Genomic DNA, 60,948 nt, shown 5'->3' on the forward strand with positions numbered 1-60,948 from the left:
ATTTTATCTCTAGAAAAACGGTGGTACTTGCGATACATTCCGAGAGATCAAAATCAAGTTGCAGATTGTCTACCTAAACAAGCTTTGTCCGGATCTGATAATTTGCAAGTATTCGATTCTCCTCATCCGATGACGCACATGTTAATAGATTTGGATAATATTAAGAATGTTTTTTCTTTTCAGAATACTACATTGTAATTAGTTTTTTTTTATTATCACCAAAAAAATAAAATAAAATTTGAAGTCTAATTATTTTACTTTATGAAGATTAAAAGGTTAATCATTTTATTTAATTTATTAAAATTTATTTTTTCTGAAATTGAAAAATTAATCTAATTAGATACATGTTTAATGAACTAACTTCTTAATTTTTATAAAATAAAATTTATTAAAATAAAATTAAAAAAATTAAGTATGGATTCTAAATTAATTACAAAAATAATATAATTGCTACAATAAAAACCAGTGTTGTATATCCCAAGAGTGACACCGCCCAAAATATAAATTAAATAATTATTAAAATAAAAAAAATGTTGGTGTCGCAGTAAGTTGGAGCGAGACCCTCCAAACCAATTCACGAGAGTCAGTTTTGGGATATCTCTTATTTAGGTCCCTCGATTTAAACTTTATTTTAATTCTATCATTAATTCATTAGTCTTAGTAAAATTTTTATTTAGTCATTACTTTTAATTTTTTTAATTTAGTTTTCAATCTTATATGGTTCTTTTAATTGTTAAAGTCTTGCGCACTGCTTTTTACTGTAGAAATTATATCATTTTCTTAATTAATTTAGAACTAGTACTATTTTTTAAATTAGTTATTTCCGGAAATTTAAAATAAAAAATAAATTCTCAATTTTTATGAAATTCAGAATTAAATTTAGTGGGGATGGATCTAATAGTACCTGAATTTTTGTCTTTAGGGTTCAACTTTAAGAGTCCAAGTTGGGTGGCTGGCAGCATTGTCAGTTTTGCTTTGACAAAATTAAATTGGTGCACTTTTTTGCTGTCAATGGCTTTTATAATTTTAAACCCAATACATAATAATATACTAAAGCACCATTTATACAATATATTTAATGAATTTATCATTTTAATATATTGAATAATTTATATTTGCATAATTGATACAAAACAAGCTCACTTTTTAAAAGAAAAAAACAATTTAAAAGCTAGGAATTTAATCCAATAAAGAATTAACAAGTTTAGTTTGTATGGAATAGAAGTTTGATTTGAAGTGGAAGCCATTCATTTAGATGAATTCTTTCAAGTGTCGTTTTCAGGGACGTCGATTTTGTCTCACAATAATGGTAAGTATTATGCACCAATAAAGGTTTTGTCTCTCTCTATGAAGAATCATGTATGGTTCATTGAAGGGAGTGCCTCGACTCTAATGGATGTACAACCATCAATCAAGAGGTAACTTGAGCGTTTCACTATTGGTGGGATTAGAATCCCTGACCTATTGGATATAGGTTAATTGTTGCGGTATCTAGTACCACTTAGGTAATAGTACTAGATACCTTCCATTGTTGAGGGACTAAATCGATGTCCCTGAGAACAACATTTCGAAGACTTTTTTTGCAAGAGTCGATCTCCCCTTAACAATAGGATTATTTTGTTTAATATTGGATAAATCCATGTATAAGAATATGCAAGGAATAATTATAAAAATTACATTAATATCCTTTAAATAACTAAATAATGTCTTATTTATATTATTATAATTTTATATAAATTTAAATATTGAAATTTAATCATAATATATAAAAATAAAAATCTAAAACAAATTTTTATAATTTTTTTTTGTAAAATCTGTTATCTATAAAATTTTGTATTAATTTATTCTTACATTTAATATTAAATATATTTAATAGAACAAAACTTAAGAATTTATTTGCAAGCATAATTATACAATATTTTTTAAATTTAAAAGAAAATTATATAAAGAAAAAATTATATAATTTTTTTAAAATATTTACCTTATTAGCTTGGGTAACCTAATCCACACAACACGTTCTAGCAATGGCTTGGACTTATATTTTTAACTTTGGGTTAAATTCCGTTGCTCGTTTTATTGTTTAAAATAATAATACTAATTTAAATTTTTTTTATAATTAATTTTAAATATAAAATCATTTGTTATTATTTTAGTGAAATGGTCCATTTGACCAAACAAACTCGAAGTTGAAAATTCTTCTAAAACTGGTTTCGACCTCGTCTCATCTATAAGCATTTTTAATGGTAATAAGGTTTTTTTAAAATTCGAGCTATCCGTTCAATATATATTAAATCATATTGGCTTAATGCATTGTTTAATATTTGAGTTTGAAACTTTTTTTTAATATAGTATTTATGTTATTTTTTTTATCTAATGTGGTACTTGAAAATAATAATATTAACTTTTTAGTATTTAGTTCGAGTTTTAGAGTTACTTTGATGGAAACTCATAATTAGCCAATAATATTAGCAATTATTTTTCATCAAATCCATCCTAAAACTCGAATTAGATTACATCCATCAAACTATAGTTGACAAATTAAATAGATACACAACTAGTACTAAATTAATTCTATTAATAAAATCATGAAAAATTCAAACCTGATAATATTAATAATTAATTTTTGTCAAATAAATTTTAAACCCCAAATCAAACACGAAAAGAATGACTTTTTTATCATTGGGTACCAAAATATATAGTTTTTGTTAAACACAAATACTTGATTGGACAAAAATTAACATAGGCATCACATTAGAAAAAGGTATCAACTTAGGTACCAAATGGTATATTTAACCAATCATATTTGAACAAATACATTATAATTTAATTCAAGATTTTATATATCAAAAGTATTTTTTGTTGACACATTCGAAGCAAGGAAAAATGTTGTGGCTGAAATAGGGGCCACAACTTCAGCCACTGTTTTAGTGTTGTATTTGCCTATTCTTAGAGTTGACAAATTTTAGAACAAAAGTATTAGATGATCTATTTTGAAGACATTTGGACGAGTGAGAGTCTAAAACATGAAGACCCATTGAGATAAAATTAAAGATTTGAAGATTTGTTACTTGTGGATCAAGTTCGATTTCTTGCAGAACAAATAAAATCACTTTTTATATTTGAATTTATTGAATTACACCGAGACTCTTACATTGATTTTTAGCTTTACTTTATAGAAAATTTATTAGACTATGACTCATATGTGTACATTATTTGTTTAAGTTTGGAACTCTTATGTGTACATTATTTTTGTAAGCAATCAATAAAGTCTCTTGTATTGCAAAATTAAGCTTTCCGAGGGAGAAGTTTAATAGGAAATTGATCTAGTTTTTTATACAATGGTGAGGTTGGTAAATTAATGAGAATTAGATCGGTGTTAAGACTTAAACCATTCGTTGTACTGTGAGAATGATATTGGATCATTGCTCTCGGCCTACAGACATAGACTGATGTATTACGTAAACAATTTAGGTGTTCATTTTTAAATTAAAAAAAATTGACATTTTTAAACATAAGAAAAAATTATCATTTTTATTTCATAAGAAAAGAGAAGATTTCTAGACTGAAACTTTTAAACAATTTAAATATTCTATGAATTAGGATGCTCTTTATTTTTTTTAAATATTTAGAATCAATAATATTATTTTCTATTGTGGTTAATCTTAAAAAATTCACATAAAACCAATTTTTTCACCCTTTTTTTTTCTTTCCCTTCCTTTTCCTCTCTTCCTCTTTATTTCCTTCTCCTTTTCCCTTTATTTCTTCACTATTTTCTTCTATTGTAGTTTTCTTCCTAACAAAGTTTTCAGAAGCAGATCAGCAGTTATACCAATTAAACTACTAATTTTTGGTTCAAATTATTAAAAATAGAGAACATTGATTTAATTTCGAATCAACCAATTTGACTGGTCAATTCAACCTATTTGCAAGTCAACTGATCCAATCTCTTATTTCAAATTAATACTTTAATTAATTTTTAATTCAACCGAAACCCAATCCAATTTCAAAAAAGTGCTCCCCATGCTCCACCAAATAGAAAAGAAAAAAAACCCCAAAAACATCTCCCATTTTTTAAGTCTAGCACACCGAGTAGCATCTATCTTCTTTTTACATATAGATAGTTATTTCTATATGTATTTAAATTGACACCATAAAGTAAAACTTTTATTTGTTTTTATGTGATTTAATTTTAGACGTTATAATTGAAATTTAAAATATTTTTTATTTGTCTAATATTAACCCCGTCACTGTTACAAAGTCTTGAAATCATTCAATGAGAGGAAGATATTAAGTAATAATTATGTAATTAAGAAAACCAAACTAGCATTTAAGTTTTGTCAACTATCCTTAATGTCCTATGTCTTACAAGAATAGTTATTTCTCTGTTTATATATTACTGCAAATTTAATCCATTTTATTTTTGTTTGCTTTGAAATGGTGTTTTTACTTTTTGAGTGGCCTATTTTTAGGCTTTTAAGATAACTTTTTTTGGGTAAATTACACTTAAGGTTATTAAATTATTAATAAATTTATGTTTTGGTCACTCAACTTTAAAAAGTTGTAAATTGGTCACTAATTTATTCAAAAGTTTCCATTTAAGTCATTGAATTGTTAAAATCATTGTTGTATAACTTTCTCTATTCTCATTTATGGTTTAGTTTTTTTTTCATGAATCAACTTTGAACGTTAAGAATCTTAGAACCAAAATCCAAACAATTTTTCTTTTCCGATCTCCTATATTAACCGTCAGATTGATTAGTATTTAAGTATGGGTATTGATCTACCATACTAATTGACGGATTATCATTTGGAGCTCGCTTGCTGGCTAAAAAAAAAAAACTTAACAACCTAGTAATTTAAATAAAAACTATCAAAATATTATAACGTTATTAAATATTAAAAATATTAAAATTGATATAAGCTTATAAAAATTATATAAAATTATATATTTTAATAATATTTATATTTTTTTACAATTTCTTATTTTTTTAAAGAATTCTAATACGCTTTTATAAAAATTTAAAAATTTAAAAAAGTTTTATTAATTTTATAAAATTTTTATAATGTATTTGATTTATTTATATTTATTTATAATATTTATAAGTTTATACCAATTTTAATGTTTTAATATTTTTAATATCTAATAATTTTATTTTTTGACCTTTTAATATTTTTATGGAAAAAATATTGTATTAAACTAAAAATTATCACGTGCCACACTATTAATTGATCCATTAATTTATTTTAATAGTCATCATGGTTAACAATAGAAATTATTAACGAAAAAGTTTAATTAATTATTTTAATTATCTACAGGAATTTAATTAGATACAAATTCAATAAAAAACTTAATTGATTTTTTTATATATACTTTAAAAGCATTTAACATATAAGCGTAAAATTAAAGTAGAAGAATATTTTGAAGCATTCAAGTTAAAGTTATTTCTAGAAGAACTTGTTGAATAATTTGGGTTGTTAACTATTATTATATTTGCATTAAAAAGTTTATATTAATAAGTATAAAATATTTAAATTTATTCCTACAAAATCCAATGTCAAGTTTGGGTTCTGCCATTGAGAAGAGGTCAATAGAACATATGTTATTTTATTTATACGAAGGATATTAAAAATTTGTTACAGCTCTACATGCGAAATGAGATTCCACCCTGCCAACTTTGTAATATATCCAACTTATGATTCAATTATTAATCCCACACCCATTTAACTAAATATCTATTTTTAATATTATAAAACTATTTAATTTTAATTAAATATTTTAAAATAAATTATAATTTGAGAGTTTATGGAGTTTGATTTTTTATATTAATTACGTATTATATAATTTAATTATTATTTTTACAGGAATTTTAACTATTATTACATCTCACTATTTTATTGTACAGTGTCGACTTCGAATCTCCACCGCCACAAATTAAAGTTAAATATATAAAAAAAGGGACCCCACCGCCCCACCTCTTCTCTACCTCAAAAACCAAACCAAACCAAACCAAACCCAACCCAACCAAACACTTTTCTCTTTGCATTTTTAGAAAAATAAAATAAATATAAAAATAAATTCGGAGTTTGGACAAGAATTAATTCACATTTTCATATTGTATTTTTATTTATTATAATCATATTTACATTATGTAAAAATATTAAGTTTTTATCAAAACTAAAATGAATTTTTAATTATATTAATATACATTTTTGTTATGATTTAATTATTTAATTTTGAACTACGATTTTACCAATATTTACCATTATAAAATATATCAAGCTTAATTCAATTAGTAGGTAAAAACGTCATAAAAAGAGTTTGAATTTCATTAATATTTTACTTCCAACTTTGATTGTGGTTTGAATTTTTTTATTGTGGTAATATTTTTATTATCAAATTATTTAATATATTTTCTTTATGTTTAATAATTTGAGTAGTATTTTTTAATTATAAAATAAAATATTATTTAATAAGATTTAAGAATAAACACATAAAATCAAACATATAAATTAGTATAAATAAATATAATAAAATTGTCCAATACAAAATACAAAGTATTCTAGATATAATTGAATAATTACGCCAAGAGCTTTTTTCTACGGTATCACCCTTTTTCCCTTTAATTCTACTGTCTTCGAACTTCAGAATTTTCTGTTCAAATTTTTCCCTGGAAAAATAAAACCTTCAAAAAATTTCCGATATAATTGGTACCAGCTGGCGATCGAGGAGAGCGAGCTGCAGTCTTAACAAGCATTGACAAGCCTCCAAACGGCGCTTTCTGCAGTCGACACGCCCACGCCACGCCACGCCACGCCACGCCACAGCTCCGCCATCTACTTTTTAATTTTCCCTTTAAAAAAAAAATTCTTTATATTCAATCAAAACGCCACCACTGCTTTACGCTGCTCTTCTTCTTCTTCTTCTTCTTCTTCTTCTTTCATGAAAAATCTCAAGTCCTCGAGATCTCTGATCCCGCGATTCTCTGATTAAGCATTTCGATTTATTCTTCGATTTTGTAAAAAATAACTTAAGGAGATCTTTCAAGAATAAGAGGCAGTTTCTTCCTAGTTGTTTGCGTTATCTTCGGTGACCGTTTGTGCGTTGAGAGATTTATAGCTGAAAAAGAAGAAAAAGGAAAAAAAAGAGGGAGTAAATTATTCGACTGGAAATTGAAATTTGATTAGTCGACATGGTTACTGGAAATATATTTCATTGCAGAAAGAATTCATGGCCGCCTGAGGAATATGTTAGCCGTCACACACTACATTTGGTAATCCTTTTATTTTTATTTTTTATTTTGGTCCTCGTATATATATTGGCGGAGGAGAGAACTCTGTTGATCATTTTCTAAGTTGATTTTATTTTATTCTGTTTGTTTCATCAGGAAAAAAAAAAGTAGTGTAAAAGCATAAGAAAGAAACTAGTGCTACTATAAAAAAAATTATCAGGATCAATGTTTGTTTTTCCTCGGAACTAGCTGTATCTTGATTGATAAGATTGGAAATTTATTTATCAAAAGATGGAAAATTTACTTACCTTTTTAGCTGTCTCCTGATATTGTAGATGGATACAATACGTGCTTTAGCAAATATTTAGTTTACATTTTCTGTTGATTAAGGAATTTGGCTGTTTCTTTGTATTAGCCACTAATCAAAGCTTGATATCAGTCTTGCAACTAATCATAATTCAGGAAAAACTTTAGAAAAATTAGAAGCTTGACTGCCTGTTGTAATTCCTATTTTTGATATGAACGGTTGATTTTTACAGCTAGTGTCTGATCAAAATCCTATAAATTTTGAAAAAACAGTTGAAAAAGAAGTTTTGAACTTGATGGTTATGTCACATGATAAAGTTTTAAGTCTCAAATGTATGGAAGAGACTGATCATGTCTGGTAACATCTCGAATTAATAGGAGTTTGTTCTTCCTGATATTTTTTCATATTTGACGATCTTAAATTCAGTAATTATGCCATATGGAGTGAGTGTTTATTGCTGAGTAGGAGGATAAAGGATGACATCTTTGTTTGATTAGATTTTCTTATTAAAATGGCACATCGATTCTATCTAAAACTATTTTTTGACATGATAGTTTTAGGTTTAGTTTGAGATGAACTTCTAGCATTCTGCTATACTAATTCTGCTGGTTTTATACTCCTATATAGTTTGATTTTGATAGTGCTGGTCCACCAAAACATGCTTGGAGAAGGCGATTAAACAGCCATGCTAATATTCTAAAAGAATTCAGTATTACGTTTATGGAAGCAATAAAGATGGTAAGTGATGGAAAACCCTATTTGGCTGATTTAAGATACAGATAATTAACTTTTGTAGCAAGTGTGCATGCTATCCCCTTTCCTGATTACCTCTTCTAATTGATCTCCGAATTTGAAACCTTAGGTGCGATTAGGTATACGACTATGGTCCTACGTTAGGGAAGAGGCATCTCATGGCAGGGTAATTCTTTGTTCTATTTAGTTTGCAGCTATTTGCTTCTTTTTTCTTTTTCAAATTTTGGAAGCAGGCAATTTTTGTGGATATCACAACTGCAGGATAAAGAATTTTTCTGAGTAATTTTTTATGTTGTGGCATGGTTATGTGCAGAAAGCACCTATTGACCCTTTCACCCGTGAAAGTTGCAAGCCATCTGCATCTCAAGGAGTTCCATTGGGAGGAATGGGGTATTTATGTGGTTCAGCTAAATGGTTTGGTTTGTACTGCTGGAAGGTTTTATGCATCTGATTGTGGCAATTTGTGTTGCAGGAGTGGGAGTATATCCAGGGGTTTCAGAGGCGAGTTCAGACAATGGCAAATTGTTCCTGGAACTTGCGACTCTTCACCTGTTATGGCTAATCAATTCTCTGTAAAGCTTAGCTCTTCAACTTGTTTACTTGTTGACTCTTCTTAGTATTATTTTAATTCTAGGAATAATCCAAATAAAAAAGTATGAACGCAAAATAAGATTGCTGTACTTATGGTTTCAGCGTTGCCATTTGAGCATATGAAATATGCATTGAACTTGAATATTTGTTCCTGTAAAGACAAATTGACAACTTTTCTTTAAAAGAATTTTCAAGTTATCATTTAGATTTAATAAAGTGATTTTCGTTTTTCAAGGTATCATTTAGATTTAATAAAGTTATTTTCATTTTCTCTTTCTAATCTAGCACCATCAAATATGGTTCCTGTGGAAAATTGAATTTTGAATATGATCTTAGTAGCAGATTATAGGTGCTCCAAGTTAATTTCTTGAAAAATATGAAAGTCTCTCTTCCCACCCCCCCCAGTTGAGGGCAAAAAAGAAACATTAAACCGGCTTTTTCTTTCTCATAATGGTTTTATTCTTTTTCTATGCTGCAGATATTTGTATCTCGTGATAGTGGGAATAAGAAGTATGCATCGGTTTTGGCTCCAGGGCAACATGAAGGATTAGGGTAAGAAGGGAAATCTCTTAAGTTCTAATACAATTATTCTAAAAGCTACTGGTATAAATATGCATGTTGCTAAATAAATAGATTTGACGAAGAAAGATTAATTTGCGATTCCTGTGACTTGTGGCTTGCCTAGATTGAAGAAGATTATCTTCCTTTCGTCATAATATTGAAGTTCAATATGGAACAAGTCTAATTTCAGTTTCATGATTTCAGGAAAGCTAGAGATGAGGGTATCTCATCATGGGGTTGGAATCTGAGTGGCCAGCATTCTACATATCATGCTTTGTTTCCTAGAGCATGGACAATATATGATGGTATCGTTCAAGCTTTCTTTGTTATACAAATCAGTTTATTTTTCTCTGGATTGTGTTTTATAAGGGTCTTTTTTTTTCAGGTGAACCAGATCCTGAACTAAAAGTGTCATGTCGTCAGATATCACCTTTCATACCCCACAATTATAAGGAGACCAGTCTTCCGACAGCTGTTTTTGTCTACACAGTATGTTTACTAAGATCTAATATCAGGAACTTAAGTGACTCGTTACACTTAGCCCTTTTTGGTCTCTTCTGCTATTTCAGAATTAATTTATAATTGGTTATTTACAACACTATTTTATAGCTTTTTGTTTGTTTTTGTTTCTTACAAGGCCATTATGTGTTCTATTGCAGTTGGTGAATACTGGAAGAGAAAGGGCAAAAGTCAGCCTACTCTTCACATGGGCGGTAAGTTCATTTCTGGGTTCAAGCTTGTTTAATTTTTCATTTAATTTTACGCTATCAATAAAAAGACTGGTTCTTGCATTTTTCAGTAATCGATGTTTGTTTCTGCAGAATTCAATTGGTGGAGTTTCACACTTATCAGGAGATCATGTGAACGAACCATTCATGTGAGTATATTTATTGTATGTTCTTTCTATTTGGACTATGTGCATTGGATAATTATTGACTTCCTTCTCTTTTATTTGATAGAGGCGAAGATGGAGTCTCTGGTGTACTTCTTCATCACAAGCAAGTCATGAAACCTTAATAGCTATATATATGACGGTTGGTTTGCAGTTTTCACCTGTTTATTTCACTGTTAGAAGAAGTGAAAGGGAACACAATGTATTAAGCACCTTTCTGGCTTCGTCTAATCCTGAGCCCCTTTCTTAATAGACACAAGCTCAAAAATAAGTAGGGCTAAAAGAAATTGAAAAAAAGAAGACGCAAAAGTTAAAGCTGGATTCTGACATAAGCCACTTAATCATGCATCACTAAAAAATTCAAAAAAGAAAAAAAGATAAGAGATATTTCCCTCGTGAAACTCAGTAGCTTAATTAAGATACATCGTTTACTAAAAGAAAGAATGAGCAATGCATTTTTTGTTATGAGACCGTACTTCTGTTGCTAGCAGAAGTTGTTAGAATGGTATGGCATTTTTCTCAGGGATGAAAAGCTCCTAGAACTCACTCAATTTACATTGTCATGTGGCGAACCTGCATTTACTCTCAGTTTACTGACAATTTTAACTACTGGATAGAATATTATAAAAAGCTAGATGGTACTCTCTTTCTTTTTTGTTACAAATAGGGGGACATAATTTCATTCCTAGGTAATGTGATGAGAAATCTCGAGGGATATGTCTGATTATTGCATTTTTCTGAAGCATAGATGAGACGTAATGAGTATGCCTGATTTGTTTGATGTGAAAAGGCATAAATCATTCAGTTTACTTTGTCTCATGACACACCTGTTTTCCTTATAAACCTTCTAGGCCTTTTAGATGTTTGAAAGGTAATTTGGAGGCTTTCTGTAACAATCCAAAGTTCAAAATATTGGTACTATATCAGCGGGTTATTCTTTTACTTCTAAATATATGATCAAGAAACTAGATTATTTCTTAAGAATTTTGTTAATATGCTTAATATATATTGTGAAGCATCTAGTTTGTCTTTTCCCTGAGACCTTGAATTCTGAAGATTGTTGGAATATTAAAAAGTTTGCTTTTGACCTCTATTATTAAGATTTTTTCTGAATTAGCACTGGAACTTTCCTCCAGTCCATGAGTTTCCTGGACTTTTTTTCATTGCTGCATTGTTATTGTTTGTATGTTCAAATGAATTATTATCCAGCTAGCCTGCTTGCATTCTGCTTTGGTGCATAAGTTATAAATATATTTCTAACACAACAAATGGATTCAAAATGTTCCTAAGAATTGCAATCCTTTCTCAGGACTGCTAAAGGGAACCCCCCTGTTACTTTTGCTATAGCTGCATGTGAAACCCAGAATGTCAATGTGACAGTCCTACCATGTTTTGGTCTTACTGAAGGTCGGTCTGTAACAGCGAGGCAGATGTGGGATAAAATGATGCAGGTAAGTTGTAAACTTGCTACCTTTAATTTCAGCCATGGAACTTGTCAACCTTGGATATATATTCAATCACAAATTTGTAATCTTACTGTACGAATTACTAATAGTGCTACAGTATCCTTTCCAAGTTTGTTAGAATTTATTGCCATGCTATGCCTTTTCCTGACCCATTTACGAATTACATTGTTGTTTTTGTGGCTAAAGGATGGACAATTTGATCGCCAAAATTTCAATAGTGGCCCAAGCATGCCTTCATCACCTGGAGAGACACTATGTGCGGCAGTCTCGGCCTCTGCCTGGGTGGAACCCCATGGAAAATGTACTATTGCATTTTCTCTTGCTTGGTCTTCTCCAAAAATAAAATTTTTAAAAGGGAGCTCATACCATAGGTATATTTACAATGCCCTTTTCCCTTTTTCCTATTAGTGCATGCCAACATGTTTAATTGCTGTGTTTTACCAGACCCTGGATTGGATGTTTGTGATATTGCTTTTATTATGCGGCTTGCTTATAATCAATTCATAACAGATGAAAGGCGCCAACATGAATCTAATGCCACAAGAAATTTCACACTTCAGTGTTGTAGGAAAACACTAGTTATTAGTGTCTCTGGTTCTTGCTATCCTTATTATGTTTTCCTTGTTAAGTAGGATTGAAGACTTGTAATTTGCTTACTTCTCATTTTATTTACCCCAGGAAAGCTGATTAATGTGTTGTTTTTATATCAAGGAATGCTGGCTTTGCTTGTTCTCAGTGACATCTTTATGTCAGGTTGGTATTACGATTAGATGATTATTTCTGAGAAGTTCTTTTCTTTTCTTACAGGAGATACACAAAATTCTATGGCACTTCTGAAAGAGCAGCTTTGAACTTGGCGCATGATGCACTGACAAGTATGCATTTGGCTTAAATATCTTCCATTTTCTGGCAGTATTTTATATCTCAAGTCATTGACTGTAGTCGTGCTTTCCAATATGTCTTTTTCTTTCAGAGTTATATTGTTTAAGAGATTTCTATTATTTTCATTCATCTAAGACCTATAACATTTGGATTGTTCTTAGATTACAAGCGGTGGGAAGAAGAGATTGAAAAATGGCAAAGTCCTATCCTCAACGATCAAAGGCTGCCAGAATGGTAACATCCGCTGCAACCTTCTACTTTTCTCATCATCCTTGTCTTGCATTTTGTTCTGTATGCCCCTTTACTTTTAATTTACTGGTTTTGTGTCCAAAAAGAATTTTTCTTCCATGTAACAAGGCCTCCTCTTGGTCATGTGGAAGCTAGTATATAAGAAAAGTGGTATATGAATATGATGTGTTACTCTTTCTAAATGGCTTTCTAGTTCCTGAATGCTTGCTTATGCTATGTCAGCGCTAAAATAGACTTGAAATGTATCCATGATCAGCACATATTTGTCTTTCCTTCTTGGCTAGACACTAGAAAGAATGTGAATATGAAAGAGGGGATGGGGTGGATTTGAGACATCGGAGTCCATGCATCTTTGACTCTTTCCAGGGGCTCATGGAACTTTAGTGTATTTGGTCAATGCCTTTGAAACTCTGCATAACCATTGTTCAAAATATATCAGTCTATTGTAGTTTATTTTTGGTTCTATACTGTCAGTTTGTGTTTATAAGCAATGACATTACCTCTGAAAAGGGAAGGGAGTATGTATTTAGTCGCATATTTCTTCATATTTCATGGTAATTAGCAAACCCTTTTTATATATTTTCAGGTATAAATTTACACTGTTTAACGAGCTCTACTTTTTGGTTGCTGGCGGAACTGTTTGGATAGGTACTTATGCAATGTGCCCTGCTCTTTTTACATCTTGGTTTAGCTTAAATTTATTTTGTGCACTGTTCTACGTTCTGCATCATTTACTTGTATCATCTTGTGTAGCAGTAACTTATAACATCTTAATCTTTCTAGCTTAAATACAAGTTACATAACCACTTTGCAGATTCTTCCTTGCCATCTACAAATGTGAAAAATGATCAAGATTCACCAGAAGATGCACAAAGAGTAGATGTAAAAGTAACTGAAGCTGAAGTGAACCGCAGGCATACTACTATTTCTGAGTACAGTACGACTAGTGGCTGTAACGGTTCTACTGGTGATGGGTTAAAGAATAACAGCGATCCAGCTGTTACTCAGAATAAAAGGAACAGCAATAATTTGTCAGAGCACTTCAAATGGCAGGATCAACTAGATGACTATGACGATGTTGGTAGGTTTCTGTACTTGGAAGGAGTGGAGTATATCATGTGGAACACTTATGACGTGCACTTCTATGCATCTTTTGCCCTTCTTGGTCTTTTTCCCAAAATTGAACTTAATATTCAACGTGACTTCGCAAAAGCTGTTTTATCCGAGGATGGAAGGAGAGTGAAGTTTCTAGCGGAAGGTAATTACGGAATTCGAAAAGTTAGAGGAGCTGTTCCTCATGATTTAGGGACTCATGATCCTTGGAATGAAATGAATGCATATAACATACATGATACAAGCAAATGGAAGGATTTGAATCCCAAGTTTGTGCTTCAAGTGTACAGAGATTTTGCTGCTACAGGAGATATGCAATTTGGAGTTGATGTTTGGCCTGCTGTTCGCACTGCAATGGAGTACATGGAACAATTTGATAGAGATGATGATGGCTTGATAGAAAATGATGGATTTCCAGATCAAACTTATGATGCTTGGACTGTCCATGGTGTAAGTGCTTACTGTGGTTGCTTATGGCTTGCAGCTCTCCAAGCTGCCGCTGCAATGGCTGAGCAGATAGGTGACAGGTTCTTTGCTGAAACATGCAAAACTAAATTTTGTACTGCCAAATCAGCATTCGAAAAGAAACTGTGGAACGGCTCTTATTTCAAGTATGACAGTGGATCAAGTAGTAATAGTAAGTCGATACAAGCGGACCAACTGGCAGGGCAATGGTACACAGCGTCTTCTGGCTTGGCTCCACTTTTTGATGAGCTCAAAATAAGAAGTGCTCTTCAGAAAATATATGATTTCAATGTGATGAAAGTTAAGGGAGGTCGGATGGGCGCAGTAAATGGGATGCATCTCAATGGAAAGGTGGATGAGACTTGCATGCAGTCACGTGAAATATGGACTGGTGTTACCTATGCTGTAGCGGCAAATATGATTCTTGCTGGAATGGAGAAAGAGGCATTTGCTACAGCTGAAGGCATTTTCATTGCAGGCTGGTCAGAGGAGGGTTTCGGGTAAGTCTTTAACATGATTCCCAATTCCTCATATTAGTTCATATGATTGAAATTGTTGGTATTTATGCAAAAGAAACATGATAAGTAATTTCCTTGGCCATCAAAAACATTGGTTTGTGTAGTTCAAGTGATCAACGAGATACTAAATGGCCTGTGCTATCTCCTTTGGTGATTGACAACCTGATTTTAGTCATCCTAGTGATACCGATAGCCGGACTCCTAAACTGCGCTTTATTTTTAGGATCGTGTACTTTCACTGAGATTAGCCTTCAAAACCTTCTTATAAGGGATATGAAAGTTAACTTCATAGTTCCTACTTTTTGTGTCCTTTTCGATCTTATCTAAATCCCAATTTCTTTTTCAAACAGATACTGGTTCCAGACTCCGGAAGCATGGACAATGGACGGCCATTTCCGATCCCTTATATACATGAGGCCTCTTGCAATATGGGGTATGCAATGGGCACTCTCTATACCCAAAGCTATACTCGACGCCCCTAAAGTAAACATGATGGATAAAATCCTGATATCTCCGGCAACGTTTTCATTGTCTCTCACCGAGACCGGAGTTAGAAAGATTGCTAATAAAGCCAAGTGCTTCGGGAATTCGGTATTGCATTGTGCATGCTGATCATCATACTCATGTAGAACCCCGACATGTTAAATTAAGTTGTCATCGGCTTCCCTTTTAACCCCATTTTCAGCAGAAATTAGAAGCTGGTGCAGGTTTATAGGGAAGCTGGGAATAACATAACTGAGCGGCAAAAACGTGGCCTAGCAAAAGAAAAATAGTGAGCCATTCTGATAACTAGGACTTGTAGCACATTTTTTTCTTCTTATTCTTATTCTTATTAAGAAAATGTGATTTTTTCATTGGTTGAGGTGTATCATTGAAAACCCGACCATTTACGTATTCACTTGAAATTAGGCGATAATCCCAGTAAAATATGGATATCCATAACATCTGTGACTTATTTCTGATTCCGACACCACGCATATATTATATTCGCTACCGGTAAAAAATTGGTATCCATTATCTGATGCTATTATCTTTTCGCTTGTGCTATATATATTTAATATAAAAACAATTTTAATTGTATAAGAAAAATCATCTATGTACTGGCCGTAAACTAAGCAGAAGATTCATACTTCCCTCACCGGATGTTTTAGTTGTTTTCGTAAACTATATTTTTATTTTAGTTTTAAACTTTATCTTATTTATTTCATAAATTAGGAATGAATAAAGAAAATATTAGATGGATTAGGTAAGAATGGTGTCACTTCTGGAGTAGATATTTTTATCTGAATCTTCGATTGAGATGTAACATCTGATTTCTGGTGAGTACGTCGTTTTCGAGAGAATAAGTCATTCCCAGGATTTTCTCTTTTTACGTGTTCCGTTACGTAGTATGTTCCCCTCATTTTGTATGAGAAATAAATACCATTCATCATGTAGTATAATAAGTGTACAAGTCTGTTGTATCATAAATATTTAGTATTGCCCTTTTTTCATGTACTCATATAGTCAATGGTGTTTATTTTATGCCTTGGTTAAGGAAATTCCTTATAAATAAGGATGAGTTTTTGCTGAAAGGGGAGCTGTTTTACATGCTTCAGTTATCTTTTTAAGACGCTCTTCAAGTGCTCTTGTAGAAAAAAGAAGTTTTTTAAACTTTTTACATTATCTTTTAGAGTGGAAAAATATATATAAGAAAAAAATTATGAGGTTTTTAAATTCTTTATTGTTGGTTGTTATTTCCTCATTTCTTAGTTATGGTTTTGTTTTATGTTCAGCAGTGACATAAGTCATATGCTTTGTAATTGCTATTACGGTAGATCCTATGTATAAAAGATCTCATGGTATTAGTTGACGACGACGAATTTGAAAATCGCAGCCAAGCATTGTAACGAAGTAAACTGTAAAATTAAATAAATATATAATATAACCATTAATTTTTTCAATTTTAATCATTTAGAAAGAATTTGTCCTCAAAATTAAATAAATAGTAGACAATTTTAACCCTTAAAAGAAATCTTGTCCTTCAAATTGAAACATTTGCCCGAGCACACGGTACTCTTTGATAAAAGGAGAAAGGATAAGTCGTTTTGTACTCACGGCGTGGCTGCTTGATTGAAGACAGCGTGCAGCCCTTATTTTTAATTAAGATGGAGGAGTTTATCATTACCCGCATTAAGTTGTGTGGGATCTGTAAGAGCAACTTGACGCCTCTGATGCGAGCAATGTGGAGGAAAGTCTTTACTTCATATTTGATCCTAACAATAATTATTTCACTTTTCTGAGCTACCAACAGATGGAGAGTGTGAATTTGACACTCCAAAGAAGGAATCCATGATGGTAGAAGCATGTTAATTCTGGCTTTCTTTGTAGCCTGGGTAGTGGGGTTGATAAGCGTTATTGTAATTAATTTTTGGATAAACTATATCAGTGCTAAATGTTACATAGCATTGCTTGCACTAATTGAATGTTTTCTTTTTTCTTCTCTTTTACAATTTAGTTTTTTTCATAAAACAACTTTGAACGTCATGAATTTATAAATTAATATTCAAGTGACTTAAATAAAAACTTTTGAATAGTTAATAACCTAAAAAAAACTTTTGAATAGTTCAGTGGCCATTTTATAACTTTTAGATTAAGTGACCAAAATGTAAACTTATCAATAGTTTAGTGACTTCAATTGTTATTTACTTTATAATTTTTGGGTACGATTAAGGTATTCTTTATATCTATTTTTTGGTTGAAATTAAGGTATCCACCATCGATATCAATAACTAATCCTTCAATGCGAGTGCTCTATAAAGAGATAAACGACTTATTATAAAATATATTTCATTCCCTTTAGTGAGAACCGAACCTCCTCTATCATAATTAAATGATGAGATATTCTTTATATGCATTTTATAGTTTATGAATATTAATTTTTTTTGAAGCCCGTGCCATGGCATATCTAAAGTTCAAATACGTATTTTGTCCTGAAAATGCACCTTACCTTACTATTGCTGCAACGGTGCTTCCTCATCGCAATTATTTCCATCTCCACCAAATAATTTGCTGCATTCATTTTATAAACGTCAATGGCATCCTACATTGTGATGTTGGAGGTTGCGACCGCTGTGGCAGCTGCTAGTGCTGCATCATCCACCCTATGCTGTAGCTACTAATAACCAGATGTCATGGATGTGGGGTTAATCGAAGGGTTATAATTTAGGGCCGTAGAATGGAACCATCATGAAAATGGCATATTGTATTTTCATTTCTACTTAAATTTCTAAATTCCGCTCATCATCAATGAAATATGCTTCATCTGACTTTCCGTATCACCAATGAATTATTTAACGCACTTTGTGTTCAAAAAATTAACTAAATACAAATTAATTCTTTAAACAATGAGCTTGAAATTTTTTATTTCCCAAACTAAATTTCAAAACTAAAATTTTAAACCCAAAAACTAAATTTAATTTTCAACGCTACATTATTTTTTTCTTTATTCGGAATTTCTGAAAATAATATTTCCCAAAAACAAACATTTAAGAATTGAATACAAAAGGGCAAAAAAGAAATCTACATAAAGTCAAATGGTTAAACACAAGCCAACCTTGAAAAGTATATAGATACAATCATCATGAGGCTCAATCTTCCTGTCTCATCTGCAGTCTCTTGGCCATATGACACCCGAAAATAGCCAAATCTTATGCTTGATGCTGCTACTAATTCCTTAAAAAAACCGACATTTTGTTCGCTGGATCAACCTATCCAACATCATTGAATGATCAATAAAGAAAACAGCTTCATAGATAATAATATATCCCTCAATTTCCCGTTAATAAAAGATAAATCATACCAGGCTGCTGCGAAACTGTCTTATTTCAGCTTAGTCGAGCTTGACATTAGAGTACAAAAGTGTGTCCCTTGTCAGTGGCATATTGAGAAGGAAGTAAACCTGCAGTAGTGAAAAGGAAAATGTAAATGAAAAACGGATATATACATGGCACAGTTAAAAGAAATATGATCAATCGAATAAACGAGTCTTACAGCCACACCCCAATAATTGAACAGTCATTAAAACTCCTAAATCAGTGAACAGTATAGAGGATGTGGATCAATATGGACAATGATGCAACAGACCAAAGTCTTTGCCAATGAAAACCTAGAGAAAGAATTTTCTTTTTCCCTTTTCCAGAGGATCCCAATGCTTTTTCTTGGATCCTATAGCGGGTCACTCTTTTGCACCCACTAAGTATAACAAAGTCTTGCTTTAAATCAATCATCAGAATTCAAAGCAGTATAAAAACCGATTTCTCTGAATTTTTAACTAGCTGGAAAACCTGAGGTGAAAGAACTCCCAAAGTTCATTAAAGTACAATTATTTGGTTTTATGAAATTGGATTTAAGATAGAGCTCCAGTATTACAAGAAATGTTTAAAAACAAAAAACTCTAGGAACCACGCAAAAGCTGGCACCCGACTTAATATTTAAAACAGATCTTACCCCCAGGAGAGTGGCGATGAGAAGAACAACTCCAGTTATCCATGCAAGCGTTCTTCGAACCAAAACTTGTGCAGCAAGGGTGGTATTAGTTGGAATTTTTGTTTCTGCCAACCAACGTGGAGATGGACGAGAGGTAAACATCACATTTATCAATGGTTTTGATCCTGGCTGAGATGCCCCATTAAAGACAAAAACTCCAACAATTTGACCTGCCCAATAAGCGGTTAGAGTTTTAAAAAAAATCAGCAGCCAGGGATTGAGAGAGGGGGGGGGGGGAGAATAAATACTGCCATCAACTCAAGAGAAGAAAAGCAATCGCTCTAAATTTTGTGAATAATAATATCATCACAAATGTTCAAAGATTTCAACATGAATTGGTATGTCTAGTTTTACAGAGATATATAAATATATATGTACGTTACTGTGTTCTTTACCAAAAGTTGCCACTATGTCTGCCTTTGCATTTGTATACACAGAGTATGTAATAAAAGTAAATCTTAATCAAATGGTTTAACTGAAGACCTTTTTCATTCTATGGGAGTGTGTTCAATACTTTACCAACCTTCATATGCTGTCTGCAGTGAATCAAATATCTTTGGAAGTGTGGCAAGCAGAAGCCTCATTCCTAGCTTATCAAAACCATCAGCATCCTGCTGCTCTTGCAAAGCCTGTATTACATATATTGTTGGAGACATTAAGAGGATTAGCAAGTAGGCAAGTAATGAGGAAGCAAACATAAACGAAAGGCAATACAACTACAGACATTAAAATAACATGAAGATACATGACCAAATAGAAAAAAGAATAAGCATGTCTGATGCTTGACGCCCATAATTAGAGACAATCCAAGAGAGTTTTAATTGATATTAAACGCCATCATGGAAAGTGAAAGGGATAAAAGAAACCTTCCCACTTAAACATGATGGTCTCCAAATATATTTTCAGGCAAGACATCAATGCATGAAAATAAAATACTACTATTAGCCAAATGAAGTCCATATGTTTAGCACCTTAATCCCATCAAAAGAACCCACTATCAACTCAGCAGGTCTATGCAAAGCCTGTGACAGATCTTCATGCATTTGCATTGCTTTCCTTATATTGTGGGACAGAGCAAACAGTTTTGATGCAAATTCCCTGTGTACTTTCTGCAAAAAACCAAAATCAAAAGCACTCCATTAGGTAAATAAGACTTCAAGACAAAATATGACTACTACTATGAAACAGCGCCAGTCAAAAACAATTCATAGAACAGCAGATAAATATTGGTTCCTGAATAAGACCTTTGACATATGAAGGTTCACATTGTCACCATTTTCCAAGGGAATTGCCAATATTCCATGCAGTGGCTTAGTAGCATCGGGTACATATGATGCACCCAACCAAGATGCCTAAACACATTTAAAAACCAATGTCACATGTGTGACCCAGATACACAATCAAAGCGAATATAAACAACCCAGAAATTAACTAAAGCAAGCGAAGAATAATAAACTAACAAAGTCATTGATCTCTTCTTCAGTGTAATCTCTTAGAGGCTCGTCCAAGGAAATAACAGATACTTGCTCTTCATCTACAAGAAAATTTATGCAGTGAACAAATATTATGAATATATGCATTCGGGGAAAATCAAAAACACAAAAATGTTATGACTACATCCACTAGTTTTATGTATTGCTAAAAGGTCAGGTACCTGGAAGTTGAATGTCCACTTTACTTGAACCAAGACCAACACTACTCTTCAAGGCTTTGTGGAAGAGAGCATTCTTGGGTCCAACAACAAGAGGATCTGAAGACCAAAGAACATTTATTTAAAGCAAAACACTTGAGAGTAGTAAGGGGAGAAGAATCAGAGCAAATGAACTTTTATGAAAAGAAAAGGTACCATCAACTCCACTAACTTCAAGCATAAAAACAGCACGAGGTCTATCAAACGGATTAGAAATGAGAACCTCATTCAGCTGCAAAAAAGCGTCGGATATCTTTGAATTAAAGCTTCTAAGAAGAGAAATAGGAAAACTAACAAATTTATTACTGAGGACAGGTAACACTAAAGAGCGTGACCTTAGATGAGCCAGCAGCTGAAAGTGTAATGGGTGGTGGAAAACCAAGCAAGACTGATGCAGTCGCACCAACTTCAGGTAACAACATTGGCTCTGACTGTTAAAGGAGACATGACAAAGGTTATTCCAATATCAGTAAGCCGCATATATATACATATGGACAAAGTAATTTCCCCTACTATCCAAAGTCCATCTAGAAACACATTGAAAAACTTTATATCATATAAAAATGGCAGACTGACAGAAAATGATAGTAACATCAAATTATCAATACAATCTTTAACATTAATCAATTTAAAACTAGTAATAATACAAAGAACAAGAAAGCTCTTATACATAGTAAAACATCTACATAAAACAAAATCACTAAATTAAAATACTACATAAGTTCCAGATGTTATTTTCCAATTTTACATATTCTGGACAATTCAACTTAACTATCCACAATCTCTTAATACTTAAAATCTTCACCAAATTATAATTCTTGAAACCTAATTATAAATGAGTGAATTAAATTAGAGTATAAATAAATAACTAAATAAAACCTGAGAGACATCGTTAGAGGATGGAGCGCGAAGGAATTGATGAGTAGAACTGTCGATGAAGAAAACTGATGCAATAGATTCAGCCTACAGTAACAAAAATCAGAAAAAGAAAGAAAGAAATTGAATCAACTAAAAGAAAAATTACAATCAGATATAATTATATGAAAATAAAACAAGAGATTTAGAGATAACAAACCCTAGAGATTGAGAAGAGAAGTGATGAGATCAGGAAAAAATCTATAATCTTCATGGTAAGAAAAATGATTGATTGAGGGAAAGCGCGAGAGCGATCTGTGTTCTGTTCTTTTACCAATTTAATCTGTGTGGAAAAAATATGGTTCAAAAAACCGTGTGGATTGAGGTAAGTATTTTACCTACAATTATTATAAGCAAAATTAAAATTGTTATCTAAAAATATTATAAGCAATTAATTAATTTTTTAAAACTAAAAAATATTTTTATAATCTTTATACTTTTAAATAATTTTAATAATTTTTAATTATTTAAAAAAATTAATTTTAAAAAATTAATTAATTATTTATGTGAACAGCAAAGTTAACAACTACTTTTTCTCTTTTTGAGTGATTCCACAAACAAGTTTAAAAAAAATTAAATAGAACTAAAATGAATTTTTGTAAACTTGAAGTTCAAATAAATTATTCTATCTATTTTTTATAATATTAATTTGTCTCTTGAATTTGTTTAGAAATTTTAATTTTTTTATGTGATTAGTACTTTAACTTGTATTATATCATCTAGGTTAATACATATGCACTAATACCGTTTATTTTTTTAATGTGAATTGATAATCAATCTATTAATGACACATGATAGTTCATTAATATGCCACATGAAAAATATAAAAGAAACTTTAAAATATATAAATTAATAAAAAAGTTATAATTTTTTTTTTCAGAATGTACCTAAATAAAATTTGTACTATTCTTTTGTTATTTTTTTTAATTTATGCTTATCACATAGTATTTTGAAAAGCTGCTGCATGTAATCACTAGATTAATTACTAATGTTATTGCAACACAAATTAATAGAGTTAGTGTGGAGATATCAATAAGTGATTAAATAAAAATTTAAGTACCAATTAGATATTTTTGGATAAATTCAAGGGGAAATACATATTAACACTTTTAGTTACCAGTGCTGTCCGTACGTACTGTTCTTCTTCCTTAGCAAAGCTGATTGATTCCCGTGAAGAAAACTTTATATATTTCAATTGGCCTGTAAGTATAGGAAAACCCATCATTGCACGTTTAGTTGTTAATGAAAGCAAGCTTCCATATACTGTTTTATTTATGTTCTTTGTCCTTCACCCATTTTCTTGACAATCATATGGAAGCTAGATTCTTTTCTTTATAGTAGAGAGCTCTTGATGGTTTTTTCCTTCATTCCTTGCACACTTCCTTTTAGCATCTGATTTCCTCATTGTGATCATCTCTGAGGTTCTTACACCAATGATATCATATACATACATATGTATATATAGTCATGAATTCAACAGAGGCCTTTATATCATCGTTTGATTTGGGAAAGCATGGAACAGGAGTATATTATTTTGCTTCAGAAAATCTTGGTAGTTCTATTTTCTGTAACTTTGTTCTGGAAGATAATCAAGCACATCTGTGGTCTATTGGTCATAGAAAAAGAGCCTGTGACGGTACTCGTTACCGGCGCTGCAGGCAAGCTTGAAGCAATTCTTGTCTTTTTATCATCTTTTTTCCTTTATCAAATATGACAAATCGTGCACATAAATCATAAATAGTTTCATTTATGCTTATGTAGTTTCAAAAGTTTGATTTTCTTCAACAGGACAAATTGGCTATGCTCTTCTTCCCATGATTGCGAGGGGGGTCATGTTAGGCCCTGATCAGCCTGTAATTATTCACATGCTTGATATCGAACCTGCAGCTGAGGCCTTGAATGGAGTCAAAATGGAACTGATTGATGCTGCCTTTCCTCTGCTCAAAGGTATATATATGTCTCATGACTCCCATTTTCTTGGTTGAAAATTACTTATGATTTCTCGTCATGTTGTTTCGAAAAAGATGTTGTTGCGACGACGGATGTTGTCGAAGCCTGTCAGGGCGTCAATATAGCTGTCATGGTTGGCGGATTCCCACGGAAAGAAGGTATGGAAAGGAAGGATGTGATGTCCAAGAACGTATCGATTTATAAAGCTCAAGCTTCGGCCTTGGAACAGCATGCTGCTCCTGACTGCAAGGTGAGAAAACCAGTCTAATTACCAATACAAATTGTTATGAAATTTGACATCAGATATATTAGTACCAGTTCTTATCATCCAGGTGCTAGTGGTTGCCAATCCAGCCAACACCAACGCACTTATCTTGAAAGAATTTGCACCTTCAATTCCGGAGAAAAACATCACTTGCCTTACTCGTCTCGATCATAACAGAGCATTAGGCCAAATCTCTGAGAAGCTAAACGTTCATGTTAGTGATGTGTGGAATGTTATCATATGGGGAAATCACTCGTCCACTCAATATCCAGACATTAATCATGCAACTGTCAAAACCACAAATGGAGAGAAATCTGTTAGAGATGCCATAGCAAATGATAATTGGTAACAAGAAACCCCTAGTCTATCTTGATGCTTTTTAATAAGTTTCCAATCGTTATAATAACTCTTCCTAGGTTGAACACCGAGTTCATTACCACGGTGCAGCAGAGAGGGGCCACCATTATCAAAGCTCGCAAGCTATCGAGTGCATTGTCAGCTGCAAGTGCTGCTTGTGATCATATACGTGATTGGGTTCTTGGAACACCCAAGGTCGTTAATCTTTATTTTTACATTGCTTCTTGTATTGACAACTCTATTATTTACTTTGGGTTCATTTGTTCAGGGAACATGGGTGTCCATGGGAGTGTACTCTGATGGGTCATATGGAATTCAGCCTGGCATTATGTACTCCTTCCCAGTTACATGTGAGAAAGGACAATGGTCAATTGTTAATGGTAAGTTGCATTCACTTCGACCATGCCAAAATTGATGCATACTTGAGGCAATGATTTGCTTATTTGAGAATATTTCATTGCAAATGGCAGGGCTCAAGATAGATGAATTGTCGAGGGAAAAAATGGATGCAACGGCGAAAGAGCTGATGGATGAGAAAACACTTGCCTATTCTTGCCTGATTGATGATTAAGTGAATGAATAGTTGGAGACTAATCAGTAGCTAATGAACTCATGAAAATCATTATCATAGTAATAATAAGGGAGAATAAGGCATTTTATTCTATTTGTAAATCTTTATCCAGGCTAACTTTGTGTTTATTTGCAGTGAACATCTGTCTTTATACATAAATTTGCAAAATTTCTCATTTACCTCAATACTACGTTAATTGAGGATTCCAAAATAAATATTGGATACCAATGTGTCAAATACGATAATTTTTTTAGCAATGAAAGATGAAATTATATATATTCAATTAACACAATTATGGTAATAAATAATTCTAGCCTAGTTCAACTTGTGTAGCGAGAATTGGTCATAGTAGCAGTTTAACGGTTAACCGATTAAATTGGATGAATCAGTCAGCCCAATTAGTTTATTTTGTTTTGTTCTGTTTTTAATAATTTATTTAATTAAATTCGTCTAATTGGTTTGACTATTTTTAGGATAGACTTATTTCATTTAGTTGGTTAGTTTTATGGATAAAGTAACTTTTAATTCTTGAATTTGATAGTTTTTTCATTTTGATCCTTAAAATTTTTTTTATATTAATCTCTAAACTTGACAATTTTTTTAATTTAATCCATGAACTTGAATTTTATTTAGTTATATATGATTCCACATTATCACCCAATTTTTTTAAAATATATATTTTTTCTTTATAATTTATAATTTGTAATTTGTAATATTTTATTTTATATAATTTTTAAAAGATAGGTGACTATGTGACACAATCTTAAAGTACCATGTTATTACTCTTGAATGAAATCTAAGTTCGAGGATCAAACTGGAAAAATTAACAAGTTCTAAGACTAATATAAAAAAGTAAAAAACGAAATCGAGAAAAATTATCAAATTTAAGAACTAAATGTTGTTTTATCTCTTAGTTTAACACATTTACTAAAGTTGAAGCTTTTGGCTAGGGATGTAAATAAAGAAAGAGTTCGATGAATCAACATGAATAATTTGACTTTTGTTGATTTATATTCTTTTGTCAAGTTAAATACACAAATTTTCATCAATCTTTCAAATTTTCATCCTTCAAATTTTCTTTAGACCCTACCATATTAAACTAATAGATAAGCATTAATGGTGAAAACTCATTAAACTTTTACTCGATATTTGGATTAATTCCACTATTTATCCTCTAATCTAAATTTTAAAACGTTTTTATTGAGTTATTAATATCGTATCAATTAAATTTTTTATACACTGATCATTTGTTTGTGAGATTAAATGTCAAATCAATTTTGTTAATAAATACATTGATAATACTTGGATCAAATAGTTTATATAAACACGTGAATAAAGTTGAAAAAAAAAACATGTGCATAAATAATTGTATGGACAATTTAAATTTAATGTATTGAAAAATAGCTCTTAAAATATTTGATAGTTAAGCTCACGGATAAATTTAATTAATATAATATTAATAATTTGAGGATTTAATTAAAATATTTAAAAATTTAAAAATCAATTTAAAATTTTGAGAATAGTTATGCAACATATCATGTAATTAAACCATCAATATTTATATAAGCTTCCTGGAATGCATAAAAATTTTGTCTTTTCTAACTTTTCCCACCTTCCACCATTAATACATCTTGTTTTATTTCTTGTTCTCTTTTGCATACCATAAACTAAAGACCAGACTCAGTGGTCCGCCTGCACCTCTTCTTCATTCATTCATGGATTACCATCCCTTCTCCATTACTGGGCGGGGGCTGCTTTCTATTTCTTTTTCATAACAATTCCATGGCGGCTGCTTCTAACAAAATTTTCACTCCACAAAGCAACTCAACGAACACACACTTTACCCTCCTCTTCATCCTTCTTCTCCTCCTCGTTTCGCCGGTCTTTGCTAGCCGACCGCCGCCAGCCTGTTCCTCTTCCTGCTACGGCCAACTTTTCTCATCATCATCATCATCATCATCGTCATCATCTTCTTCTTCTTCTTCCCCAACGTCAGCTCAAAAACCGGCCTCGAATTCGCATCCGTTTCCGGCACCGACGACCGCCGCCGCCGAAGGCAGTCCTAGAGATCGACGGTTCAAAGGTGCTGCTCACGAGGTGCCTAGTGGACCGAATCCTGAATCCAACTAGTAAGCTCAAAAGGAAGCATCACATTTCACCACCACTACAAGCTGCTTCCTCATTCTCAAATATTCCCTTTTTTTTCCTTCTCATTTTACACTTTCCTTTGATGTGTTACGCTGGTACATGCATGGAAATATAGACATTTATGATATATTTACATGTACTGTATGACATTTTTGTTAAAGGATAGATGAAGATATATAAGGGTTTTATCCACTTCATTTTATTTTTTTAGTTAGCATGGCATGGTATGTTTTTCTCAATATGATTTTACTCGGAGTTAGTATTTATTCAATAATTAAAAAATTAATTATAAATATTAATATAAAATATTTTAAAGTTTTTTAATATTTTTTTGAATAATGCTATGAGCTCTCATAAGTAATATCGATTTCGAACATGGTAAACATTAGTTTATAAATTAAATTAAATTTCAAGTACCTGTTATATGTTGGATTTTGATAATATGTAATTGGAGAGATTTGATTTTGTTTTCAATTATTGAGGTTAATCAGTAATCAATTATTGAGGTTAATCAGTAATCAATCTGTCCCGATCTCATTGCCAATTGCCATTGAATGCCCCCAAAAGCATAGCCCTCTATAAGTATGATCCCCGTAACCATACTACCCCTGTTAGACTGGCACCTAGCTACTAAGAGACCTCCATCGTGGTGCCTCAAAATAGCTCCATAGCCCATTAGTTGTCCATACTGCGCAGTGCTGGAGTCAACATTAAAGTTTCAGATCAACTGACCCGTTCGCTAATCACTAGGACAAGCTATTTGAAGTCTCAAACAGCTAGACGCTGTGCACAATAAAAGTTGTGCATGTAATTACTGCACACCACTCAGTAATTACAGTAAAGTCAATGAAGGGTCTCACTTTGGTAATAAAAATTTACCTCTCATCCCCAAAATTTTCTAGCATCCTGGGAGCATCCTAGTCCAGTACGTAGTTCATTTTGTTCACAAAGTAAACACCAGAGCCCACAACACGTAGGCACGTGAAAGGCTTAGTAACTTCGCATGCATGAATGATCCTGGTAATGACTCATTTCGTGCTCTTTAGATGTTTCTTCCAAAACAAAAAGCCTTACAGATTACCCAACTGATGGGGGATTCTCATGTCCCGGTATTGCCATGCCATAAGCGTCACTTAATCTTTGGTGTAAATCATATTGTGATCAATTGTCTTCTCACGGACTATACTCTTTTTCTCCATATCTATCGGCTTTGCCCCAAGTTGAGACTCGTATAGCCCATCACGTGAGTAAACGCATGTGAGATTTGGTTACCCATTTTCTTATCTATAGGCTTTGCCCCAAATTGAGAATCATATTCCATCACCCGAGTTTAGTTTGCTCGTATTCACCTCTATCTGACCCACATATTTACAGCCCAAAAGATGCTTAATGTAAATTTTAATATTTTGATATATGTATGTATGTATGTATGTTATAGTTTAATTATTTCATATAGTCAACCAAATCACTAGTTTAAGAGAAAACTTTTTCTTAATTTAAAGTTTTGGATGAAATTATATTCATAGTTAAAATTTCCACTACTCAATCTTCCCTTCATTGTGTAAAAAAAAATCATATTATATTTACATAGCATCTATATTATTATTTAAATCTTTAATCAAGTAAGTGTTATGGATTAATTGACTAACAATTTAATTGGAAAAAGATTAACTTACCCTTTCTATTAAACAATTACTATTATTATTTGATAATTTTTTTTTATCTTTTTATTATTTTATATAATTTTTAAATTAAAATAAATAAAATTAACATGTACAATGATTAAACAAATATTTAATATATAAATAAATTCTTTATCATTACACTAATAATCATTAATAAATATTTTTTATATAAATTATTTTCTCTTACTAATATCATGTATATATAATATAATTGATTAAATTAATATCATAAATTAAGTTAATATTTTAAATAAGTAATCTTTACGAGTCAAACAAAGCAAACCGACAAATCTCTTCATAAGTTGAGAAAATTAATGAAAATACTTTATTGGAACAATACTTTAGATTGAGACAGAGGTGCAGCAGCTACTCAGTTTGCTCTAGGCTAGACTTAGAACTTAAAATTTTCAATATCAAACCAGCGTAGGCTCATTTACTGTTTAATTTATAAAAATAATCTTATATTAATATTTTTATAATTAAATTTAAATATTTTTTTATTATCTTTAACTAGTAAAACAGGTGAATTGGGTTGTTGGGCTTCGACCTAGAAATTTTTACAATCAAATGTAAATTTAGTTGGATTGATGAGCATTTCTAGTTCGTGAAGGATCAATTTAAAATTTTGATTTATAGTTTAGGGAGGTACAATGAAATTAAACATTTTATTTATATCTAATTTTGGTCAATTACACTTAATGTAATTAAATTATTAGTAAAATTATATTTTGGCCACTCAAATTTAAAAAGTTACAAAATTGTTACTGAATTATTTAAATATTTTCATTTATCATACTGTTAAAATCGCTATTATATGACATTTGTTCTCACTGTTGCTCCAATCTAAATCTTTTATTCTCTTTCTCTTGTATAATTCCGGAGTTTTTTCATGAAACAACATTGAAGATCACAAATTTATGAACTAAAATCTAAATAAATTTTTTATCTAATCTTCCACGTTGAATATTAGATCAACTTAGATTCAACCTATGTCATTCTACTCCTCGATGGGTACTAATTCACCGTACCAATCATCAAAAAATCTAGTATTTAAATGAAATTCTCCATTCTAAAAATAAGTTACCAAAATCTAAACTTTGGCCTAGTTTACACATCTAATTTTTACAGTCTTAACATTTTCTCCATGGAACACATTTTTTTAATTTCATTTTCATAGCATAATACATAAACAGAGTGTGTAAATAGGTAGGTCCAAGTAGGGCAGAGCTCATAAACGCAAAAGGCGTCTTCTCTTCCACCAACCTGTTGGCCTTCTTGTTTCCTTTCATCTTTCTTTCCTTTTCAGAAAAAAAAAATGGAAAAAGAGGAGAAAATCAATGTTAATATCGATGAAACCCTAACAGAAACAGAGAATGAAGAACATGTTGAAGATGAAAAAGAAAGACTTGATGTTAACCTTCCACCTGAGGAATTTCCAAACGAGTTCCAATGTTGCGTTTGCTTGTAAATTCCTTTTCCATTCCCTCCTCCTCCTTTTCATTTTCATTTCCTTTAATTACAGCTTATATTATTGATTTTCTTTTCTCTTCTTCATGTGTATGTATTTATATATTGACGATTTATTTAGCATGATTATTTCGAGTTTATCATCAAATTATGTGATCTCTGAGAATAATCTTATTCGAAGGATAGTTTAATTGTAAATTTTAGAATTTTAGGAATTATATTTATAACTGCAAACTCTAGGGTTATATATCTGAATTAATGTTGAATTTAGGTTTAGAAAGTAGGAATTGGAGCTATTAAGTTATCGAGGTTTGAGACATTGACTGTGCTATCTATTAAGTTGTTTTGTCCCTCTTTTTGTTAGATAAGTTTTAGAAGAAAAAGAGCTTGAATAAAGCTCAATCTTAGCGGGTTTTTGGTGCCTCTAACTTTAATCTCAGCTTTATTTATTGGTTTAAGCATGTTGTGAATTCTTTGAAGGTTGAAAACTGGAGCTTTCTTTTAAGCGATGAATCTCAGTATAAAGATAAGCTTGTCAAAACCAAAATTCCACATCTGGCTGTCTTCTAACTGTAGCAACCTCATGGTTGTCTAATGGCTTATTTGTAATCATTTGCAGAAAGTGTGCTTATCCGGGAACTTGTGAAATTTGACAAAAATGTGGATAATGTCCATTTCTATGGGAACTTGTTTACTTCATTGCTCTGTTCCTTTATTTCTTGTAATACCAACATATATAAATCATAATTCGCATTATGCTTGTCAATTCTTTTCAAGTCAAGTTTTTGGGTAGTTTATGAGCAAATAAGAATCATAATACCTATCAATGATCCGAAGTTAATAGCTACATTGTTCTGGTTCTTCATTTTTCTCAAAGTACCATATCTGACATCTGTGTCTGACGAATATTTGGACATGAGTATGGGATATGACCCTTCTAGGACCCTCCAAATAAATGAAAAATCTTAGGAAATTTTTAACATATTTTGTCTGACGCTCACACCTATTAATTTAGGTTAATAGTTTAGTCACAAATCCTATATGGTATATGACTTCTTACAATTTGTGTGTACTTTGTGGTTATTAGTTTGTTGGAGCTCTATTTCCTTGGATACCTTCTGAAGGTGATTTCCTTTTGTGTTCCAGGGAACTCCTTTACAAGCCTGTTGTATTAGGTAAGAAGGCAAAATGCTCGACTAACTTCTGATAAGTAATTTTACCTGTAAGCCACCTTTGCTTTCCATATTTGCAGCCTGTGGCCACATGTCATGCTTCTGGTGTGTCTATAATGCAATGAATCATGTTTATCAGTCAAATTGCCCCATTTGTCGGTGCCCATTCAATCATTTCCCAAGTGTCTGCCAATTGCTGCACTTTTTGCTTCTGAAGTTGTATCCTATAGCCTATAAGAGAAGGGAAAGACAAGTCCAAGGTACCTTTGTTTTTTCTCTCTCATTTTCTTTAAATTCTCAAAAATCTGTTAACAAATTATAAGTTTGGGGGAAAAAGGTTTGTTTCTATCATCTTTTAGTCAATGACCCAACTCTTCTGAAAATTTTATTGAAGTTCTTAATTCTCAGATGGTGGAGAAGTGTTTAGTTTTCTTATGAAATTGATCTCTTCTACTAATAGTAAATATTAACACTGATGAACTCCAACTTTGCTTTAGAATACCAAAGATACTTATGCTTTCAATTATGTGAATTATGAACTAGTTGCATAATACTAATATGCTCCAGTAAGATCTGAGGAAATCCATAAGATGCTTGGAAGAAAAACTTTTAATCGTGTTGCTGAGTTCCACTGAAAGATTTGTGATAAAGAAATTCACATATTAGAATGACTTTGCTGCCAAAAACCAGGGAGAAGATATTAGCACGCTGACTAAAGATTTTTATTATTATAAGATGGGAAAACTTTTCTTCACAGATGTTGTGATCAGTTTCATTATTTACTTTGGTGCTTGCTCATTTGATCCCCCCTCCCTCCAAGAAAAAAACTTTCCCCACGTTGGAAAATGATGATGCTTTGTGTTTTCTTTAATTTTTTTTTATGTCCTTTTCTTGTTTCCTTGTGCAGAAGAAGAGAATGAAGCTGGCCGCTTCTCACTTCAATTTGATAAAAATTTAGTTGAACCAATGGCTTGTGAGAATTCAGATATTTTCAGGAATAACCAAAACCAGCCTCATCTTGAAATGGACATTTATTCAGAAAGTTGTTCTAAGGATCAGGAATCATCCTCATCCAGAGATTCACTAAAAATGACCATGCAGGATGAAAATGGTATAGCAAATAAACCGACGACATCTTCAAAGGACCCTGAAGTTTCTAGAAATGAACCCAATGAAGGAAAGAGTTGGATCCAAAATGAGTTTGAGCATAAAGATCAAAAGGTTGCTATTGCTGATTTACTCTGTGCTGCATGCAAGAGGCTGCTTTTGCGACCAGTTGTTCTCAATTGTGGCCATGGTAGTATATATTAATTTTATCTGTTGTCCCAAAAGCCAAAGGGTTAGAGGATATTGTTGTTGATCATTTACTTTAGTTTCTTCTTTGTTGCAGTATATTGTGAATCTTGTTTTCTTATTCCGAAAGATGAAATCCTTAGGTGTCAAGTCTGTAAAAGCTTGCAACCAAATGGATTTCCTAGTGTTTGTTTAATTCTGGAGCAATTCTTGGAGGAGCACTTTCCTGAAGAATATACAGAAAGACAGAGGACTTTACTCAAAGAACACAGTTGTGAGCATCTTACTCTCAGAATCATTGATGATGTTTATCTCATTTATTTTGACGATCAATTGAATTAGGCTATTTGGATCATTTGCACTTTGCTTTCATGTCTTGTGAAAAGATAGAATTTAAACCCTATATTCTTTTCTCTTGGTTTCTTTTGGGGACTTTATCAAGAGCTAAATAATTATAAGAAAATGGGGTGGAAAAGCTAAATATTTAATTAACACCTGCAGCTGCTTGGGTTGTTCTTGGCTTTCTCTCTCCCCTCAAATGCTTATGCATCTACAGACATTCAAAATACTCTTATGCTTTAATTGAATCTTTCTTGATGAAAAAAAAAGTTGTCTTCTGTTTCATGCATTGTTAACCTGACAAGACAACTATGTGTGTTTTAAAGTACTTCCTCTGTTGGTGACGCTCCCCACAGGCTTGAACTTCATAGATCATTTTGATTAATTAAGTTTTACTACCTTGTTTTCAATTTAACGCATTTCTGCCATTAAACTTGGGCTCAGGTTCAATACAAGCTCAACGAGATGCAAAGCGGTCAGCGGCATCAATGTCCATGGATTTCTACTCATCATGGTTTCTTGGCAATGGGCCAAAAGTTCATATCGGAGTGGGCTGTGATTATTGTGGGGTAAGTTTTCAGTAATTAGTACTAAATTAGCGTAATAGGTTTTCCAATATTGTATTCCTTTTATTTATTTCATTATTGATATGATGACTACTAGAGTATGCGAAACATACTATAACTGATTTTTGAGAAAGGAAAAGAAAATCCCTATATCCCCTTTCTCCCTCTACTTACATGCTTGATATTGTAGTTACAGGTTGAGATCTAGAAATGGTTATTATTATCATAGCCTATGGTTTTATTAGCATTCTATATTCCTATCATGCTCACCAATTTAAAGCTAAAGCTCTTTTTAGTTTAAGTCCTTGTTTGTTTGTTTTATATCCCATGGTTGGAGAAATTTCTTCTGTCATTTTCGATGCCACCACAAAGTGGATGGTGGGTGATGTTTCGATTTGTAATCGCACACTGTTATGTCCTGTTGTTGGCAGACACTTTTAATGAATATGCCAATTTCTTACAATTTGTTGCAGATGACTCCAATAATAGGGGAGAGATACAGATGCAAAGACTGCGTGGAGAAAATAGGTTTTGACCTATGCGAATCATGCTACAAAGCTCCGGCTAAGATCCCTGGTCGATTTAATCAGCAGCATAAACCCGAACATCAATTAGAAATTGAACAGCCTGTAAGCCTAATTGACTTTATATCCAGGCTGACCTCGGAACAATCCGATGATGATATCTCAGATGCACCTGGACATACCGACAATGCTTCACATATGCCTCTGTTGTCAGCCAGTGTTCAACAAGATGAAGGTGATGGTTCTCAAGACCCTGAAGATGTTTCTCCTTCTCTGATTTTATCAGTTGATGTGTCATTGGATCAAGAGGATGATTCTGATGATCCAAATGATAATATTTCATCAGATACGATAAATCAAGGGTTTAATCCTGTTAATTCATGCAATTACTCTTAGAGAGTATGCATAAAAAAAGTTTAGGGCTGGAATTTCTGTATTTATAATTTCTTCCCCCCCCCCTTTTTTTCCTAACCACAGAAAAAACAGTTGTGTAATTCATAATCCGTAATGATGATAAAATTATTGCTTAGATTTTATACTTCAATACTTTGAAAAGCATGATTTTACTTTTATCTATATCACTTTTTTCATATTGGTATTCAAGGTTTATTTTTTATAATTTTAAAGTCCCATATTTAAATATCATCGGATTTAAACTAAATTTATTTTTTACGATTTAATTATTTAATTATAATTATTTAGATAAATTCAATGCCCAATACCATTTTTCGAATGCAAATACACATGGAAGGAAAACGAATTGGATAACATAATACATTAACTTTAAAAATACAATATTTTTTCATTTAATTAAGTTGTTAAAAAATTTAAATTTAAATCATTAATATTTTAGAGGAGCTAAAATTAAAATATTATCGTTTTTTTTTAAATCCAAAAGTTAAAATATTACCATCTAAGAAAAGCTTCATATATTATTTTTTTCAACAAACAAAATAATTGCCTTGCTAGCTCAATTGGTTGTAACTTTTTGTTACTAACACAAGGCGAACCTGCTGGACAAATAAGTTATTATTTATTTTTTTATCTGTAAGTTGCACGCAAATGTTACCGCGTGATTTCCAAAACAAACGTTGTCAATTTTTAGGCGTCTAAATGGGTAAATCTTTAAAATACTCACATTTATTTGTTTCAGATTACATTTTAGTCACTTATATTTGAAATATTGCGTTTTAATCATTTACGTTATCGTTTTGTTACGAAATCGTCATTGAGTTGTTAATGACTATTAATGGTGTAGCAGCAATCTGATATGGCCTATTAATTTTAACCTTTAACATTTAGACACAATATTCTGCAATGAAGAATATTAGAAGTGAGAAAAATAAAGGAGAAAATAAGAAAAATAAAGAAATAAAAAGAAAAAAATTAAATAGTTCAAAAAATAAAAATATAGGGATTAGTTGTATAACTTGATCTAAAATTTTAATTCGATATGATGAAATAAGGGCCACATCAGATTGCAGTTACACCATTAATAGCTGTTAACAACTCAGTGACTATTTCGTAATAAAACGATAACGTAAGTGACTAAAATATAATATTTCAAATGTAAGTGACCAAAAACATAACATTTCAATCATAAGTGACTAAAATGTAACTTGAAGCAAACTAAATTGACTATTTCAGTAGTTTACCCGTCTAAAACCCACTTCAAATTTAATCCTACCAAAACAAAAACCGGTTTCTTCTATTTCACACTTTTGATTTTTTTCCCGAGAAAATAAAAACAAACAGAAAATAACTCTTCTCCGGATGGGAAAGCCAGGATTGTTGGATCTTGAGAACCATTTTGCGTTTTATGGGGCATATCACAGTAACCCAATTAACATTTTGATACATACTTTATTTGTGTGGCCGATATTTTTCACATCTCTTATACTTTTCTACTTTACCCCAGCTTTCTATGATCTTTCTCAATCTGGGATTTTCCCTTCTGGAATTAATCATGCGTTGGTTCTCAATTATGGATCTGCTTTTTCTATTTTCCTAGGCTTGTTTTATGTAGTTTTGGATAAGAAAGCTGGGTCTTTGGCCGCTTTGCTGTGCTTAGCTTGCTGGGTTGGAGCTAGTTTCATCGCTGCAAAACTTGGCTATCCTCTGGCCTGGAAGGTAAATTTTTGTTCTTTTGTTGTAAAGTATCAGCCTTAGTTTGATTGAATGATTGGAATTTTCTGAATGAATTGTCATTGTGGTGGATTGATTTCTTGGGTTTTGCATGTTAAGTTCCGTGTTGGAATCTTTGTACTTGTCGGAAACCTTTTCTTATGGAAATTAGATAGAGACATTACCGAACTGTTGAGTACGACACTTCGAAGATTTCTCTCGAATGAGTCTGCACCTTGAGCTAACCTGCTCTTTGAAGCCCCTCACTTCACTCACCGAGCTATATGTCCCTTAGTTTCCAACAAAATCAGCATGTTTCGGGCCAGTTCCAAACCTCAATGCTCTCGAGCTCCCTATTTCTTTATCGCAGAATGAGTTCACCGATGAATTCCTTTAAGTTCAGTCATCGATTCTACGATTTTGATTTATTGTTTAATGACTTCCTTGGTGAAATTCTCGTTAATAGTAAACCGGTTGACACATTTGTTATAGTCACCAAAATCCCCATTAACCTAAAATATTGAGGCTTTGTTTATCTCAAGTTTATTGGAATATGCTTTTAACTTGAATGCAGCTTTGTTTCTCTCCTTGGAGAAACGTAAGAGCATTTCCATGGTGCTGTTAATGCCAAGTTGATACCCAACTATTGAAGCTACAACCCCAAGCTCATTGCACTGTTAACGGAAACCCGATCAAACCCCAAATTTTCAACGCTATTGATCAACCAAAATAAGCCCATTATCTTCAATAGAAAACGTTTTAGGTGAAGTTTCTGTTCTCACTTTGGTTTCTTAAGGGCTTATTCATTCTTCTGAGTCTGTGCGTGCTACAAACTTATAATTAAGGAACCCAAATTTTCTTGCATTTTGCTTCACTTTCTGGCTAGCCAAACAACCTACAAAACAAAATTCCACCCCTTTCCTTTCCTTAGCTCTCCCCTATGATAAAAATAACAAAATATTTTTTCACCTCAAATCTTACTACATGTAACCTATATTTCCTAAATTTGTACTCAATCAAAAAACCTATGAAACACAAAAACTATTGGAAGCACATGGCTCGAGGGCTGCAAAATCTGCTTGTGCACAAGTGAATCACACTCAGGTTTTGCTTAAATGGAAATAGCAAAGAAAGGAAAGTGGAGACTTTGAGTGGGAAATGAAGCGTTTAACAAAATTTGGAGAAGCTGAAAGAAGAGAAATCGAGTTGAAGAATTAGAAATGCTTCATTGAGGGATGGATTGGTTGTGGGTGGTGGTGGAAGGCGAAGAAAACATGGATTATACTCAAATCAAAACAGCGAATCGAAGAGTAACTTCTTCATACAAAAGGAAGAGTTGCTTGTTATGTTGAAGAATGTCTATATTGCTTCTCGGATTGCAAACATAATTTTAACCTTTCATGTTTTCAGTTATGTACATTCAGTTATCCGCTTTTTCCAAACACGATTTTCCTTTCATTTCAAATCGTAACTCCATACTTTTCTGTTCAGGTTGTGCTGGTATCTCAATTGCTTTGTTGGACAGGACAGTTTCTTGGCCATGGAATTTTTGAGGTGAGCAATGTTGTAACTTGTAGAATTTTTATTTTTATTTTTGCTTTAATCGTCTTTTCTCGACTCTTTTAAAACCACTTGCTTATATTCGTCGTAGAAACGAGCACCCGCACTGTTGGACAATCTTGTTCAAGCTTTACTAATGGCTCCTTTCTTTGTTTTGCTGGAGGTAGGGCAAAGTATCTTTCATGTTCCTTCATGCAAAGTTATACAGTGTAATTTGAGCTTTTGATTTGGTACAGGTTCTTCAATCATTATTCGGATACGAACCATATCCCGGTTTTCAGATGCGCGTAAATGCAAAGATCAAAGCCGAAATCAAGGAGTGGCAGGACAAGAAACAGAAAAAGGTTTCTTAGGTTACATTGTTGTAAGTTGTATGTTTGGTAAGGAGTAAATTTAGGTTTAAATATAATGTACTGTTGTGGTATAAGTGTTGTAAGGCAACATTGCATGGATTTTAATTATCCATGAAAGCATCGCTATGAATTGAACAATGTTTTGGTGTCTGGAGTAGGACCAGAGATGTAGTATATAATTATAATGCATTTATGTAGGTAATTTTAAATATCCATTCTTGACTGAGTTTGTGTTCAGAGTCAATTGGATAGACATCGATTTAGTTTAGGAAATTACATAAATTTTTTCTTTCACGTCGAGTGTGTGTGAGTGTCATATATGATGACAGTATCATAAATAATTTACGGATCGTGATCGCTTAACTTTTTTTTATTAACTAGTAAAAGTATTTGGCAATTAATTAACATTGAAAAAATGGAAGATCCAACGAGTTCAATTTTCAATCCAATTTCTTAAATATTTTTTAATTAGTACTTACATGACTCGAAATATTTATCAACTTCAATCTCAATCATAATAGGGGTTTTACAGGTTGAAAATAAAAAAATAGAGGTTTTACATTCTGGATCTTAAACCCAAATTCGAGAAAATTTATACGACATTTGCTTTGATGCAAGTTCAAGTGTTAGTGGGTCAAATTGGGTTAGATCTAATGGGTTTGATTTTAAAAAGTAGGTGTTAGGTCAAATTGATTTGATTTTAAAAATGTTCAAGTAAAAAAAATTTATTTAAATTTAACTATAAAAATATATAAATATAATCTTATTTTATATTTTTATTATTATTTCTAAAGAGTAAATTGTCCAAACTGGATCGGGCTAAGGCTGAAAAACATAAACTCAAATCTGATTCAAAGTGGGTAAATTTGATCAAAAAATACCTTTAGATACAATTTAGGTCAAATGTTGCTATTAGGCATGTATTTTGCATAAGTTGTAAACTTTAATTTGATCAATTTTAGTCTCTGTATTTCTCAAATTTTGACAACTTAATCTGACTAAACAGTAGTAGTTAAATATGTTAGGTTAAAATTTACTATAGTCATGTATTATGTGTAAAGTTAGAGATTTAGTTCATGTTCTCTAACAGGATTATTGATAGTCATTTTTTTTTCGGATTTCAAAATTTTAGTCTTATGTAAACGAAAAAAGTTAAATCTATTGACTGGATTTTCTGTAAATAATATGCGGATATGACAAGCTGACATAGCATTACACATTTGATAATACGTTTGATGCATTAAATTTTAAAAACAATAAAATTTAACTTGACGAATATAATAATTACCATTTATTTAAGACTAAAATTTTAAAATTCTAAAAGTACGAGGATTAAAATTAACTAAATTAAAATACAAATACTAAATCCATAGTTACCCAGAGTAGGAGTTCTAATAGCATAATTTGACCTGCAATTATGGCTACTCGATTCTAATTTCTTGAACATTATTTAATTGCTAGTGGGATTATTGTCGGTGCTTGTTTATAAGTACATGTTGAGAAATTAACATACGACCAAATTCAACACATCGAAAAACATTTTTTTATTTTATTTATTAGATTAATAAATTCAACTACGAAAAATAATGATGCATAGTTAAAATTTAAGTTTAATTTGGTGATTAACAAATGGGAAAAAGATGGATTAGCTCGTAAAATTAATAAAATTTCAAATACCAAAACGAATAATAAATACAATTAAACCTTTTAAATATGATAACCGCATTTAAAAAATTCATACATTTATCTGTATATATTTTCTAAATAATTTACATTATATTTATTTTATGATATTTTAGAAATTCGCAAGTATTGGGAGGACGAGAATGGAGCAAGTCATTTGTGTATATGATCAAGTCACATATCAAAATATAAAAAACTTGATCGACTTGCACTCCAGTTTTAACCGGAGTAAATAGTAAACTCTTGGGTTTTATTAAAGTAACCCAAATTTACCGAGGGTAAACTTGACAAATTTACCCTCACATAACAAAAATAATACTAATTGATTCTTAAGTTCCACAACTACTACGGAAGACATAAGTTATTGTTTTGAGGAGAAAGGAACCCTAATTGTCATATTCAATCATGTTTTTTCACTCTCCCCCCAACTGGGTTCAACTATAAGAACAAACAATTAATGATTCCTTTGCTTTTAGTGCATGATAACGATGAATATAAATTTTCAATTGAGATAATTTCTTAAAGTAAAAACTCATTATTTTTGTCTTATTAATTTATTTTTGTTTTGAGGGTATTTTAGAATAATAAATTATTTTGTAAGTCTATTTTGATTTATCTAATCTTTAAGTTTAATGTGTTTTGTGTTATTTCCCTTCGCTTGACAAGTCTTCTCATTTTCTTATTAAAAAATGGTGGAAGCTTTTTGTCTTGTCCTATACAAGTTTTAGTCTTTGTTTATGTAAGTAATTTTGTTTTTGTAATTATTTTTAGTGATAGATTTGTCGACCTCCTCTCTAATTTGTTAGATGTTCGATTTTTTTGTTAAATCTGTTGTCGCTTTAGACCTTCTGAAATTGTTTAACGTGACTTAAACTCAAACCACATTTGAAGTAGTAAACACTCTTAACCAGAATTGTTACCATCACTTTTGTTATTATGGATGTTGGAAGTACAACACATACGATTTGCTCATGTAGTTTTTAATTTCATATTTCTTTGCTAGTAAATATGATAAAATATCATTAATTTAATGTTTAAATTATAAACTAAAAAATAATTACAATTAATTTAGTGGTTAAAACATGTTAAAAATTATATATTATTTAGGGTTAAATTATTATTTGAGACTTAAATTATAATTATTTTTACATTGGGATTTAAACTTTTTCTTGATCCAAGTTAGGTCTTAAATTTGGCAACTATTCCCATAATGAGACATGAACTAGGCAATTATTCTCACATTAAGGCTTTAACTTTTTTTTTCCAAGTGAGTTTCTGATATTGGTAATTGTTCCTGTGTTAAGGCCTAAACTTGACGATTGTTTCCACATTGGGTATGAACTTTAGGATTTTCAATGAAATGTCAAGTATTAACTTGGATAAAAAAAAAGTTCAAGCTTTAATGTGAGAACAATTATCAAGTTCAGAGTTTAACTTAGAAAAAAATTTAGGCCCTAATGTGGAAACAATTGCCAAAATTAGAGTCTAACTTGAACCCAAAAAAGTTCAAACCTCAATATGAGAATAATTATCAAGTTCAAGCCCTAAAAAATGATTTAGCCCTATTTTTATTTTTAAAATAAAATAACATTATTATTTAATGAATTTATAATATAACTACTCTATTTACATTCCCTCTTCATATATCAAAACAATAAAGATAAAAAAAATATGAACTTGCATTTTTTCCATCCTTTAAATATTATACAAATACAGGTTTTTTGTTTTATTTTCCCATATTACATTTTAGTCACTTATGTTTGAGATATTACGTTTTAGTCACATACGTTATCATGTTTAATATTTTAATCACTAAACTCGTAATTACTATTAAAGATATAACGAAAAACTGATATGGCGCTTAAATCATTATTTCAATTAAAAATTTTAAATTAAATTATGAAATTGATTCTAATATTTATTTCGTTTTCAACAATTTAATTTTTTTTAAAAATGTTTGACATATCAACTTATGGATGTGAGTTGCACGCGCTCCACAAAAAGGGCGTGGAGTGTGTGGGAATTAGGAGTCCTCGTTGTCATAATTTTGGGGCTTTGGGCTTTTGAAATTTTTTTAATAATTAAGAAAGAAAAAGAAAAGAAAAAAAGTTGAAAGTAGCGCGTGAAGAAGAGATTTTGGACTTGGGATGGGGACAGAATCCCGTGAAAGCGAGGGAACAGCCATTATTCTCCACTGATTTTTTTTATTTTTATTTTTTACCATATCACACGTTTGGGTTAATTGATATGAATTAATTAAATTATTATATTATTTTTATAAATTTTAATTAATTATTTAATTAGATCAAACTAATTAAGGATTAGTGATTTTGGTGGTTTGATGGCTGATTTAGTTCTAAAAATATTGATTTATTTATTCTCTAAATATTTAATGTTAATTTTCTTGCATAAAATGTCAAATTTAAAATAGTTTGAACTTAATTCGAAAAAACTCAAATTGAATCCACCTAAACCCGCTCGATTGTCACCTCTATTATTAATTATACAATCATTAGTTATACAAATTTAATCAAATGAATTATATTTAATTTTTTATTCAATGATCCAATTAAATCGTTTCTCTACAAGTGTCGTGACATTATGTGCATTTGCATTTACCTAATTATGAACGTAATCGAATGATTTATACTTTTAATCATATAATAATTAATTATACAAATATAGCTAAAATAATTATATAATTAATTGTACATTCAATGATCCGATTAAATCATTTATATAATTAAATAATTGACATTATTTGCATTCACATTTTCCTAATTATGAACCTAATCAAATGAATTATACAATTAATCATACAATCATTAATTCAACCTATGTATGAGTGTAATAACATCATGGTGTACAAGTAATTTCAAGAGTATTGATTAATTGTACAATCCTCTAATTGCTAGCACAACCTAATAAATTACTACATTAATCCTACAATCATTGATCCAATTTAACAAATTATATATATAATCTTAAGAGTTTTGATCATATCAAAATGTATTTCAATATGAATTCTATATTCATATGGAAGCACGAAATGATATAAATTTGAAAACATCGACGAATTTGCGCTAAAACTCAAATATTAATTTTATAAATAGCACATTTAACTTTAAAAATATTTACTTTAAAAAAAAAATAAACATTACAAAATCTAACTAATTAAGATACTAGCATAAATTCATCTAAATCCAAAAGTTGTTCCATCTTGAATTCAAAGAAAATAAATTTATAATTAAAATATAATAAAAAATAAACTTTGTTGGTTCAATTCCTTAAACATTTGCATGAAGATTGTGAGGGTGACCTCATCCCTCCCCAAAAGACCACTAACACGTGATAGAGCCTTTCAAAAATTATTTTAAATGCTAAAAAAATAAAATAGAAAAGAAAATAATAAAGCAATTATCTATACATGGAAAAAAAAAATCGATGGAAAAAAAATTCTGTCATTAAAGTTTCTCTGCATGGTTCATTGCTAAAGCAATTTAACGTATAGTATGATAACAAGTTATTTCAAGTTTGAAGTTTATAAGTAAATGTTTCAGATTTATTTTTAAAATCCAACGTCCACTAAAAATCACACCGTAATCGACACTCAATAATTAAAGGACGAAATGCACTTTTTTTTTTACATTTCTCGCACGCTTTACATGCTCCATTTTGATGTTTGTGAGGGTGTTTGGGTGAAAGTATTATGAAAATTTTTGTATTAGAAGTTTGATTATATTTAATTTTATTTATTTTAAAAAATAAGTAAAGTAATTATTACATATTAGATCAAAGAGCAAATTAATTTTTTTTATTAAAATTTCATCTATTTTTTACTATTAAAACCCGACATGGCTAATAAAATAATCAAATAGTTTCACATGGCCTGTTATGTATTTTTCATTTTGATGTATACCGACTAGTTTTTAACAATAGAAATTAATGAATTTTTTTAATAGAAAGACCAATTTACTCTTTGATCCAACGTTTAAAGATAAATTTGACCCTTTATTTATAAAAGAGGCAAAATGCAATATGATTTTTTTGTACAAAAACCTCTATAGTACTTTTACTGTCTTTTTTGTCTTATTATAATTTTATTTATTTACTTATACAAAGTAAAGGGTAACTTTATTTAGAAGAATGATAGTTATAATTACAATTATGATTATAAATTATATAATTCAAATAATTACAATAAAAGTCAAAAGTTACAATATTGCTAATAATAATAATGTTGTTATACCTCCTTTGGCCTAAGCCACATGGCACATTAAGCCGCCTGTGGAGCACTCTTGAACACCCTTTTGCTCGCCACTAACTGGCTTGTCACCAAGAGACTAGTAGCATGAAAGGCTTGATTCTGACTAATCTCCCATTTTCTTTAAATGGATCCTGGTTGATCATAAACCTCTTGTTTTCCCTGGATGGATTATGGTCGAGCATCCACCTATTCATTTTGGAAGGATCTCGGCCACTAGTTCCTCAGGACATTCACCCTTCCATTGAAAAGGTGATTCTTTAAGTCACCACAACTCAAAAGGAACGACAGAATATGTCTTATTAAATACATCATTCCCATGCATTCCACAATGATGGTCTAATAACAAGACCACCAGTTACCACTACCAAGCACAGGACTTCCCCTGTATATACCTATTAACACGATGAAGAGGGGGATTGACTCACAAAATTCTAGCCTCCATATAGTCCTTTGCCACCTTAGTTTTATTACTCACTTATCATCTTTAGCTCTTTAAAAACTAACATTTTTCGATACTATCACATCCACCTCCATATTCCTCCCTTGTTGATTCCCGAATATCAACAAATTATATTTCCCATAAAAAAATAATATCAATATATTTAAACTTAAACCAAAATGTATTTATAATCATAGTAAATAATTTAATGCTTAATTTTTTATTTACATAAGTCCAAATTTCAAACTTAACAATACCTTTCTTTCTTTCTTTCTTTCTTTTGTGATGAAAAATCAGATCAAAACTCATTTTTTTCCCTTATCAATATCCTTAAGCAATACTTCATTAAAAAAAAATCTTATTTTAACATTTTTAAAAGAAAGATTATATTTACTTTTATTTAAAATAATAATAATTTTAGAAACACATCTAATACATTTATTATAGCAATTTGATGTTTCAAAGAAACATCCTATGTAACATATCTAATAAATTGCCATTTATTATAGTATAAAATTGACATGTATAATTATTAATTAATTAAAAAATACTTAAAGATTTAGAATCAATTAAATATAAAATATTCATCATACATTAATTATCTAATAGACATATCTTTTAATAATACTACATTTTCTTTCTTCTCCAACCCAAAAAAAATATGAGAATTATATATTAAAACGTATTAAAAAAGACAAATTAGTTTTCCATATTAATTATGGCCTACATCATAATTTAAAAAGACATTTTAATTATAATTTTTAAAAAAAATTAAGCGAGCATTGATCTTAATGAAAGTCTAATGTCTTATCCAAGCCAATATCTCATGTAATGCGAATGATTTTCCATAATAATCAACTTTTAAATTAATATAATTTATTTCTTGAAATTTATATTATTTTTAAAATTTAATCCTTAATATGCATATTTAACCAAAATAAGTTAAAAATTGTGATTTTAAAAAATAACATTATAGAATTATTCTATCACATACAATTATAATTTTAATAAATTATTCTTTCAAGACATAAATTTAATAAATTTCATGTGCATAAAACTTATTCAATTAAACGTGCTTTCACTTTCTCTCTTTTAAAACAGTTTATTTTCTTAATTAAAATTTAAAATAGCCTACTAAAGTCCTAATAAAAAAATTAGCATATTCTATTAATTTAATCAAGTAAAATACAAAAATCTTTTATCAATCTTAAGTGAATATTTGAAAAGAAAAATAAAATCAAAATGCACTTTCCATGTGGCCACTGAAAAAAGGTATCCAAAGCTTAATGTTCTTCACGCATCTCGCGAGATGATGAGGTATAGGTTTTCGTTTGTGAAATAAAACTACAGTCCAACTCCAGATTATTTCTGGGCATAATTTGTAATATTAAAACCTAAAATTAACTTTTATAAATAATTTTATATAGAAGGTAAAATTCAAAATTGTTGCTTTTTTTAATAAAGAATTTTTTTTGGAAAAAAAAAACAAATTTACATATGAGCTAACGTGATAATTTTTAACAATTCCAAACTTTGACATTTTTACTAGTAAAAAGGTAAAAAAATTCACTTTTATATTAATTTTACTAAATATTAAAAGTTATTTTTAATATACTAAATTTTCATTTTTATAAACGACGTCAGGTTGTATCAAATAATAATCTTAATCAAATTTATTAAATATTTCAAATGAGTGATTATGTGTTAAATTAAATACATAATTTAGATGATATTTAAATTAATTCTCAAAATTTTAAATTTATCTAAAAAAAATAAATAAATGGCTTTTTTATTTTTTAATTTTTTATAACAAACAACTGCTTACCCATTTTCTTTATTTGTTTTTTCTTTTTTCGTTTCCCTCTTTTCTCTCTGGCTTTGAGAAATCTCAAGTTTTCAGCTTCCTTTCCTTCAAAAACCCAAAACCCTTGAAGCGAAAATTTCAAACTCCAAAATCCCAAAATGGGGAAGTACATTAGGAAGGCCAAAACGGCAGGGGGAGTTGCCGTAATGGATGTCTCGCAGGCTTCCCTCGGTGTTCGGACCCGAGCCAAAACCCTCGCACTTCAACGCCAGAAATCTTTGACTTCTCCGGCTACGGTTGCTTCGGCTCCGGCTTCAGGAGACGGCTCGTATCTACAGCTTCGGAGTCGACGGTTAGAGAAGCCGCCGCTTGTGGTACACCACCATGATTCGAAGAGGCACAAGCAGCAGCAACAGCAACAACAGGGGTGTAAGAAGGATAACTTTGGACAGAATCCTAACCCTAATTCGAATTCTAGGGTTCGAGTGGGTAGCGAAAAGAAAAAGGAAGGTGAAGTTGGAAGCCAAGACATTGTGCAAGAAGACAATGGAAATGATAATATTATTAACTACAGCAATCTTAACAACGATAATAATAATGAAAGCAATGATTTTGGTGGTGTTGAAGCTTCTTTTGGAGAAAATGTTTTGGATATTGAAGCTAGAGAGAGGTTGGTTCATTTCTTCTCTCTTTTTATTTCTTTTTTATTATTTTTCGCATTGGATTTGGAATTTTGGGTTTTAATTTTTTCTATTGGAGCTTTCATTTTAATTGCTTATTCCTTTTAAGGAAAAACCTATTGTAGCTGTTTGATTTTCTTTTATTGGGAAACAATACAGAGTTTTGATGTGAACAACACTTAATTTTTTTTTTAAATTTTAGAACCCAAGAAAAGTAGAAACTTTTACTTCAACTGAGTTCTTGAGTTTGTAGTTTTAGGAAGAATTTTAAGTATTTTGGACTATATTTCATGTATTTTTGTTAGTCCATGCATTTACCCCCTTGCCTTTGATGTCTTGGACACTTAGGTTCCCCACAAAACATGAAAAAATTAAAAAGAAACCTTAATTTATGTAGGGATTCTGCTATAATAAAATATATTCTAACTAATAGGATTTCTTGCTTTGCTACTATGGGTTTTTTTGAGTTATATTCCAACTTCTTTTGTTTATAGGCTGATTGAGCTCTGGGTTCTAATTTAGTTCTATTTTCTCTCCAAGTTTTTTGCAGTGCTTTTTTCTAGCAAGGTTTACCCTTGAATCAATTGCTTAGAAGAAGTATTCTTTGTTTGTGTGAAATTGTTGCAATTTTATCTCTGATCTGTTTCTGTAGTCTTTCCCTTGCAGAGAAATTAAGTCACTTGACTTATATCCTTTATTGCCTCACAAGCTTAACTTGGCTATTAATTATTCTTGCTGTTTTGGTTACTTCTGCATTTTGATATTTTGAATTTGATGGAAGTAAGTAGTTGTATTGTGGTAGAAACCCTTGTTTCTGAAATAAAATTATGTCATTACTAGCTATGTTACTGGGACTTGGTGTAAGTGTCGGATATGAATTAATGTATGTGTATGGTATATGTATGTTCAATTTATTCTTAGCTTTTTCATGTATTTGGAAAATCATCTTCGTATCTATATACCCATATCCATATGTTGGCCAAGGGTGTCATACAAAAGTATTTCAAGAAAAATGAAGAGCCTGAAGAATATAGATTACCAGCCTTCCCTTGTCAATCGCAACTTTTTCTGTTTTGTTAATATAATTGATTCCTGCCCCATTTTTTCCCTTTCATTTAAACTTATTATGCTTTTAAAAACTTGAGTTTGTCTAATTCTGTGGTGATATATATTAAATATCTTTAGGCCCTTTCATTTAGGTATTTCTAGGCATCTATGCTGCCAAATAATTCTAATGGAAAGAAACAAAACTATTTCGTTTTTGCCAACTGAGTACTAACTGGAGTTGCGGGTTTGATGTAACATTCCTCCAATATAATTAGTTAGTTTTTTTTTTGGGGGGGGGGCACGGGTAGTTTAGGAAATGTACAAAAAAAAAATCATTTTGTGTTTGTTTTCTTTTTTTCATAGGGATTAATGTTCAATTTGAGCTTATCTCTTTGGAAGGTGTCTAATTTACTTTAGTTTTCCATACTTGAGCATAGGATATTCTGACAAGAGCCTTTAGTTAGTGGATGTCAAATCTGATCATTTGGAGATTCTTATAACCAGAAGATTTGGTTTTGTGACTCTTCTTTGCTTGATATTTTTCAAGTTTGCTGCTTTGCTTTTTCTTTTTACTATTTGCTTGATTAAGCCAAATTACTATGATAAATTTTATTTAGTTTCAGTTGTAACCCCCTCTTCTCCCCCCCCCCCACATTTTTTTTCCAGAAAGGGCTCTGTCAGTTAAATTTGACTCCATGTGTATCGAATGAAGTGAACTCCATGTATTTGTAAAGCCTTTTCTGCTGAAATACTGGTAAATGAAGCATGTCCATGTCGAAACAAAATCCAAAACAAAATGAAAATGGTGGAAAATCTTTCATTTCACCCCCTTGGATTGCAGAGCCATTTCGCTTGTTTTTATTGTACACTGAAATGCTTAAACATTTTCAGCTTTATTCTTCAGATGATTGGTATGGTCTGGCTGTCCATTCAAGGTTGTTTCTTTTTTCGGGAGGGGGGTATTGTAAAGCTGAAAAAAGGAACAGTTAATTCCTTTTGTACTGGCATCCTGGAAATGAGTGTTTTCGTGTAGATTCTCTCTCTTTTCATTAACTGATAGCTATTGTGGTTCAGGGGCACTAGGGAATCAACTCCATGCAGCTTGATAAGGGACCCAGACAGTATAAGAACCCCGGGTTCAACTACTAGGCCAACCAGATCAGCCGAGACTAACCAAAGAGTACAGAATTCAACGCGGCGACACATCCCAACATCACATGAAATGGATGAGTTCTTTACTCTTGCAGAAGTAGACCAGCAAAGACAATTCATCGAGAAGTATGGTTGTTGGAAACTTCTGCAGAAACTCTTTAGTATACTGTGGTTTATGATCTGATTAAAGATGTGGGGTTATTTGCAGGTACAACTTTGATCCAGTGAAAGATAAGCCACTTCCAGGGCGTTATCAGTGGGAGAAAGTGGACCCCTAGACACCATTAGTGTTCCATCAGCACTTAAATATTTCCTACTAAATTATCAGTTGATCTTTAAGTTAGGTAGTTTTAGCTAGTAGGAATTAGCCTTAGTTGTAAAGGTGACGGTTTTATTTCCATTTTCCATCACCCTTAACTGTTAAAAAGAAAAAAAAAATGTGTCGACTAATGGTCTGTAACATAATGGTAATGAGTTACAAGAAAGAAAAAAAGAAAAGTCTAACAGATCATCTTGAGAAGGGAAGGGAAGGGAAGGACGGTGTAGGTTTAGAGTTTAGGAAGTTTTAGGGTCAGTTGATCTGGTACAGAATTTCTTTGTATTTTCCTCCCCTTGTTTGTCTATACTTGTAATGATGGAACTTTGAGACACTCTTTGGACTAAACGTGATCCCTTTCCTCCCATCTTTTTGTCTTCTTTTTCTTTTTTGCCCTTTAGTCATTTCACGAACTCAAAGATGATGATGATGCAGCCCGTCGGAAACAATGTTGTTTCATTGAGGCGTGACTGACTGCTTCCATCGGGTTAGCTTTCCTTTTAAATGGCTTTAACCCATTTCAGGTACATGCTTCTATGGGAGAATTGGTTAATTAAAGAAGCTCAAAAATGGAGGACAAAGGTTACACGATTCAAAGGGGTATGTTTTAATCTTTTCTTATTTGCTATGCTCTATTTTAATCATCAATAACCATTGCCATAGTTAAATTTGCATATTTAGACGGATTAATAAGATATTCATTTACTCATTTTATTATTAATAAATTTGAGTATTTATATTTATTTAAGCCGGATAGTAAGATTGATTCATACATAAAATTGTTAAAAATTATCCCTTTAACAACGAACTTTCACCAAATCCAACAGTTCTGAAATCACATTTTATTAGGTCATTGCACAAAAGACCCTTTATCGGATTAAACCCAAATTAATAAAATTAGTCTAATTTATGTCGAAGAAAATGTCAATTATTTCACAAATGAAGAAAGGGTAATGGTTTTTATTTAATTAAAAGAAATCAAATTGTTTTTCATTAAAAATTGATTAAGACAAATTTCAAAATATTCAATTCAACCGCGGGGGGGTCCTCTTGAAAGAAGTTATGAGAAGTTAATGGGGGGTTGAGGGTGATAGCGGAGGTGGGTGTTATTGCTAAAGTCTCATTGGATCAAACTGAAAGAATATTCAATTCCCAATGATTTTATTTTCCATTGTTTCCAAAGTAATTAAATGAAGTGGGTGGATTTTTCATCTTTAAAATTCACAACTTTCCACTGGAAATTGATTGTTTCTTTTACCATCACTGCCAACATAAAACAAAAACAAAGCTTCCTTCCACGTGTAATAGGAATATAATACATTTATTCAACAATTTAACACCGACACTCACTTCACGATGTAAATTATATTTATAAAAAAATATTATTTTATTTTAATTATTCTTTTTCAATTTTTTAAATAATATATTTAAAATTTTCTGTATAAAACCATATAAAAACAAAAACATCATTATAATAATTATTATCTTTTAAAAAATTATTTAAATTTTTTTAACTGAGTTGTTTTGTTGTTAACTTTTCTTGCTTGATATAATATAATTTCAAATTCATATAACTCTCGAGTACCACACAAGTGAACTTAGTGGATCAAATCTTGATTTCGAGTATGAATAAACTTACTTTAACCAATAGTATAAAGATACCGATAAATTAAATATATTTAAATATTTCATATTTATTATATTATTTTTATTTATGTAATATGTATCAAATTTTCATATAATAATCGAAATTATAGTTTTCATTTTGTTTTTCATCTAAAATTCTTAAATATTTAGTATTGATAATCACATTAAATTTCGATTAAATTTAAAATCAAACTAAAAAAATATAAACTATAAAAAATTCAAAATTTTATTTAAAAAAAATCAAATGGTTGACCTATGAAATGTAAAAGAACTTTGGATGTTAATTGATATTGGGAAAGGTTTGGATGTTGTTTGAGTCATTGGATTTAATATTTGTTGGACTTTAACTTATAACTGTCAACTGTAAAATCCTTCAAAATAAAAAAATAAAAAGTAAATCAGCAATGTCTCTTTTGAGTTGTAGAGAATTGAAAGTAGCTTTAATGAAGCCTCTGCCACACAAGTTGATTACAAAAAGAAAATGTGACATTTTTCTCACACATAAGTGGTCCTCAAGCATAAAAGCATTTTACATTCTTTTCTTGAAATAAATATGAATGACGAACCTTATTTTAAACATGAATATATTCCATTATGCTTTATTACCACATAACAAAAAATAATCTTCAAATTAGTATAATTCAACACAATCTAGAGATGATCTTTGGTATAGAGAGGTGAATATTGAGGACCAAACCTGTATATTGTATTTTCCACTCTATTTTTTTTAATATTTATGTTTGACTTATTATATATATATGTGAGTATAAATATTAAACACATGCTTATAGTTGTCACTCGTATTTTAATCTAGTTTATATAAGAATAAAATAAATGGTAACCGAAAATACACTTAGAGCTTGTTTGGTTTGGTGTATTGGCTAAGCCAATACACCCCTAATCGGTGGGGCCCACCTAATACCAATCTAAGACGCCGTTTGGTTGAGCGTATTGCTAATACGCGTCTATCCCCTTACTTCCCTAATCGGTGAAAAACACCGATTTCTACTCCCCCCCTTATTCTCAGATTAGATGACCCTTCCCTAAACCTTCCCTCTTTTACCCCTAATCGATCCCCTCTGTTTCTCTTCCGTTTCCCACCTTCATCCGAATTGCTTCCTTGTTTCCTTGCTTTTTCCCAGTATTATTTTCTTCCCTTTTCTGCCGATTTGCTCCCCCGATTATTTTCTTTTCTATTTCGGCCGATTTGCTCACAGTTTCTGCCGATTTGCGTCATCGGTTAGTCTATGTTTCCCGATAGATTAATATCCTTTGCTATTGTAGATGAAAACCAATACTTTCGAGGTAAATATGATCTATTGTTTTTCACTAATCGGTTTCCCCTTTTGCTTTTTTCAGGTTCTTCATTGTGCCCCGATTTGCTAATAGGTTAGTTTTAGCCAATTTTATTCTGTTTGTATTGCATGTTGAATTGAAATGTGTTTTCTGTTGTTGGTTAGGCTTAAGAAATGCATGCCGTTCGAAGTTGTTCTCTCTTCTCTGCTAATCTTCGATTTCTGTTTGTTCTGTTGTAATTTTCGAGTCCTTTTCTGATCTTCAAAACCGCGAATGAGATTTCTTCCAATGTTGTTTGTTTAAGTGCCTGAACTGAGTAGCAAAAATAGGTAAGATCATTGAGTTCTTTTGGTCCTCTGAAAGTAGCAAAAATAGGTAAGAATGCTGCTAAAGTTTTGTCAATTTGATTTGCCTTTTGCATCTTGCTCACTCTTGATGCTCTATAAGGAAAAGAAAGAGACGGAAAATGGGAGTCAAAGTAAATGGAAATTGTATTGAGAAATTGTGGTGGTAGAGACTAAAGAGAGTATTAGTGGTTATAAGAAGGTGGGGAACTGAAAGAGCGTCAATACTGAGGAAAGGCTTAAAACTTGATATGCAAGTGATTATAGGTATAGACCATAAATCCATGAGATAAATTGAGCTTCTAAATATATCCGTACAACAGAAAACCCTAATAGAACCTTAAAGCAATATCCATTATTCATCCTTGTTGGAAGAGATTGTCTTTAGAGTTAAATTGCATATACCCCTCCTTTCTTGAGTCAAAATAGATGACCTTCCCAATGAACAGAGATTATGTCATTGATCTAGAATTAAAAAGCTCATCACCAAGTTATTTCAATCCATCAACTTATTGCAATCACTAAAACACTTGTAAGGTGTGTAATGGAAAAAAACATAAGGCTCAAAGATGTCCGATGAAATAATTTAGTGTTAGAATTTGCAATTTGTGTATCCAAGGCTTGTTCATTTGTTTTCTGTGTCATAATCATGTTTAAGGTGTCATGTATTTATTATAAGTTTTGACATTTTAAAAATAAGTGGTGTTATATTGATTTTGATATGCTTTTGTGCTTGTGTAATATTGTATTTTAGCTATTTTTCTTGTGTCTGTTTAGTAACAATATTATCTCTACTTTTGCCCATAAATTTTGTCGTAGTCTGGTTTTATTTTGTGAAACTTTTTGATGTTGAACAAAAGTTTCCAAATCTTTATTGAATTAAATTAAATTATCATTCATCTAACTAAATTACTCCCGACTCATTCAGACAATAATAGTGCCTCAAATCCTCTTTTGTTTGTTTGTTCTGTTGTAATTTGGTCATCTGAAAGTAGCAAAAATAGGTAAGATGAAAATGTTAGATGATAACGAATGTTCAAAACAATTTATAATGTTAAGAATATTGAATTTCATGCTGAGTGCAGATCAGTGAAACTAGAAGCTGTTAGATATCGAACTGTGTAGTCTGGCTTTGGGGTTTAGGGGTGAAGATACTGATACTGGTACTTAGAGGTCTTTCATGTATTCCATTTTTTCTAAATAGTTAATTAGGATGAACAGAAATATGATTTTTTTAAGATATTAAACATTTTGGAATTTGACAGCTTGTTATTGATTGAATAGGATGTTTGATATGAGTAAGAATTTCTATTTTCTTTTTGTGTTTTAATCTATGAATTTGGGCAAAATATGAATTTGAGTCATATGTATATAACTACTTTGTTGTAAATTACGAATAAAATTTGATATTTTCAGCCTTTGATAAACAGAAAAGCTAGTAATATCACAAGATTTTGTTGGTTTGTTCTGGACATTGTTTTGATAGTCTGCTGGAAAATGTTATTTTAGTTTGTTAGTGAGTATAAGATGAAACTGTTGTGGAAGATGAAATGTTATTTTAGTCTGCTGGACCTTGTTCTTGATTTGTTAGTCAATAGAATTTGTTATTTTAGTTCTTTTGGACCTTGTCTGCTGGAAAATTTTGAGTGGTAATACTCTAATGTTTGGTTGTCTACTATGTTACTCGGACTTCGGTGTGAGTGGCAGATTTGGGTATGTATCTAACACAGATATGTTCAATTCTTTCTTAGTTTTTCCATATATTTGGAGGGTCCTTGGAGGGGGTATATCCTTCTACCCTTGTCCAAAAATGTGCTGGACACGGGTGGTTCAAGAAAAACGAAAAGTCAGAACAACATAGGTTGTCTGTACCATACTGTCTTATGCCGAAAATATTCTGTGGATGGAACCCACCTTTGGTTCATTAGTCCAATAAATTTATTATTGCTCAATGCCTGCGAAATGATTATCTAGTTGTATTTACTTATTTATCTTGGTTGACTTGAGCATAGCCATGTTTGTTAGCTTTATGCATTGAACAAACACTTGCCCTTTCTCTTTTTGCATTCGAAATTTTTACCTAAGATAATTGTTGCCTTACGGACATAGGCCATGGCCCCCAACTAAACAAGTAAACCCATTGCAAAAATGATTTTGTTCTGTCAAGTTGGAACCGAGGTTTCCAAGATTTATCAAGTGTAATTGGTGACTGATTTTTCCAAAGTGGGAATCTAGCATTGAACTTTTATTTATTTCAGTCAAGTAATTGGGTGGATTTACCATTAAAGGGACAGCTAGAATAAATTGAACTAGGTATAAGCATGTTGAAGTTCGGTGTTAAACATTTTATTTGCTGATTTTTGGAACTTGGCTTGTTCTCTGTTTTAGCTAATGGGATTCTTGCTGCTTGCATAAATTGTTATTTGCTATTTCTGAATTAGGGATGTTGAGTCAGTTTTAAAATTACACTATTTGATCTGCACTAACTCCTAAGTGATAAAGGAAGTTGAAATTTAAGCTTATGCTTTGTGCCTCTATGCACTTATTCTGTGGTGGTTATATAGACTTCTTAACAAATAGGCAATTATTGTGGTGTTTTTAAAGTCCCAAAATGGCAATTAGCCTAATTGCAATTATACTATGTAAACCTAGAATCTAATTTTAAAAAATAAAAATAAACATGCAAGTTTCTTAACAAAAATATGATAAGCCGACAATTGTAGAAACCCCTTATATCATAGGCTTAGTATGATTTGATTTCCTAAAAGAAGTAATAATTCCTCGTTGCAACTACTTAAATCATTATATCATATAGATTGGGATAAGAGTATGATTTCAAGAGCATGTGTTTTGAACAAAGGCCATGATAATACAAAGGAAAAAGTTAGCCATTAAAATCAAACAAGTAATTAATTTCATCAAAGAGCATTCAAAAAAAGCATTCAAATTGGCTTTCAAAAAAATTGTAAAAGCATTCGAGAAAACTTGTAAAAGCAAGTAATTAACAACAATTAAAATACCTTTCCTTTAATTAATTTTCATGCCCTTCATGATGTTTTAGGGTGAAAGAGTTTGTAATCTATTTCTAAAGCTAAATTATCATTATATTTTTCTTTATATGACATTTCACCGACCAAAGTAAGCTAATTGACTGATATATATATATCTAAATCTAGATCAAAATAAATCATATATAATAAAACTAAATTAAAATAAGACCTAAATGAATGAAAGTAAAAAAAAATAATGTTGCTTAGACAATCTTTGATTAAACTAATCATAAATAAATATTTATTAATCAATGTTCAAACTTTGAACATGCTTTATTAAACTAATCAATGCTAAAACTTTGAACATGCTTTAATGAACTAATCAATACTTAACAAAATGTTATAAAAGTTTTAAAACTTGAATTATACATATACCAACAATTAATTTTAGGTCAATTATACATACACCAACAATTAATTTTAGGTCAATTATACATACACCAACAATTAATTTTAGGTCAATTATACATGCTTTATAATTTCTTTATTGTTTGGGTGATTCATAAAGAAATGAAATTAAAGTTGCAACGATATCATTTAGTATCAACTATTTTGCTTCGTGTGTTCTAAATTTGTATTGTTTATTTTTATTTTATAATGTGTAATTGCAACTTCAATTTATTGATAGTGTGTGTTATAATTTTAATATGTTGCAGTAATGGCTCGTCTGCCTTTAATTGCACAAAGTGTGAGGCGTAAAAGAATTGGTCTTGCTTTGACATTATGGTTGGAAATCTGTAGAATTGCGATTTGGTTCTTGTTTAGAATGGGTGCCAGCCTTAGCCTACAGACTTATCAACCAAGGATTAGGTCCTACACCTTAGATTTTTATGCAAAACGGGATTATGTGAAGAGGCTTGTATATGCTAGTGACGAGACTTGTATTGAACAAGTTAGGATGAATAGAACTGCCTTTTGTAAACTATGTGAGATGTTAGAATCGATAGGGGGATTGAAGTCGTCAAGGTTCATGCTTGTTGATGAGCAAGTAGCAATGTTTTTACATATCATCTCCCATCACCTGAAAAATCGAGTTATCAAGCATCACTTTAGAAGGTCCGGGGAAACTGTAAGCAGAGCATTTCATAGTGTTTTAGATGCTGTCATACGCTTACAAGATGTCTTATTTAAAAAGCCGGAGCCAATTACAGCCGACTCTTCTGACACAAGGTGGAAATGGTTTAAGGTAGTAGACTGAGTTTTAGATATAGCTTGTACAACATTTAGTTGACTTAGATTTAAATTAGTATTCTAACACAAGGTTTTATATCATGTGATATAGAATTGCTTAGGTGCTCTTGATGGAAGCCACATAAGGATTAGGGTGCCAACAGCTGATAAACCTAGATATCGAACCCGAAAAGGTGACATAGCAACAAATATGCTAGGTGTTTGTACACCTGATATGCAATTTGTTTATGTTCTTCCTGGTTGGGAAGGTTCAGTTGCCGATGGACGGGTGCTCCGAGATGCCATCAGTAGAAGACATGGACTTAAAGTTCCTCATGGTACAGTGTATACTTAGAGGAATTTGAATTACTCATTAAGATCAAACTTTGTTTGCTGAATTAATCATTTTTTAAAAAATTATTTTATAGGTTGTTATTATCTAGTTGATGCTGGATACACAAATTGTGAGGGATTTCTTGCACCATTTAGAGGACAGCGATATCATCTGAACGAGTGGCGTCAGGGTTATCAGCCAAGTTCTCCGCAAGAGTTTTTTAATATGAAACATGCCTCAGCACGTAATGTCATTGAAAGATGCTTTGGCTTATTAAAACTTAGATGGGGAATACTTAGGAGTCCATCGTTTTATCCTGTAAGGGTGCACAATAGAATTATTATTGCATGTTGTTTGCTCCATAATTTTATTCGAACCCATATGAGTATTGATCCCATTGAAGCGGAGGTGGGAGAAGGATTACCTACTAATGTGGTGGATGACGATGAACCGAATATCACAAATATTCATCCATCGGATGCTTGGGCAACTTGGAGGATGGAACTAGCCAACCAAATGTTCGATGAATGGCAAGCATCTAGAAATTAGTTAGGTTTAGGGACAAATTCAGTTTGAATTGATTTGTTGATGTTTTTTTATGTATAAACTTTGTGAAACTTTGGTGGTCTTTATGAAACTTTATGAAACTTTGTTGAATTATAATGTAATTATCTTTTCATTAAGCATGTGTTATAAATTTAAATTTAGTATTGAACTACCGATATAATATTATAAACTGTTCACCCAACAATTAAATGATATTCAAAATAATAAATAATGTTAATTTGTTTTTTTTTTAAGAACAATATGTCAGGTGTTCCACCAACGGGTGCTTCTTCTCAAGCTTCTCGAGGAAGCAAAAGAAAATGGGTTCCAGAGGAGGATGCAGCCTTGGTTTCTTGCATGGTGGATTTGCACAATGTAGGAACATTTAATGCTGATACCGGGTTCAAAGCCGGTTATTTGAACGAGCTAGAGAAAATGCTAGAAAAGGCTTTACCAAGAGCAATGTTGAAGGCGAAACCAAATATTGAATCTCGGATTAGGTGCCTAAAAAGGGAATGGTCAGTCGTCTACGACATGCTTAATGGCCAAAACAACAGTGGTTTTGGTTGGGACGAGCATAGGCAGCTCGTTGTTGCTGAAGATGGAGTTTGGGAATCCTATGTAAAGGTAAAATGTATTTCAAGTATTTATTTGTTTTTTTACAAAACTTATAACTAATATGATTTCCTCATTTTTTTAGAGTCACAAAGAAGCCTCTCAGTTCAGACATCGTTCTTTCCCTTACTACAACCAGCTTACTGCCACATACGCAAGAGATCGGGCGACTGGGAAAGACGCTCAAACAGCTGCTGATGTTCTTGAAGAAATACATGCTGAGGATGATCGTACTACAGATATGAATGAAGAGAGAAACACATTCTATGACTGCGAAGCTGACGTCTCTTTAGACGACATGGATGTTTCCGGTATGGATCCGCGAGGAGATAGAGATCAAGGGGGTTCCTTGTAACGCCCCCTTACCCGAGACCGTCGTCGGAGTCGAGCACGAGGCATTATTAAACTTATTTGAGCACTTAAACAAATTCGGACAAGCTGTCCAACTGCGTCATAGTTGCTTAAAAATTCATATCTCGAGTTCCAAAACTCGAAATAAAATTATGTAAATTTTTCCTTAAACTAGACTCATATATATATCTACTAATTTTTTTTTAGAATTTTTGGTTAGGCCAATTAGTACAGTTTATTAGTTAAATTCTCCCCTGTTTTAGGGTTCAACTGCTCTAACCTCTATGTATTACGAATTAGATATCTCCCTGTACAGAGTTTAAATGACTATTTCGTTTGTTTCTAATAAAACTAGACTCAATAAGGAATCTGTACATATAAAGAATGACTTCTAATTATCTTTTTACAATTTATGGTGAATTTCCAAAGTCAGAACAGGGGATCCAGAAATCGCTCTGTCCCTGTTTCACAAAAATTTAAACTTCTCATAAAATATAACTCATATACATGTTTTGTTCCATCCATATGAAAATAGACTCATAATTATTCAATTCCATATTTTATTCATCATCTAATTGTATCACTACTATTTTTAATGATTTTTCAAACTCACGTCACTGCTGCTGTCTGAATCTATTTTATGGTAAATTTTGCCTATTTCATGGTTTCCATGGATTAGCTAGCAATTTAGCATACATAACACCAAATATGATCATGATTAGCCATTCCAATGGCTAATCATTACCAAGCATTTCCATACCACTCATTATCCATATCATAAGACCATATATACAAAATGATTATAATGCTATACATGCCATACTCAAAATATACAAGCCATTATGCCAAGATGGTTTACGGATAGTGTGAGTGGGCCTCCGACCGTTCCTGATTTCTGAGCTGGCTTGTTAAAACTACAAGGAATGAAAAGGAGGGAGTAAGCATAAATGCTTAGTAAGTCCATATGAAATTAATAAGCAATTACCAACATGCTTTTAAGATAAAACACCACAATTGTACAATTATACATACTCAGCTTAAACTGTTTTATCGAGATACATTTACTAAATAATTTATTTCTGGAGCTACGAAACTCCAAATTAAGTTCCGTTAATTTTCATTGAAACTAGATTCATATACCTTTCTCCCATAAAATTTTCAGAATTTTTGGTTTAGGCATTTAGTACAGTTTATTCATTAAAGTTTCCCCTGTTTCGCTATCCAACAGTTCTGATCTCTCTTCACTAAAAATTATTTATCTCATAATTCGGAACTTGGATGATGTTCCCGTCTATCCCTCTTGAAAATAGACTTGATAAGTATTTTAAATATATAAATTAAAACTCATAATTATTTTTTTAAAATTTCTAATGATTTTATAAAATTAGAACAGGGGATCTCGAAGTCATTCAAACTCTGTCTCACAACAATTTAAATATCTTATAACATAAAATCCAATTGCATACACCATTTCCTCTATATGAAACTAGACTCATCAGGCTTTAATCTCATATTTTATTCAGCCCTTAACTCAATTTCCACAATTTATGGTGAATTTCAAAAGTTACACTACTGCAGTAACCCAAAACTGCCAAGGCTATATTTATTCATTCACCACTATTATTCACTAAATCCATACAATATCATTTCATCCATCATGGTAAGAACACATAAT

The 60,948-nt window shown here is 31.3% G+C and overlaps 6 protein-coding genes and 1 long non-coding RNA gene across 8 annotated transcripts; 6 read left to right on the forward strand and 1 right to left on the reverse strand.

Annotated features, from left to right (window-relative positions):
- Positions 1-6,587: 6,587 nt before the first annotated feature.
- Positions 6,588-15,880, forward strand: LOC107890570 (non-lysosomal glucosylceramidase). The gene is made up of 18 exons (XM_016815059.2): positions 6,588-7,271; positions 8,164-8,274; positions 8,399-8,455; positions 8,603-8,679; positions 8,762-8,861; positions 9,359-9,432; positions 9,646-9,746; positions 9,827-9,930; positions 10,101-10,154; positions 10,263-10,318; positions 10,401-10,439; positions 11,643-11,784; positions 11,986-12,170; positions 12,607-12,674; positions 12,843-12,915; positions 13,517-13,578; positions 13,745-15,008; positions 15,377-15,880. Exons 1-18 carry the CDS (start codon positions 7,191-7,193, stop codon positions 15,636-15,638), a joined length of 2,910 nt encoding a protein of 969 aa, XP_016670548.2. The 5' UTR covers positions 6,588-7,190; the 3' UTR covers positions 15,639-15,880.
- A 2,599-nt stretch (positions 15,881-18,479) lies between these two features.
- Positions 18,480-22,509, reverse strand: LOC121206276 (uncharacterized). Its single transcript, XM_041077112.1, has 12 exons — positions 22,319-22,509; positions 22,123-22,206; positions 21,579-21,674; positions 21,400-21,475; positions 21,208-21,303; positions 21,014-21,087; positions 20,798-20,905; positions 20,525-20,662; positions 20,077-20,182; positions 19,515-19,723; positions 18,868-18,966; positions 18,480-18,775 (listed from the first exon to the last, which is right to left on the reverse strand). Exons 1-11 carry the CDS (start codon positions 22,370-22,372, stop codon positions 18,898-18,900), a joined length of 1,110 nt encoding a protein of 369 aa, XP_040933046.1. The 5' UTR covers positions 22,373-22,509; the 3' UTR covers positions 18,480-18,775; positions 18,868-18,897.
- A 1,023-nt stretch (positions 22,510-23,532) lies between these two features.
- Positions 23,533-25,440, forward strand: LOC107890568 (malate dehydrogenase, cytoplasmic). Its single transcript, XM_016815056.2, has 7 exons — positions 23,533-23,816; positions 23,947-24,105; positions 24,183-24,358; positions 24,441-24,718; positions 24,790-24,925; positions 24,999-25,110; positions 25,201-25,440. The coding sequence occupies exons 1-7, from the start codon at positions 23,672-23,674 to the stop codon at positions 25,299-25,301; spliced, it is 1,107 nt and encodes a 368-aa protein (XP_016670545.2). The 5' UTR covers positions 23,533-23,671; the 3' UTR covers positions 25,302-25,440.
- Positions 25,441-30,329: 4,889 nt separating this feature from the next.
- On the forward strand, positions 30,330-35,067 carry LOC107942922 (E3 ubiquitin-protein ligase PRT1). 2 transcript variants are annotated; one of them, XM_041077113.1, is made up of 7 exons: positions 30,330-30,598; positions 31,748-31,776; positions 31,854-32,033; positions 32,681-33,070; positions 33,164-33,340; positions 33,850-33,974; positions 34,445-35,067. In XM_041077113.1, the coding sequence occupies exons 1-7, from the start codon at positions 30,450-30,452 to the stop codon at positions 34,889-34,891; spliced, it is 1,497 nt and encodes a 498-aa protein (XP_040933047.1). In that variant the 5' UTR covers positions 30,330-30,449; the 3' UTR covers positions 34,892-35,067. The 2 variants fall into 2 exon arrangements, with proteins under 2 accessions (XP_040933047.1, XP_040933048.1); XM_041077114.1 differs by having other exon boundaries at positions 30,349-30,598; positions 31,689-31,776.
- A 1,049-nt stretch (positions 35,068-36,116) lies between these two features.
- On the forward strand, positions 36,117-38,743 carry LOC107942913 (2-hydroxy-palmitic acid dioxygenase mpo1). Its single transcript, XM_016876643.2, has 4 exons — positions 36,117-36,625; positions 38,111-38,173; positions 38,271-38,342; positions 38,416-38,743. The coding sequence occupies exons 1-4, from the start codon at positions 36,269-36,271 to the stop codon at positions 38,530-38,532; spliced, it is 609 nt and encodes a 202-aa protein (XP_016732132.1). The 5' UTR covers positions 36,117-36,268; the 3' UTR covers positions 38,533-38,743.
- A 7,989-nt stretch (positions 38,744-46,732) lies between these two features.
- LOC107942914 (cyclin-dependent kinase inhibitor 5) lies at positions 46,733-50,287 on the forward strand. The gene is made up of 3 exons (XM_016876644.2): positions 46,733-47,395; positions 49,527-49,730; positions 49,813-50,287. Exons 1-3 carry the CDS (start codon positions 46,884-46,886, stop codon positions 49,880-49,882), a joined length of 786 nt encoding a protein of 261 aa, XP_016732133.1. The 5' UTR covers positions 46,733-46,883; the 3' UTR covers positions 49,883-50,287.
- Positions 50,288-57,383: 7,096 nt separating this feature from the next.
- Positions 57,384-57,952, forward strand: LOC107942917 (uncharacterized). Its single transcript, XR_001695939.2, has 3 exons — positions 57,384-57,443; positions 57,540-57,765; positions 57,856-57,952. It is a non-coding gene; the product is annotated as an uncharacterized lncRNA (long non-coding RNA).
- Positions 57,953-60,948: the final 2,996 nt, after the last annotated feature.

Source organism: Gossypium hirsutum, chromosome A09, assembly GCF_007990345.1.
Source record: "Gossypium hirsutum isolate 1008001.06 chromosome A09, Gossypium_hirsutum_v2.1, whole genome shotgun sequence".
NCBI classification, from domain to species: Eukaryota; Viridiplantae; Streptophyta; class Magnoliopsida; order Malvales; family Malvaceae; genus Gossypium; species Gossypium hirsutum.

Coding starts and splice junctions, on each gene's coding strand:
- LOC107890570 (XM_016815059.2), top strand. CDS start 7,191: ATGGTTACTGGAAATATATTTCATTGCAGAAAGAATTCATGGCCGCCT. Junction 8,680..8,761: donor GTTCCATTGGGAGGAATGGG/GTATTTATGTGG, acceptor TTTGTGTTGCAG/GAGTGGGAGTATATCCAGGG. Junction 9,931..10,100: donor CAGCTGTTTTTGTCTACACA/GTATGTTTACTA, acceptor GTTCTATTGCAG/TTGGTGAATACTGGAAGAGA.
- LOC107890568 (XM_016815056.2), top strand. CDS start 23,672: ATGGAACAGGAGTATATTATTTTGCTTCAGAAAATCTTGGTAGTTCTA. Junction 23,817..23,946: donor ACTCGTTACCGGCGCTGCAG/GCAAGCTTGAAG, acceptor TTTCTTCAACAG/GACAAATTGGCTATGCTCTT. Junction 24,926..24,998: donor GGGTTCTTGGAACACCCAAG/GTCGTTAATCTT, acceptor TCATTTGTTCAG/GGAACATGGGTGTCCATGGG.
- LOC121206276 (XM_041077112.1), bottom strand. CDS start 22,372: ATGAAGATTATAGATTTTTTCCTGATCTCATCACTTCTCTTCTCAATC. Junction 20,663..20,797: donor TGAACCTTCATATGTCAAAG/GTCTTATTCAGG, acceptor GGTTTTTTGCAG/AAAGTACACAGGGAATTTGC. Junction 18,967..19,514: donor TCATCGCCACTCTCCTGGGG/GTAAGATCTGTT, acceptor TCACTACTGCAG/GTTTACTTCCTTCTCAATAT.
- LOC107942922 (XM_041077113.1), top strand. CDS start 30,450: ATGGAAAAAGAGGAGAAAATCAATGTTAATATCGATGAAACCCTAACA. Junction 32,034..32,680: donor AAGGGAAAGACAAGTCCAAG/GTACCTTTGTTT, acceptor TTCCTTGTGCAG/AAGAAGAGAATGAAGCTGGC. Junction 33,341..33,849: donor TTTACTCAAAGAACACAGTT/GTGAGCATCTTA, acceptor ACTTGGGCTCAG/GTTCAATACAAGCTCAACGA.
- LOC107942914 (XM_016876644.2), top strand. CDS start 46,884: ATGGGGAAGTACATTAGGAAGGCCAAAACGGCAGGGGGAGTTGCCGTA. Junction 47,396..49,526: donor GATATTGAAGCTAGAGAGAG/GTTGGTTCATTT, acceptor ATTGTGGTTCAG/GGGCACTAGGGAATCAACTC. Junction 49,731..49,812: donor CAAAGACAATTCATCGAGAA/GTATGGTTGTTG, acceptor GGTTATTTGCAG/GTACAACTTTGATCCAGTGA.
- LOC107942913 (XM_016876643.2), top strand. CDS start 36,269: ATGGGAAAGCCAGGATTGTTGGATCTTGAGAACCATTTTGCGTTTTAT. Junction 38,174..38,270: donor TTGGCCATGGAATTTTTGAG/GTGAGCAATGTT, acceptor TATTCGTCGTAG/AAACGAGCACCCGCACTGTT. Junction 38,343..38,415: donor CTTTCTTTGTTTTGCTGGAG/GTAGGGCAAAGT, acceptor GATTTGGTACAG/GTTCTTCAATCATTATTCGG.